At 39.3% G+C, this 72,089-nt stretch overlaps 1 long non-coding RNA gene across 3 annotated transcripts; it reads right to left on the reverse strand.

The window, feature by feature from the left end:
- Nucleotides 1-21,147: 21,147 nt before the first annotated feature.
- Nucleotides 21,148-48,393, reverse strand: LOC139037190 (uncharacterized). Of its 3 annotated transcripts, XR_011490048.1 has the most exons (4): nucleotides 48,302-48,393; nucleotides 42,452-42,510; nucleotides 26,928-27,061; nucleotides 21,148-22,229 (listed from the first exon to the last, which is right to left on the reverse strand). It is a non-coding gene; the product is annotated as an uncharacterized lncRNA (long non-coding RNA). The 3 variants fall into 3 exon arrangements; XR_011490047.1 differs by lacking the exon at nucleotides 21,148-22,229 and having other exon boundaries at nucleotides 22,708-27,061; XR_011490050.1 differs by lacking the exon at nucleotides 21,148-22,229 and having other exon boundaries at nucleotides 22,708-27,061; nucleotides 48,313-48,384.
- Nucleotides 48,394-72,089: the final 23,696 nt, after the last annotated feature.

Consider the following 72,089-nt stretch of genomic DNA (forward strand, 5'->3'; position numbering starts at 1 on the left):
ATTCTGTGAGAAGAATTCCAGCATATGCTTTCACTTCTTATAATTGTGTGAAATTCGGTGTTCACCAGTTTTTCTATGTCCCAAAACTCCCTGTGGCCTAACTCTAGGCGATTTATCTGAGTCAGCAGGTATCTTATAAATAAGCTAAAATCTGTATAACTAAGTGAGAATTATAGTCATAAAAGTTGGGAAAAGGACCCTTATAGTCATAAAAGTTGGAAAGGACCCTTATGGGCTGTTTGTATTCAGCTTTAGTGGCTATACAATTCATTTTTAGAGACTGACCTCCCTGGTGGGGTCACCATCACTTTCTTTCTTGTAATTCAGAAGCTAATTCTTGGCATTTTCTTGAGGTAATGAGTTCTTCACCTTAATTTTTTCTTGGTCCCATCTTTATTGCAAAAATTCTCTCACGTTAAAAATGAATCAGTTCACCCCTTGGTTCAAAATCCAACCTCCATGTTCATCCTTGTATCTTTTGATTTCCAGTGATCTCATGCTAACTCTAGTCCTCTCACAGCAGTGTTTCCTGGCCTTATCTTTATTAGAGGTGCTCAAATTCTTTTACGTAATATTTAGGGAAATGCTAGTCAATGTAACAATAAACTCCAAAATTACAATAACCTCCAATACAATTGCATTTCTCACTCTCCCATCTTAAGCAATTCTCTAGCATATAGTGATTCAGGGACCCAGCTTCCTCCATCTTGTGGCTCCTTCTTCCTTTAGGGTCTCAGCACTGTCTTGCTACAACTGGCAGATGGTGAAAGAGAGACTGGAGAAGGCCTGCTGCTTCTTAGGTGCCTGGATGCAGAAATGTGATATAATATTCCTACACACCTTCCATTGGTTGGAGCTATTCATAGGCCCACCAGGATTCAAGGAGATCTGGACGTCATTATGGCTCGACATCTGTTGCCCAATGATAACTCTATACTACAGAACAGGAGACACAATTCTATTTTTTTTTTTTTTTTGTGGTAGACTATATGTAACATAAAAGCCACCATTTTAAATAGTTTTAAGTTACAGTTCAATGGAATTAAGACCATTCACTTTGTAACCATGATCACCACCCATCTTCAGAACTTATTTCATTTTTCTAAATTGCTCCTTACCCATCAAACAATAATTTCCCATTTCCTTCAAACCCCAGGCCTTGAAAATTACTTTACTTTCTATCTCTGTGAAATTGACTACTCTAGGTACTGCATGCAAATAGAGTCATATACAAGTATTTGTCATTTTGTGTCTGGTAATATTTTTAAGGTTTATCCATGTTGTAGCATGTGTCAGAAAGTCATTGCTTTTTAAGACTGAATAATATATCCTATTGTGCATATAAACATTGTGTTCATCCACTCAGCTCTTAAAGAACACTTTGGTTGCTTTCACTTTTGGCTATTGTGATTAATGATACTATAAACATGGGTAGACAAGTATCTCTTGGAGTCCTTGCTTTCAATTTTTTTGAGTATATACCCAGAAGTGAAATTGCTGGATCATAGGGTAATTCTATTTTAAATTTCTGAGGAACTATCATACTGATTTCCATAATGGCTATACTTTTTACATTGGGGAAGCATATTTTTTGATGTGACTAATGTGTAATTTATTTTCTTTCTCCTAGTCACCTCATATAACCAACATAACTGTATCTTATTTATCCTTTATTCATTTCTTTCAGATAGTTAATTTGTGAAAGTTAGGTACTCTTGAGTTAGTGGATTATACAATCAAACCACATCAAAACTGGGACATGTGATTTTGGAAGGATGATCTCAAGTGCTCAGAGGCTGAGCATTTCCTTCATTGGGAAAGAGATTCTTAACAGGAAAACTTTCAGCTCCACCCCTATTGTACTAGGAGATGCTGCCCCCACTTAATTAGTGCTGGGTCTCTAGGGAAAGAATAGTTAATTGTCAATTACTCAGTGACTGAATCATACTTGTTACACATCCTCACTTTAAAGTTTAATTAGTATTGTTTCTCTTGCTTCAATAGTTTTTAAATTCACATCTCACTTTATTTCTTATTATTTCAAACCAGCCATGCTGATTTCAGGTGGTGCTAGTGGTAAAGAACCTGCCTGCCAATGCAGGAGACATAAGAGACATGGGTTCAGTCCCTAGGTCAGGAAGATCTCCTAGTGGAGGAAATGGCAACCCCCTCCAGTAATCTTGCCTGGAGAATCCCATGGACAGAGGAGCCTGGTGGGCTTCAGTCCATAGGGTTGCACAGAGTTGGGCACGACTGAAGCAACTTAGCATGCAAATAGCACATGTTGCTTTAAATAGTAAATGAAGTGTAACATTTGACACCTATAAGAAATGCCAACTCACAAGTCCCTGGGAATGTTGGGAGTCAGAATATTGATGGTGCCCTCAGACACCATGAATCCTGGTCTCTCTTCACTCTCCTCTGTCGCTTGACTTCACACTGGCCTGTGGAGGGGCTCTTTTGTCCACAGGACCAGACAGAGGCAAGACTGCCTTGGTCATCCAGTTATCAGCTGGACCAGAGTTTTGATCATGGTCTGATGCTACTCACTGTTACCTAAGGAGGTGATCAGTGATGCTAACTTTCCCCTCTGGAAATCAGCTTTTTCACTTGGAAACTGACAGAGGTAAATTAGACTGGGAATTGAATTAGATTATCTTGCAGCCTTCTCCAAACTCTAAAAAAGCCACGAGCCTCTGCTTTCCTTGGCAATTTGAGGTTCTGTGTGATGTCTTTGGTACCTTTTATCAAAGCTAAGGAGACATTTACCAGCAGGAAGACTCACACGAGTTTATTTGTGATCAAAATGTTTGAGGATTATTGTGTTCTTACATGGCAATACACAGTCAAACACCAGATGCTCAGCATTCAAAACAAAAAAGGCAGCTGAACAATCTGATCTCTTTCATCTGTTAAATTCTGATAACTAAGAGGCTGACCCAGAGCCCTCAGTGTGACTCAGCCTGGGCACCCCTCATACGTGCTGCCTTGCAACATGCCTGAAGCCATCTCTGAAGTTGTGCAAGCAGTTACTCTGCTGCTTGCACACCCGTGCAGCAGCATTTGAGGTGTGGAAGTCTGAGGATGGGAGTGACAGGAGTTTTGTTTACTTAGCTACAAACTGCAGACACTGAAGCACTAGCAACCAAAGCCCAAAAGAGGAACAAAAGAAATGGATGATTTCAGGGAAAACCTGTGAGACACTATCAGCTATTTCCTCCAATGCTTTTAAGTGGAATTATACAAATGAGATTGGGACTGTTTTATAGAAGGTCAAAAATAACAGTATGTTTACAAAGAAGAGGAACGTCATAAAATCATCTCCATCTATATATGTGGATAAAAGCACATATTTCTTCTGCCACAAAATGCCATAAGAAAGAGCGTTATAATACTGGTGTAGTACATTGTAAGTGCAATCATATTTCTTGATATTTTTAGCAAGTGTAATTAGTATTTGAGTATATACTACTGATTGCTAATCTCATCTTTAGGACTCTGTGCAGGAGTTAGAAAATGGGTGCCCTCTGATGGGATAAACAGCCCACATGAAAAATCATTGTACTTTTGTTTTCTTCTCCCTCACTTCTTTCAGTTCCTTTCCCCCCCAGGGTGCCAGTGTCTCTTAGGGGTGCTTAAGTTTCTCTAATAACAAATGAAATCATTTCCTATATTGATTCACGCTAGTATTTTACTGACTTCCTGCTTCCCACCTGTGGGAACTCTTGCATTTGAAAATAAAACCCTGCTTGTGGTGACCATGCCTAAACTATAGAAACAGATCTCAAGTCATAGCATTTCAGGTATAATGGCACCTGTTCTGTTGTTTAACTACAGAGGAAGCTAACAACCACAACATTTAGGTAACTATTCTACTTAAAGTTCAGGCATATTATACTCTACACACAGCTTTGTCTTCTCTATTAACTCTATTACTCCTGTGAGCTGGGTTCAAGACTAAATTAAGCTGATATCATAAATCTCAGCTGGTGGTTGACTCTAATGCATGCCCTGTAGATTCACTCCCTAATGAGTGAAGTCTGGTGTGATTTTCTGGAAATACGGCTTTGTGCACTTCCTCCGTCAGCCTTCATTTTCCCGCTCATCAGCCTTGGCAGATAATTTTGCAGTCTGTTTTAATCACTTTAGGGTGAGCTCTCAGCACTGAGCCTTCACGCCTTTGCAACTGCAGGATTCCATGACCCACAGAGATATTTGTGAAGGAAGTCTGACTCAGTTTATTAGAAAAATAACTTTTCTGATACACAACAAAATTGATGTAATTCTACTCACACCAGGAACCAGTGGTGAAATTAATGAAAAATTGCTTCTCAGCTTTTATTTCTATTTGCTTATGTGTGAAAATTCAGAGTCATTTAACAATTGTTTTAAACCAAATAGATCAGGGGAAAGTTGAGGACACCCTGTACTTTTCAAGGGGATAAGAAAGTCTGATTTGGAAGAGAATTGCTTGTAAGTTCAGTTAGATCCTATTTGTTTATTTTTGCTTTTATTTCTTTTGCCTTGAAGACTGCCCTAAGAAAAATCTATCTGCAGTTTATGTCAGAGAACATTTTACCTATGCTCTTTTATAGGAGTTTTATGGAGTCATGCCTTATATTTAAGTCTTTAAGCCATTTGAATTTATTTTGTGTACAGTGTGAGAGAATATTCTAACTTCATTGATTTACATGTGGTGCTCAGCTTTCCTAACACCATTTGCTGAAGAGACTTTCTATCCATTGTATATTCTTGCCTCCTTTGTCAAATATTAATTGACCATAGCTGTGTGCATTTATTTCTGGGCTCCCTATTGTGTTCCATATTGTGGAACACAATATGTTCTCTATTGTGTTTATGCATATGTCTATTTTTGTGCCAATACCACACTCTTCTGATTACTGTAGCTTTGTAGTATTGTCTTAAGTCTGGGATTGTTATATCTCCAGTTTTGTTCTTTTTCCTCAGGATTACTTTGAAAATTCTGAGTGATTTATGAATGTTCCATATGAATTTTGATTATTTGTTCTAGTTCTGTAATAAATGTCACAAGTAATTTCGGATCCTATTAAATCTCTATATTGCTTTGGGTAGTATCACCATTTTAACATTAGTTCTTCGAATCCAAGAGCTTGGGATATCTTTTCATCCCTTCTTAAATAATCTTCAATTTCCTTTATTGATGTTTTATAATTCTCAGCATATAAGTCTTTTACCTCTTTGGTCAGGTGTATTCCTAAGTATTTTATTCTTTTTTAAAAAAATATTTGCTTATTTACTTGGCTGTGCTGGATCTTAGTTGCAGCATGTGGCATCTAGTTCCCTGACCAAGGATCAAACCTGGGCCCCCTGCTTTGGGTGCACAGAGTCTTTGTGGCTGGACCACCAGGAAAGTCCTGGTACTTTATTGTTTTTGAGGCAATGTAAATGGGATTGTTTCCTTAATTTCTTTTTCTTACAGTTCATTGTTAGTGCATAGAAATGCAACACATTTTTATATATTAAAATTATGTTGCATTTCTATGCACTAACAATTTATATATTAATTTTGCATCCTGCAAATTTAGTGAATTCATTGATGAGTTCTCCTAGTTTTCTGATGTCTTTAGGATTTTGTAAATACAGTATCATGCCATTTGCAAATAGTGAAATTTTACTTATTCCTTTACAATTTGGGTTTTTTCTTTCCTCTTCTTGTCTGACTGCAATAGACATCCAATACTATGTTTAATAAAAGGGGTGAGAGTGGAAATCTTTGTCTTGTTCCTCATCTAGAGGAAATGCTTTCAGCTTTTTATTATTAAGTATGAAGTTAATTGTGGTTTGTCATATGTGGTCTTTATTATGTTGAGCTATGTTCCCCCATTTCCACTTTTTGGAGAATTTTTTTTAATCACAAATAGATGTTGAATTTTGTTAAAATCTTTCTGCATAATAGATGGATGACTTTATGATTTTTATTCTTCAATTTGTTAATGTGGTATATCACACTGATTGATTTATATATATTAAGAAATCCTTGCATCCATGAGATACTTGATCATGGATTGCAACTTTTTTTTAATGCATTATTAGATTCTGTTTGCTAATATTTTATTGAGGATTTTTGCACCTATGTTCGTCAATGATATTGGCCTGTATTTTTCTCTTTTTTTGTGATATTATCATCTGGTTTTTGGTATCAGGTTTATGCTGGCCCTGTAGAATAAGTTCAGGAGAATTTTTCCTCTGATTTTTTTTTTCTTTTTGTAATTTTGGAAGGATATGTGTTAACTCTTCTATACAGTAAGTCCCCTACATCTGAATGAGTTCCATTCTGAGAACACATTTATACGTCCAACTTGTTCGTAAGTCCAATAAATTTAGCCTAAGTATCCAACAAGCACAATTGACTGCATATTGATAGTGCTGTAATGTAATAGGTTCACACAAATAATACATAAAAAATAAACACAAAAAATAAAGAAAACATTTTTAATCTTACAGTATAATACCTTGAAAAGTACCATAGTACAATACTATAACAACTGGCATCCAGGGGCTGGCATTGAGTGAACAATCAAGAAGAGTTACTGACTGGAGGAGGGAGAGGAGGTGGGCAATAGTAAAGCTGAAGGATCTTCAGCAAGAGATGGAGGGCAAATTGCAATTTTACTTACACCTGACATTGATGGCAAAAGTTTTCATTCCTTGTTGATTTGATGTTATCTATGATTCATGGGGTCGCAGAGTCGGACACAACTGAGCGACTGAATTGAACTGAACTGAACTGACCCTCTTGAAAGAGGGCTTTCCAGATGCGGCTAGTGGTAAAGAACTCACTTGCCAATGCAGGAGACCTGAGATGTGGGTTCAATTCCTGGGTCAGGAAGATCCCCTGGAAAAGGGCATGGCAACCCACTCCAGTATTCTTGCCTGGAGGATCCCATGGGCAGAGGACCCTGGTGGGCTACAGTCCATAAGGTTGCAAAAGCTCAGACATGACTGATATGACAGTATGAACACATGCACACCCTCTTGAAAAAAAAAATCCAATGATGTCTGGGTAGTAACTCTTTTTTTTTTTTTTTTTTCCTCATCGTAGATGACACAATAGCACTGGATTGCACTCTGAATGGCTGCTGCAACCTTTGTGTACTGTTCTACATTTGGATTCTGTACCTCAAAAACTAACAGACCTTTCTCAAGTAAAGAAAATCTCCTTGCCATTTCCTACATTGTGAATCTCTACAGTTCTTCAGTTACTTCTTCTTCATTTATCTTTCTTCATCCTTTCTCTGGGCCTCCAATTCCATCGAATCTTCATTAGTAAGTTGCTTGTGTTGCAAAGAGTTCAATGAAGTCATCCTCTTGCAGACCTAGCTCTACCTTGTACACAAAAACACAACCACTTGTAGATAATGCTTGCATGTGATAATGTATACTGAACACGTGAACTGACTTGCATGATTTCACGTATGCAACTTGAAGGTTCACATGTAGGGCACTTACTATAAATGTTTGGTAGAATTCACCTGTGAAGTAATCTGGTCCTGGGCTTTTGTTGGGAATTAAAAAAAAATGCTGATTCAATTTAATTACCAGTAAATGGTCTTCCATATTTTCTATCTCTTCCTGGTTCAGTCTTGGGAGGCTGAACATTTCTAGGAATTTATCCATTCTTCTGGGTTGTGAATTTCATTTACATATAGTTGTTTGTATTTCTGTGGTGTCAGTTGTAACTTCTCCTTTGTTATTTCTGATTTTAATGACTTAAGTCCTCTCTCTTATTGCTTGATGAGTCAGACCAAAGGTTTATCAATTTTGCTTATCTTTTCAAAGAATTAGCTCTAAGTTTCATTGATTTTTTCTCTTGTTTTCTTTTTTTTTTTTTAGTTTCTATTTCATTTATTTCTGTTGTGATCTTTATGATTACTTTCCTTCTACTAACTTTGGGTTTTGTTCTTCTTTTTCTAGTTCCTTCAGGTATAAGTTTAGGTTATTTATTTGAGATTTTTCTTATCTCCAGAGGTAGGCTCATATCACTATAAACTTCCCTCTTACAACTGCTGTGTTCCATAAGTTTTGAATCATTGTGTTTTCACTTGTCTCTATGCATTTTTAAAATTTCCCCTTTGATTTCTTCAGTGAGTCATTGGTTTTTAAATCATTGCTGTTGTTTAGTTGCTAAATAGTGTATGACACTTTTGCAACCCCTTGGATTGTAGCCCACCAGTCTCCTCTGTCCATGGGATTTCCCAGGCAAGAAAGCAGGAATGGGTTGCCATTTCCTTCTCCAGGGGATCTTCCTGACTCAGATACTGAACCCGAGTCTCATCCTTGGCAGGCAGATTCTTTACCATTGAGCTAGACAGCATGTGTTTGTGTTTTTTGCAGTTTTTTTTCCCTCCCCTTTTAGTGATTTCTAGTATCATAGCATTGATGTCAGAAAAGATAGTTGATATGATTTTAATTTTCTTAAATTTACCAGGGCTTGTCCATTAATGTAAGTGGGGGTGTTGCAGTCCCTTACTATTATTTTGTTAATATTGATTTCTTCCTTTGTGTTTGTTAGTATCAATATTTGCTTTATGTATTTAGGTGCTCCAATGTTGGGTAGACAACCTCAGGAATGCAGATGATACCACTCTAATGGCAGAAAGTGAAGAGGAACTAAAGAACTTCTTGATGAGGGTGAGAGAGGAGAGTGAAAAAGATGACTTAAAAGTCAACATTCAAAAAACTAAGATATTGGCATCTGGTCCCATCACTTCATGGCAAATAGATGGGGGAAAAGTGGAAGCTGTGACAGATTTTATTTTCTTGGGCTCCAAAATCACTGCAGATGGTGACTGTAGCTTCGAAATTAAAAGATGCTTGCTCCTTGGAAGGAAAGCTATGACAAACCTAGACAGCATATTAAAAAGCAAAGGCATCACTTTGCTGACAAAAGTCCCTATAATCAAAGTTATGGTTTTTCTAGTAGTCATGTATGGATGTGGGAGTTGGACTACAAAGAATGCTGAACACCAAAAAATTGATGCTTTCAAGGTATGGTGCTATAGAAGACTCTTGAGAAACCCTTGGACTATAAGGAGATCAAACCAGTCAACTCTAAAGGAAATAAACCCTGACTATTCATTGGAAGGATTGATGCTGAAACTGAAGCTTCAACACTTTGGCCACCTGATGTGAAGAGCAGACTCATTGGAAAAGACCCTGATTCTGGTAAAATTGAGGGCAAAAGGAGAAGGGGGTGACAGAAGATGAGATGGTTGGATGGCATCAATGGACATGAATCTCAATCTGAGAAAACTCTGGAAGATAGTGAAGGACAAGGAAGCCTTTGTACTGCAGTCCATGGGATCTCAAAGAGCTGGACATGATTTAGGGACTGAACGACAACAATGTTGGGTGGATAAATATTTACAATTGTTACATTTTTTTTGGGTTGATTGCTTAATCATTATGCAGTGTCCTTTGTCTCTTTTTTACAGTCTTTATGTTAAAGTCTATTTTTTTTTTTTTGAAATAAGTTTTGTTACCCTGGATTTATTTTGACTTCCATTTGCATGGAATAATTTTTTCATGCCGTCATTTTCGATCTTTATCTTTAGATCTGAAATGAGTCTCTTGTAGGCAGCATATTTACAAATCTTGTTTTTGTATCCATTCATGAACCTCAAGTTTCTTATCTTAAAGGGAACTTTTTGTTAAGATTAATAAAGTTAATAAAGAGAATAGCAGTTAAGACTTCTTAAGCTTAATAAAGAGAATAGTGGTTCAGAATTCCCCAGAATGTGTCACTTTTTTATGAGGACTATTTTGAGCTAAAGGAAATTGAGACCTTGTGGATTCTAGGGATACTACTGCCCCTCTCTTAACTACTTAGGAGGGATTAAATTGGTGATTTTTCTGTGAACAGAGATATTAATGGAGATAAATTTTATCTAGGTGACTCTATCTATGTGGCAGAGCAGATATCTAAGTGCCAAACATCTGTTCTTCATACATGCTATGAATGACCCTCCTGCCCTTGGAAGCCATAGATCCCTATCTTATTTCCTAGCTCAGTATGGCATATATTTCTCATTTTGTCTTTTTGTTTCATAACCCTGCATGTATGTAGTGTTTCAGTAGCTATAAAATTAAATTTGATTTTTTTTTGTGTTAATTTGTCTTATGTCAATTTAATTCTTAGACTAGCCAGAGAAACCTACAAGGATTCTTTACAGAAGCACTGACTCTGTGAGCATGAAAGGTCAGTGCACTGGATACCAGAGCCAAGGAGATGTTGGTATTATTTCTATCTCTGCCTATAAACTGTCTTCATTCTTTTCTAGTTTGTATCGTTTTCAGTCAAACTTAGATCCTGAGTTATGTTTAAATTTGGATTAGCATAATTCAGTGTTCTTTGAAATTCTCACTAAATAATAGACACTCTGGAGCATCTTTTGATGTTTCAGTTCAGTTCAGTTCAGTTCAGTTCAGTTGCTCAGTCATGTCCAACTCTTTGTGACCCCATGAACTGCAGCACGCCAGGCCTCCCTATCCATCACCAACTCCCGGAGTTTACTCAAACTCATACCTATCAAGTGGGTGATGCCATCCAGCCATCTCATCCTCTGTCATCCCCTTCTCCTCTTGCCTTCAATCTTTCCCAGTAAAAGGGTCTTTTCCAATGAGTCAACTCTTCGCGTCAGGTGGCCAAAGTATTGCATATTTCAGCTTCAGCATCAGTCCTTCCAATGAATACCCAGGACTGATCTCCTTTAGGATGGACTGGTTGGATCTCCTTGCAGTCCAAGGGACTCTCAAGAGTCTTCTCCAACACCATATTTCAAAAACATCAATTTTTCGGCACTCAGCTTTCTTCACAGTCCAACTCTCACATCCATACACGACCACTGGAAAAACCATAGCTTTGACTAGATGGACCTTTGTTGGCAAAGTAATGTCTCTGCTTTTTAATATTTAATACTGTATTATTTACTGTTATACTGTAATACTTAATATTTAATACTGAATTAATTATTAATACTTAATACTGTAATATTTAATACAGTATTTAATCAAATACTGGTAATAGGTTGTTATTAAAAATGTAAGCTTCCTGAAGTGACTGAGAGTTAACTTGTTTTTTCATTCTATACAGAGAAATCCATTTGTCTGTACAATGGCACCCTAGAAAGATATGGAGTGTAAATAACTTAATAATTGCACAAAAACATTTCACTCATCAACAAAGCATACAGAAATGGTTTAAAATAAAATTAAAAATAAACTTTATCTATCAATTTTTCCCATTGGTTATTATACTTTCAAAGGTTACAAAGAAAAGTGAAATTCTCTTGATCAATATATAAAAAACAGAGTTAACTAAAAACAGCCATATATGTATATTTATATATATGCAGCTCAGTGGTAGAGCTTGTGCTTAACATGAACAAGGCTCTGGGTTCAATACCCAGTACCTCCAGGGCTTTAATCTCAGCCCTGAACTAAGGCTCACAACTTTCTGGGCCTCCCTGGTAGCTCAGATGGTAAAGAATCTGCTTCCAATGAAGGAGACCCTGATTTGATCCCTGGGTCAGGATGATCCCCTGGAGAAGTGAACCGCAACCCACTCCAGTATTTTTGCCTAGAAAATTCCATGGACAGATCATAGGGTCTCAAAGAGATGGACACATCTGAGTGACTAACACATGTACACACATATATGTATACATGTATACATATACAGTTTATTCCACAGAAGAAAAACTGGAGGCTTTACCTACTATTGAGGTTTGAATTTTACTCATGGCCATGACAAGGACACCTGATAATCTATTCTTATCCAGTGTTAACACTGGAGTGACACCTGGTGAAAAATTCCTGTAATTGGTGATTTGAATTGTTAAAAGTCACAATCCTCAAATGGCATTTCTCATGCTAGAAATCCATCATACTGAACCTAGGGTAAGGCGAATGCAGAGAAAAAGAGCAAGCTGGGCAGTCAGGCAAGAAAAGAAATTTATTAGAGGAAAAGAGAGGGTGACTGGCCCTTAAGGAGAACCAGCGTCTTCCCTTTCTGATGGAGTCCTTCTTAAACCCCACCAATAAAAATTTTCCAAAGGGATGGTCACGTAGCTGGAGGTCTGGAATCTGGTGGTCTCTCAGCTTTGAGAAGATAGGCACCAGTGAGGTAACAGGATGCCATTTGGGCAATTTGGTCAGTCTCACAGATCACTGTGATTTTATTCTTTGTTTGCAAGGTTGACATAACGAGCCATCTTATCAATGAGACCCCATGTGGGCCCTATCTCCTAGATTTAATACCTGATCTAACTGCAGTTTCAACCTTTCCCAGAAATTTAATCTTAATCAACTAGTCTGGAATTTTCTGGTCAAGCACTCTGGGTAGTCTGTCCTAGGGGCCCAAGAGGAAGTGGCATCTGCATGATAAAACCTTGCTCTTCCCTTCCCACCCCAAAGAGGACCTTTTTAGACCTCCTGGTCTAAAAAGAATAAGTTCTTTCCTATTGCTAATAGTTTCTTTGCCCCATCCTTCTTCCTATAAAAGCCTTCCATTTTGTACAACTCTTCTGAGATCTGCTCCAGTTACTAGATAAGATTTTGCTCCATTCATGAATATGAAGTAAAGCTAATTAGATTTTCAAATTAGCTGAGTTGTTTTTCAAAAAATTTTTTAAACAGATAAAAAAAATAGCAGAATTAAATAAATAGCTGAATTTTTTTTTTTTTTTTAGGCAGATACAATTTGAAGACATATCTATAAAGAAGGGTACTATAGGTTCAAGCTGAAGAATACATTTGGCTTTATGATTATTTTGGTAGTATGTAATTCTCATTTAGAACATATATAATAGTTTATTGAAAGATTTAAGATGTGATTTTCTCATTCTCTCCAAAAGCAATTTAGACTATTGAGGAAAGCTAAGAATTCATATCAGTAAATCTAGATTTGAGTCCTGGTACTATGATTTACTCACTGTATAAATGAGAACAAAATAGGTTGTTTCCTCTGTAACTTGAGATAAAATCAGTTTATTCCATCCTTCTTATGTTTCAGGGCTATTGTGATGTTCAAAAAGACAATATGATATTTTTTGCAAATTGCAAAGGATTCTGCAGATGATAGAATCTATTTATCAATGGTAAAAGTACAAGGACACAGTAGGCTTGTGATGAAAATTAAAAAAAAAAGAAAAAGGAAGGAATGAGGGAAAACAAAATGTATTTTTGAGTGGCCTCTGTGTAACAGACATTAAAATTTTTTTTTAGCACATTTAATTCTCCATACCCTGGATATGAAGTGATAAACAGTCCTTCAGTTTCCATATGAGAAAACCGAAGTCAGTTTAAATAACTTGTTTAAGATCACATAGCCAGTAGGCACTAGTTAGTGCTTCTTATTTCATTATTTCAGGGTTTCCTGCATTGCAGGCAGATTCTTTACCAACTGAGCTACCAGGAAAGCCCTCTTTCATTTTACCATCTCTTTTTCTGGGCAGAACATTTTTCCTCTTTCAAACCCAACTCCATGATGGAAAGGCTATACGCACATTTCTTTACTCATTTGTTTGTTTCAATAAATATTTATTCTCTGTCAAAACTAATAAGTCATTGTTCTGTTTCTTTCAAGGAAACAGAGATGGATAAAAAGTGATCATTGTGCATATGAAGTTAAAGTCCACTGTTTCCAGTCAATTCTATGCTTTTCTTGTTGATGGTAGGATGACGAATAATTAACACTGGGAAATAGATACTCTGTAAGTGGAGTCAGACACGACTGAGCGACTGAACTGAACTGAACTGAACTGAACTGAAGTGGACTCTCAGAGGAGAATAAAGTTACTGAATTTGCTTCAGTTTCCATTTAATTAAGAGCTGAGCAGAAATCTTTTTTGTTTTTAGTTGAAAATGGAAAATAAATCACCATATTTTCTTTGTTTGTTAACTGGAGTATGAAGACAGTAAACAGTTGTTGAGAGTGCTGGTTGTGGATTCAGAAAACTCTGTGTTCAAATCCTCTAGCTCCATGTACCAACCGTACTCTTGGAAAGTCACTTCTCTTCTCCAAGCTTCAACTTCATTAACAGTAAATGTACTTTAAACTCTAAACTAAGAATAAATCCCCAACCCAAATTTGTTATGATGATAAAATGAAGGAGCGTGTGTGTGTGTGTGTGTGTGTGTGCATGCATGCATGTGTGCCTGTGTCTACACGATGTATGTTAAATAATAATACTTAGCACAAGGCCTGATGCTTGGCAAGCAGTCCTCAAATGATAGGAATTATTGCAATTATTTTGTCTTCAAGGACACAAGTCATTATTCCGAAGGTCAGATTGCACAGTGATTGCTTTGTTTTGTTTTATGTTTCCCCTTTGTACTCTAGCCCAGGTCAATTCACTGTTAGCTGTTCTCTTAGAAAGCAATGAACTGGGCCCTGAAAAGACATGGTGTAGATCAGGCCAGTTTTGGTGGTGCTGGAATGAAAATGGTAGAAACAACAGCTGATTGCAACAACCTGCTTAGCAGATTGGACTGAATCTAAGAATATTTTAAGTTTATGTATATCGAGTTTGTTTTACTATTTTTAACTAAATTCCTGGTAACAGTTTTCATTGTTTTCTAAAGGAGGTGTAACAGAAAGGAAATTGAGGCTAATTAATGGTTTGAATTACAGGAAATTCTGTTTTATGGCCTTTGCCTTTAAATACTCCCTTTTCCCTGACAACTGCATTTTAATTATAGTTGTTACACTCATGGAATGCTTATGGTGCATCAGACCATATTCTAAGTGATTGTCATGAGTTAATTTATTCCTCTAAAGCCTAGTGTGTTAGGTAGCACTGCTGCTGCTGCTGCTGCTAAGTCGCTTTAGTTGTGTCCGACTCTGTGCAACCCCATAGATGGCAGCCCACCAGGCTCCCCAATCCCTGAGATTCTCCAGGCAAGAACGCTGGAGTGGGTTGCCATTTGCTCCTCCAATGCATAAAAGTGAAAAGTGAAAGTGAAGTTGCTCAGTTGTGTCCGACTCTTCGCGACCCCATGGACTGCAGCCCACCAGGCTCCTCCATCCATGGGATTTTCCAGGTGAGAGTACTGGAGTGGGGTGCCATTTCCCCCACTTGGTAGCACTTAGGTAGCACTGCTGGACATCTATTTGGTGTAGGCCTGCTGGTACCCAGAGGAACATGAACCAAAAGAACAGCAACACTGAGTAGGGCTGTTGCGTTAGAAGCCCTGGAAGAGGATATTACAGATGAGGATGCTGAGACACAGAAATGTTAACTCACCGGTCCCAGCATGTACATGGTATGGCTAAGAATGAACATAACTAGCCTGACTCCCAAGCCCATGCTCCCAACAGCTCCAGACACGTCTCCTTTAAAGCCAACTAATTCTGTGATTTTGGGAATACTGAAGCCATGACTTGTCCCAGGAAGGAAACACAGGCACAGTGATTAGTGAGTCCCACTCGGCCTGTGATAAACCAGTGCCTTCCTCAGTGCCTTACAGAGAAGGAAGGAGATAACTGGCCTGGGAATTAGGGTCCATGAGCTCGGGCTTAGGGCCTAATACCAGTTTGCTGTGTGGTTTAAACAAGTGACTTTGAAAGCCTCAGTTTCTTCATCTATAAAATGAGGGATTGGGCAAGATGATCATGAGGTTCTCTTTCAGCTGTAGAGTCAATGCTGTTTAAGCAAGTTTGTCATGTGTAAAATTAGGCAAAAGTCTGTGTTAGAACTACTGTTGGTTAAGGTTGTTATTATAAATGGCCACCGATAAAATAGTTTATCTAAGCAGGCACAGGGGTTGCTTTGTTCTGTTTTATTTTCCTCTTTCATAGTCTAGCCCAGGTCAGTTCACTGTTAGCTGTTCTCAGAAAGCAATGAGCTGTGTCCTGAAAAGATGTGGTGTAGAGCAGGCCGGTTTTGATGGTGCTGGAATGGAAGCGGTGGGGGGGGATATGCGCACAGAGGTCCAGGGGCTGAGAGCTTCCAGAAGTGATGTGGGGGCTTCATGTGGGCACACATGTGCCCAGGGCTTGATGGTGAGAGAAGTGGTGGTGATGCGCTGCTCTGCAGTTATTCTCAGAAGGTCATTCCTTTTGTTTTTGTGGAGATTCTCTTTCTCGAATGACTCCCTTGTCCTGGAGTTGACATGCCGCTTAAGTTGGCCAGTCAGAATATTTCTTCAGGATTTTTAAAAAGTATTACTAAAAGGGAGAAGGGGTAAACTCCTCTCTGGTGGGCTGAGAGACTCATGGCCTGTCAGCCAAACTTATTCTCCAGTTTGTGGAGGAAGCGAGTTTGAGGGGTTAGAACTGATCTGAAGAAAGAAGCATATCCTGATAATGTTAGAATATGTGGTTCTGTTTGTTCCAGAAGACAAGCTCACACATCTTTTTTTTTTTTTTAATGTAACCATTTCTTATACTCTTTAGGTTAAAAACAAAAGAAAACAAAAAAACCCCTCTCTTTGTCTAATCTGCTTTGAGTTGGATTTCTGTAACTTGAAAAAAGGAAATAGCGAGAACAATTCAATTCACTGATAATTGAATTCAAATCAATTAGACTCTGAACCCAGAATCCATGAACCACCAAGAAGAATGTACAATTTTATTGGTTGTTGCATTTTTCTGTTGTAAAGATGCATGGCTTTCATCAGGTTCTCCAAGGGGGGTGTGAATCAAAAAAGGATGAGAACAATTGCACCAGAGAGTTTGCAGGCAGGGGTGAGATCATTTCTGCAGGAGTTCAATAAACAGCCATTGAATAGATTCAGGACACATCAAGTTGGTCCTGCTGAGCTTCAGATATGGGACAAGGTTCATGAAGGACACAAGATGAATGGCATGGCTTCAAACAGAGCACATCTTGTGGGTGAGACACACAGCTAAAGTAAAAGAGTGGAGTAATTTCTATAACAGAGGCACACAGTGTGGGCCCCTGTGGGAAGCAAGAGCTGATGGCTGATTCTCGCTGGGGGATCAGAGAGGCTGAGCAAAGTGCTTTGCACACATGTGATGCTCCAAAAGCTGGGCATGACCTCATCACTTATATAGAGTAGTGGCTAGGAACTCAGATCCTGGCATCAGCCAGTTGAGTTAAATCCTCCCCAACCCACTTACTAGCTGTGGGACCATGGACCTGGTATTGCTGACCTTGAATTTTCCCATCTGCAAAACTGAAATTATAATAGTAACTACCTCACAGGATAAAAGGCTGGTTACAACAGACTAAGGCAGACGCTGGGGTGGTAGTGGCGGTGGTGGTTTAATAAGGGGAGAAGACGGAGTAGCGTCCAGGCTGAGAGGGCAGTGGGGACAAGAGTAGAGCAGCAGGGGATTGTCCATTATGACTGGGGGCAGCAGTGTGGTTTGCTGGGAGCTCAGTGTCCATCAGCTGAGTTTGGAGAGGCAAATTGGAACTCCTTGGAGGCCAGGCTCAGGAGCTTCAGAGGCAGTGGGGGTCATCAGAATGTCCTATACAGAGGAATAACATGATTGGATCTGGGAATCAGGATAAAGACTGGCTGCAGTATAGAGAAAGGACAGCCCAGCACAGATATGGTGGGCGACACAAGGAATTAAGTGCAGGGTAGCTCAGTGGTTAAGAGCTTAAGCTTTGAAATAAGACTGACAGACAAGGTTTCAATTCCTGCCTCTGGCTCTTACTATTTATATTATTTTGGAAAACTTACTCTCATTTTCCAAGCACTCTTCTTTAAAATGATGATGATGGAATCAGTACTTATCTCTGGGATTATTTAGAGGCATAAATGAGCTAAGACATGTCAGAGCTAAATTTTTAAATTGCACCTAGCAAAACATTTCTTTTTTGGTTATAATAACAATAATATTGGAAACAATGAGTATATATTTCTTCCAAGTCTGGAAAGATCCAGACCAGGACCAGTGGACCTGGTCCCAAGCCCACTTTCATCTCAGATCTGACCAGTGGGGCTTGTCCAGTAAAGATTCTCCAGAAAAGGGCATCTAGCACTCATAGGGTCTAGAGTTAGGCCCAGACAACTATGAGACAGGCTGAGGCCTCTGACTTGGGGCCCTTTGCTGCACTGGTTGAACCTGGACAAACGTTTTCTAATCAACAGAATACAAAGAAACTATATGGGACTAAAAATAGCTGTGTGCATGCACAGTTGGAACATACTAATGACAAGATACAAAAAGCCAAAACCTAGGTGCTACTTCTGAGGTGTCAGGAACAAAAGCAGGGTACTGTGCCCACCACCAAGGGAGTGGGCAGACAACCTGTGCCAACCCTCTGGCACAACCCATGGGTCCGATCCCACCCTCGCCCCATTAAGGCACCTGCTCGCCCCCGCACTCCTTCGTATAGCACACTTCCCAGGAAAGCCTTGCCTGAATTCCTCGTCTGGCCTCACCAATTTCTATTGATTAAATAGTCTAAGAACCTGGCTCAGCAACAGTTCTACCTTCTATTCTGCCAGCATCTTTCTCCGCTAAGCAACACCCCTACTTGGCACTTGCTGTTGTTCATGGTTTATGTTACTCTGGGTGGCTGCAGGCCCACAGCGAGTGGGTGCCTGAACTTGGCTGTGAATGTGACTCAGAAGTGGCCATCATTACCTCAGTGTTTGCTTCCTGTTGAGCACATGATCTGAGAAGCAATCAGCCCTCTCCATGAATAAAGGCTAAATACTTGGGCTTGTAGTTTAAAATGAACAAAATCTCTGTGATATTTGTAATTCAATTCCAAGACAGAGAAAAAAAAAGATTTCAAATGGAAAGTGAATGGCAAACTATAAAAAGAGAACTCATTTCCTTCCTTTTCGAAATCCAGGTTCATAATGGTTGATTTTCATTTGAAAATACTGAAGAAATGGGAAGGAAAAAAAAATGTTTAATGAGATATTTCAGATCATGGACCAGGTGTCTACAGCCAGGCCATTCAAAATTGACACACATCACAGTTACCTACTGGTTACTAACCTCTTTGTAATTTAGGTTGGTGATGACGATTATAATAAACATTTGTATGGTATTCACTACATCCCGTGCAGCATTCTCAGGACTTCATTTTGCAGATGAGGAAACTGAGTCATAGCGAGGGAGGTTACCCAGTATGGTCAAGGTCATGCAGTTAGGAAGCTGTGGAGTTAGGATTCAAACCCAGACCATCTGTAGACTGTATATCTTTAACCACAATTCTGTGATAACCAACTTTGCATTCTTTTGGTTTTACATTGCTAGCATGTAAATGTATAACTTAAATTAATAATCACCTCCAAAATGTAAGACCAGAAACTATAAAACTCCTAGAGGAGAACATAGGCAAAGCACTCTCTGACATAAATCACAGCAGGATCCTCTATGACCCACATCCCAGAATGTTGGAAATAAAAGCAAAAATAAACAAATGGGACCAATTAAACTTAAAAGCTTTTGCACAACAAAGGAAACTATAAGCAAGGTGAAAAGACAGCCCTCAGATTGGGAGAAAATAATAGCAAATGAAGCAACAGACAAAGGATTAATCTCAAAAATATACAAGCAACTCCTGCAGCTCAATTCCAGAAAAATAAATGACCCAATCAAAAAATGGGCCAAAGAACTAAACAGACATTTCTCCAAAGAAGACATACAGATGGCTGACAAACACATGAAAAGATGCTCAACATCACTCAGTATCAGAGAAATGCAAATCAAAACCACAATGAGGTACCATTACACGCCAGTCAGGATGGCTGCTATCCAAAAGTCTACAAGCAATAAATGTTGGAGAGGGTGTGGAGAAAAGGGAACCCTCTTACAGTGTTGGTGGGAATGCAAGCTAGTACAGCCGCTATGGAGAACAGTGTGGACATTTCTTAAAAAACTGGAAATAGAACTGCCATATGACCCAGCAATCCCACTTCTGGGCATACACACTGAGGAAACCAGATCTGAAAGAGACACGTGTACCCCAATGTTCATCGCAGCACTGTTTATAATAGCCAGGACGTGGAAGCAACCTAGATGCCCATCAACAGACGAATGGATAAGGAAGCTGTGGTACATATACACCATGGAATATTACTCAGCCATTAAAAAGAATTCATTTGAATCAGTTCTAATGAGATGGATGAAACTGGAGCCCATTATACAGAGTGAAGTAAGCCAGAAAGATAAAGACCAATACAGTATACTAATGCATATATATGGAATTTAGAAAGATGGTAACAATAACACTATATGCAAAACAGAAAAAGACACACAGATGTACGGAACAGACTTGTGGACTTTGTGGGAGAAGGCGAGGGTGGGATGTTTCAAGAGAACAGCATGGAAACATGTATATTATCTAAGGTGAAACAGATCACCAGCCCAGGCTGGATGCATGAGACAAGTGCTCGGGCCTGGTGCATTGGGAAGACCCAGAGGAATCAGGTGGAGAGGGAGGTGGGAGGGTGGATCGGGATGGGGAAGACGTGTAAATCCATGGCTGATTCATGTCAATGTATGACAAAAACCACTGCAATATTGTAAAGTAATTAGACTCCAACTAATAAAAATAAATGAAAAAAAAAAATTAAGAAAAAAAACAAAGGGAGAAGCTGGTCACAAAGATAGTTTTATCTTTAGAGTTAATAAACAAAACACTTTAAAATTAAAAAAAGAATAATCACCTCCATAATGATTTTATTAAAATTCTATAAGAGGGGAAGACAAATTGATCTTTCATGTAAATATTGCAGATTATTTCCAGTTTCTAAGATTATTTTAGTTCATGTCATAGAGAAGCTAAGGACATTTATTGGAATGATGGACACCATCTTGTGTTCCTGGCCTTTGAAGTACCTTTACCTTCTAGGTAATTTCTTCCTTCCCTCATGTCTCCACAAATTTCTTTCTTTTTTTGTATTAACTCTTCTTTTGTACTATCAATTTGTCATCCTTTTAGTATTGTACTGTAGCACAAATTAACCCTCTTCCGAGAAAAGAAGCAACAAGTTAACTCTTTATGAATGGTTTTTATGTACTTGAAGGTGTGTGTCAAATGTATCAACATTTTAATCTAACTGACACTGCTTTTGAAGTGTGGGTTCTTCCTCCATACCAGGCAATTCTTCAACACTATCCTTGAGGTGTCCAACAATTCAATTCAGTTCTGAAGCTGTCTACCTGAGGTTCACATCAGATCCCACAAGTTAAGGGCTCAGTTCCATGAGAATGTTACCCCTTACTCCTTACTTCAGATATCAATCAAATGTCCAGGTTATTACCTGCACTTCTGACTGACTGTCTATAAAATCAGAAATTTCCAAGACCTCCTCTTTGGGTTTTATTAATTTCCTAATGGTTCACTGAACTCAGGAAACCAGTTTACTCTTCAGAGTACCAGTTTATGACAAATGGTATAAGGATATGAACCAGATGAAGAGATTCACAGGGTGAGGTCCTGAACACAGGAGTTTTTGTTGTATAATTTGCGGAGTTGTAGAATTTGTGACCCAGTGTAGTAGCACATTGGTGCATAGTGGCTCACTAGCCTAGAAGTTCTCCCAACTCATTCTTTTTGGGTTTTTATGGAGCCTTCCTTCCACAGACACGATTGACTACATCGTTGGTCACTGGTGACTGAACTCAGTCTCCAGCCCCTCTTCTCCCTAGAGGCTGGGGGTGGAGTTGAATGTGCCAACCCTCTAGTTACTGGGCAGGTTTCCCTGGCAACAGCCCCTCATTCTTAGGTGACCTAAGCAGTTTCCAAAAAGTCACCTTATTAACATAACAAAAGACACTTTTTGACTCTCATCACTTAGGAAATTCCAAGGGTTCCAGAAACTGGAAGAAGACAAAACGTATATTTATAGACTACATATTCACACATGTCCGTATATTTTGCTTTTGTGTAGATATACAAACTAGTGAACTTATTAGTGGACATTTTCTAAAAATGAAAGAAGGGGGTTATATTGCATTTAACTCCTGATCCCTTATTAATTTTTTTTAATTAAAAGGAATTAACCGCATTCATTTGTTTGCTAGGGCTGCTGTAACATAGTACTCTAGACTGGTTGGCTTAAACAAATTTATTTTCTTATGGTTCCGGAAACTGGAAATCTGAGGTCAAAATGTCACCAGGATTAGTTTCTTCTGCAGGCCATGAGGGAAGGAACTCCAAGTCTTTCTCCTTGGCTTGTAGGTGGCTGTCTTTCCCCTATGTCTTCATATCACCTTCTCTTCCTATGTATTTGTGTCCAAATTTCCTCTTTTTATAAGGATACCAGGCATATCAGATTAGGGACCACACTTATAACTTATTTTAACTTAATTACCTCTGTAAAGACCCTGCCTCCAAATATAATCACATTCTAAGATACCGGAGGTTAGGATTTAAACGTATGAATTTAGGAGTAGAGGCATAATTCAGTTCATAACGTCATACAAAATAAAAATTGTCCAGTTGATTTACTACTGTCCTAAAAATAAGAGTTCTTAATGGGGAGCTTTTTCTCTCAGTGGCATTGGCAGAGTATGTAGAAAAAATAACTGCAAGTCCAGAACATGATCAATTCTTGGGTCGGGAATTCTTGGGCTTCCCTTGTGGCTCAGCTGGTAAAGAATCCACCTGCAATGCGGGAGACCTGGGTTCAATCCCTGGGTTGGGAAGACCCCCTGGAGCAGGGAAAGGCTACCCACTCCAGTACTCTGGCCTGGAGAATTCCATGACTGTATAGTCCTGGGGTCACAAAGAGTCAGACACGACTGAGCAACTTTCACTTCACTTCACAGACCATGCTGTGTTTCTGGAAACCATCACAATATCACCAGTGTCTTACGGAGGATTTTTTTCTTTTCTGATAAACATAGTGCTTGAGGGTAGAGATTGCATTTCTGACAATATTTTAAGTTTTTCCCTCTATTTTCCCCATCTGGTGTAAAGTCCACCTTGGACTTGACTTTTCTTTGTATTCTTTTACTTTCCAACTCTTTCTTTTGTGCCTTCTGATTCTTTTCATCATACTGACATTTGAGTACTTTTTACTGGGACTTCCCTTCCCTCACTTGTAAAGTAGTGAAAATAATTACCTTCTCCAGGGATTGTTGAGGGTTGCATAGTAGTAACTGTGGAAAAATTCTTCTAATTTTTAACTGTATACAAATGAACTTACTCCCTATTTAAACTGTGAATTCTTAGGGAACAGGAAATGTATTCCAATGAATAAAAGTAGGCACTAAAATAATGTTGAGGAAACAAATTAATTCTATGAAAAAGGGCATTTTACTTTAAGTTATAAAATAATCTAATTTTAACAAGATGTAAGATCCAAGGAGGAATATAAACCTGGGAGCAGGCTAAGGGTGTGACTTTGGAAGTGGAAGGTTGTGATGTCAGGATTATCAGATACAGAGCTGAGTCTTTCAGGAAAATGCGTTCCCAGGAGGGTTAGGAAAGACTCAGTAGGATGGGTTGAATAGCATCCTCCCAAATTCATATATTGATGTCTTAACCCCCAATACCTCATAATATGACTATTTGAAAATAGGATCACTGAATATGTAATCAGTTAAAATGCAATAATACTGGAGTAGAATAGGGTTCCAATCCAACATGACTGGTGTCTTTATAAAAGGGGGGCATCTGGACCCAAAGACAACATGCTAGGAGGATGTGATGTGAACATGAAGCAGAGATGAAGCGATGCATCTACGAGCCAAAGAATTTAAAGATTAGCAGTGACTCATGAAAAGTTAGGAGAGCAGATTCTGCCTCACCGTCTTTAGAAGGATCCACATCTGCCAGCTCTGTGATCTTGGACTTCTGACTTCTAGAACTAAGACAACAAATTTCTGTCATTTAAGCTGCCTAGTCAAAAGGCACTTGTGGCAACCTACGAAAATCAAGCAATGGGACTGGCAGCAATGAGGGGCACCTGGATAGGGCTCAAGTCAAGGCTCTTCCATCCTAAGAATCAGCATTTTGGGATAAGGAACGGCACATCAAGACATCTGAAAATAATGTGAGAATGAGAGTTTGGTGGGTTGATGCATAAGGCAGTTCTTGAGGACTTTAGCTCTTCAGTATGGAGGACTCAAGATGGGCAGAATCATACTGGCTTTTAGAGGGTCGGGGTGAGAATAGACAATAGGGTTGAATTAAAATGGTTGTTTGGCCATTATGGACAATGGAAGTTGAGATGGATACTGAAGAGATATATCAATGAGGATAGATTAAATTTTATATTATGTTGTGGCAACAAACAGCCCTAAATCTTAGTTTTATAACAAGAAAGGTTTATTCTGTGTTTGAGCTATATATCCAACACAACTTGGCAGGAACCTCTGCTCTCATTAGGGTACTGGGATGATGGGGTCTATATTTCAAAAGATGCTTCTGTGGCTACCACAGTATAGCATATGATGCACAGCAAATAGCATACCAGCTCTTAAGACATCAACCTGGAGTGACAAGCTATTTCCCCTCACACTGCATTGATCAAAGAAAAATTTCAGAGTGTGCAATCACTGAACTTGAGGGTAGCCCTAGGAACCCCAACAAAGTTTCCAGGGGGTTAAGAAGAGGCATTAGAAATAATTCCATAGATCTTTTGAAATCAACCAAGTAAAACAGAAAGAATGCTGAGGGATGCTGGGATTGAAGGCAACCTACTGAATGCCAACCTGATACAATTTGTAGAAAGCTAAGCTAGGATGATCTGGGATTTGACAGAGGACATTTGGATGCACATTAATATCAATATAGATAAACAATTAGAATAAATAGTTTACCAATGGTGTAACTGAAGGTTGTTTGGAGGTTAATGTACACTGTGGGAAAGAATAACAGCATATCTCCCAACTGGGCCTAAAAGAGTACTTTTAACCAGTGGCAATTATTTACTTATTTGCTAAACCAGTGCTTTTTCTAATTATTCTGTTAAAGAAAAGTTAATGGAGACTGGCTCCAGGTTATAAAACAGAAAACTTGTGAAATGCAAGCATGCCATGTTTGTGAAAGTGCAAATGTATTTGCAGTTAATGATTGGCAGTAAATTAAGGTTGCTATTTTCTCAAACATTGGTTACTTTGGGTAAAGAGAACTAGAAACATCATCAGGTTTAATGAATTTGCCAATTGTCCTTATTACATATTTGAATTTGTATATCTCTATATAATAAATCAATGAATAAAAATCAACTTTGACTTAAAAAAGAAAAAGCCTACTAATTCTTTTAGGATATATTTTCAATGTACTTTACTGTTGGTGCAAATATTTGCTTTCTTGATTAGGGAAAGTATCAAGTGCAAGTTTGTAAATGGACTGCTCTCTTGCGGAGAACCATTTTCCTTTTTGAATCTTTAACTCTTCATTCAAATTAAATGAAGTCTTATGTTAATTGTTTTGCCATTCTATAAAGTGCTACACAAAAGTAAGCATTACCAGTCATACTTGTGGGCTGGGGCCCACAATATTATGTGTGTAGCTTCTTATGTACCGTATTTTTTCAAATCTTAAGCATATCTTTTTAGTAAATGAAAGTATGTAAACTTTAGCATTTGACTCATTGTGGTCTGGTTGGCAAGAGCAAACTGGGGCAGACAGGAAGTTCTGAAGCCTGGAAAAAGATACAGATCTTTAGAAAGTAAGGAAGCCACAGAAGTGAGGGGAATAACAGGTCAGGAAAATATTTTTACAGACAGAACACACAATTCTTGAGTATAGAAACTGAGCAGTGGAGTATCTGGAAATACATAGACTATGAGGACAAGTTGTATAAGGATCGGACAGCCCAGAGGTTTTGAACATGGCCTGTGGGGTCACAGACACATAGATTTGAGTTTCAGCTTTCCTAATCAAAAACTCTATGGTTTGGGAAACATGTAAGTCTGTTTCTAATCATCAATTTGTGAAAGTGTGATTTGTTCAGTTGTGCCTGACTCTTTTCGACGCCATGGACTGTAGCCCACCAGGCTCCTCTGTTCATGGAATTCTCCAGACAAGAATATGGAGTGCCCATATCACATTTGCCCTCCTCAAGGGGATCTTCTCCACATTCAGAGACTGAATGTGGATCTGCTCCATGGCACACAGATCCTTTACCATCTGAGCCACTATGGAGGCTCCTTCAAGTTATTCAAATATAAAGTAAGACAGTAGCAACCTTCTGAAGTCATCATTGTTAAGACAAATTTAGACAATGTCTGTAAAAGGCATTAACATCGTTCCTGACAAATAGGGAGTGATTATTAACTTGTGTGTGTGTGTGCTCAGTCATGTCCAACTCTTTGCAACCCCATGGACTGTAGTCTGCAAGTTTCCTCCATCCATGGAATTCCCCAGGCAAGAATACTGGAGTGGGGTGCCGTTTCCTTCTCTAGGGCATCCTCCAGACCCAGGGATCAAACTCACATCTCTTGTGTCTCCTGCATTGTCAGGTGAATTCTTTACCATTGCACCACCTGGGAAACCCATTCATCAACCATTGACTCATGTATATTTGGGCTTCTCAGGTGGCTCAGCAGTAAAGAATCCACCTGCAATGCAGGAAATACAAGAGATGCAGTTCAGTCCCTGGGTTAGGAAGACACCCTGGATGAAGGCATAGCAACCCACTCCAGTGTTCTTGACTAGAGAATCCCATGGACAGAGGAACCTGGTGGGCTACAATCCAAAGCGTCACAAAGAGTCGGACACGACTGAAGTGACTGAGCACACACGCATGTATGTTTAGGACAACTATTTTCAAATCAGAGTCAGTTGTTTTCAGCTGTGTGGAGAGGGTCAATTTTGATGTTGAATATCACGCAAATCCTCTTACAGAGGAAGAGGAAGATAACTTAGCCAGACTAGCAGGTCACCTGTCACCATGTGAAGGAGGATGCACATGGCCTGGGTTGAGGAGACACATTTGCCATTTGTCTTGCTGCTACAGAGGTAAGTCTTCTCTTGACAGCTGCACCTCACCTTTGCCCATGGATGAGACAGCAGAAGGGCTTCATGGCTTTGCTGATCACCATCCAAGCACGTGTCTTTCTCATCAGCCTGATGCATGTTTATGACACCTGGATCACAGATGTGTATGTATAATGGGGGGAGTTCTTGACATACAAGGAGGCAGAGGTGGGGTGGAAGGAAAAGAATGTTTCAGTGGAAATTAAGAGAACAGTTACAGGCCTCATTACGTAGTGTCAGAGGTAACGAGACATTTACAGTGTTGAGGTCCTTTGACAATGTGTTTCAACACTTCATTTGACTTAGAATGATCTTAATTATTCTTCACACTTGAGCAAAACAAATCCAGCCATTCGCACAGACACATTTAATGCACCATAAAATGCATTAAATGAGCCCAAAGAAAGTGCCTCCAGACAACAGAAAGTGTTTTCACTAGATCTTTACTCCCAAATCTGGGTAAGAACTGACGAAGGAGTGGAAATGGAGTCAGAGTGTCACTCAGGCAGCTAAGTGGGCAGCTCTGAGGTCACACAGTTCATCGTTACCATGGGTGCACCTTACCATGGTAACAACGAACAGCAGAGATAGTGCTTTATGCTAAGGAAGAACTTGGAGATGTGGAACAGATGGTCCGTTGTCTGTTTCTATTTTGAGCATGACGATGAGCAATGGATCCAATTATATAACTGGAAGGGAAGAACCATCTAAGACATTTGTGGTCCTTGAGGTTGACTGTGGAGCCACAGATTGGCACCAGGTGCATTGCCAGTTCCGACCATCTTGTAGTACCTGCTCAGAAGTAACCATGGTAACCATGGGTAACCCCAAGAGTCATACCCTTGACCACATATCACTGGGAAAGGAAGTGAGAAGTGGCTACCACCACGCCCAGCAGATGGTTTCTAGTCAGTGCAGACAACATGGATATGAACACTTTACCTTCATTACAAAAGACTGAATAATTTAAAAAGACCTTCAGTTTTTAATCCCTCTGTCAAAGAAAGATTAAATACACACTTGATGATCTTACTTGGTTTAGTGATTCTTCAAGTGTTTACCAGAATACTGAGGAGAGAGAGCATTGTTTCACATTTAAGTAAATGACGAGCTGCTGCTGCTGCTGCTAAGTGGCTTCAGTCGTGTCCGACTCTGTGCGACCCCATAGACGGCAGCCCACCAGGCTCCCCCGTCCCTGGGATTCTCCAGGCGAGAACACTGGAGTGGGTTGCCATTTCCTTCTCCAATGCATGAAAGTGAAAAGTGAAAGTGAAGTCGCTCAGTCGTGTCCGACTCTTAGCGACCCCGCGGACTGTAGCCCACCAGGCTCCTCCGTCCATAGGATTTTCCAGGCAAGAGTACTGGAGTGGGGTGCCATCGCCTTCTCCGAAATGACAAGCATATGCCCTAAAAGTGCTTTCTCTAAAGTTGCTTTTGTAGTGCGTTAGAAGTGTAATTCAATAAAATTTCCTTGTCGAATAAATTTGGGCAATGTAAAATCAACTAGGCTTCTTCACTAAAGGACATTATAATCTTTGATTTATGATATGAATTATGGATATGTGAGTATAGCATATAAAGTACAGTAATCCCAAAACCTATTTGACTAAGGAGGGCTTTTTTCCTGTGCAGTGTTTAGGGTAAGGTTGAGCAGGAGTATATTTTGGACTGGTGCTTTACAGATGCCCCTTTTGGAAAAGGCCACTGTTGAGTAATTTAGGAATAATTAGGGCAAAATTACACAATTTAGCACTGTACAAATGGTTGAGATTTAACTGTTCTATTTGAGACCATCAGGAGTTCTTTACTTTACTTGCTTGTACTTGCTCCAGGTATAAAATGAGAATAGTAACTCAGTTTTAAATTTTTTCATCAAAATCTCCATATATGTGGTCAGTATTGTTTTGGGTTCCTTCATGTTTCTATTTAGTCCTTCAAGTCATGTGAAGGAAAAACAAGCTGATTCATGGAAAAGTTTTCCAAATAGGAGGTACTGAATGAAAAGAAAAGTTAGGTAGTGGCTGACATATCATATACTACTTTGTATTTCAGAAGACTTAAATTCCAAGGGCCTTGAAATTCTTAAAAACTTCACTGAGAAACATCATAACCTAAGAACTCTGTTCTTAAGAACAGAAACATCATAACCTAAACCTAAGTATGCTTTGTTAAATACTTATTATATTCATCCTCCTGTAATCGTTCACAGCCATAGTACAGCACATTCCCAATCACAGACTTTTTAAAGACCAAGTTCTGCCTCAGAAAGTGTATCTTGAATAATGTAGAATTAATGGCTATGTAAGTGCCTCCCACCTATGCTAGGTAACTCTATACTCAATTATGTAAGTTTTCAGACCACTAATAATCAAATCAACCTAGACATTCTCAGCTTTGTTTGTATTCTTGAGGCATACCAAATTGATAGCAGACTTCTAGCTCAATATTTAATGGATTTTCTCAGGATATCTTTACTGATAATGAAAAGGACAATGGTCACAACAAAAAGCTCACAACCAAAAATATGGCAACTGGGCTTGGTGAGCAGGATTGAGACAGGAACGTGCTCATTCTGAGGCTGCTGGCATTAACGTGTTCACAGGTGAACAGGGAGCTTCTGAGTCTGCTGATCGAATTACAGAATCACCTCGTAGCCCTGAGCAGAGCTTTGTGGCTGGTTGGAAGATGAACCGGGAGTATGGTCAGGATGGGGGTGGGGACACTGCCCAGAGGTGAGCTCCGGGCTGAAGGGTCAGGGTCGGAGATCCGCACTCTGCTCCAGGCTTTGCTGCCATTCACTGTTCCCTTGGGACACGTCTGGGCTGGGATTCACAGTCCTTGCCTTCCACCCTGCACCTTGTAAATCACTGCCAGGATGGCCTCGGGGCTGCTGGGCTCACTAATGTGCCCGCATATAGCACTGAGAGCTCCCACTCAGATGACCTCCACAAATCTTGTAACTTGGAGCTGAGTGCTCAGGAGAATTTAAGTGTATTTGAAAGGAAAAATTAATCATCCAAATTAAGTGGGGAAGATTTTGGTGTGATGTGGTAAAAGCATTATTGAAGGGGAAAGAAGAGGTTACGGAGGGATGTGGAGAAGAAATTGCGTATCTGTGTGACTCTATGATTATAAACAGGAGCTCTTTGTTTAGTATTGCAGATAGAGTCTTGATGCAATAAAATTAGAATCACTAAAATAATAATAACTATTTATTGAGTGTTTATGATATACCAGGTACTGTGCTAAGGGCCTCATGAACTTCATTTCATTAAATTTTTACTACAAATAGTCACTGTTATAATCCACATTTTACTTATTAGGAAACTGAGGCTCAGAGGGGCTTAGTAACTCTTCAAGGCTGCACAGCTAGTTCATTGAACAGCTTGGTCATTGAATTCTAATGACAGGAGATCTTAATCAAAAGTTGTGCTGATAATGAGTCATACTACTTGGGTGTGGGAGTAAAACAGATTTCAAGAAAACAGAAGACATATTTCTTGCTGTCATGGAGTTTATGCTCAAGAAAGGATGATAAAGTTAGATGTTTATATGGCTATATGTGGCTGGGAAGGAGAAGTACAGGATGCTGTCAGGACATTTTACAGGGGCCCTTGACCAAATCCATGCTGCACTCCCTACATCATGCTGCCTTTATCCACAGCTTTAGGGACCAGCATACATTTTGTTGTTTGTTTAGTCACTGAGTCATGTTTGACTCTTCAGAGACCCCACAGACTGTAGGGTGCCAGCTTCCTCTAACCATGGGATTTTCCAAACAAGATTACTGGAATGGGTTACCATTTCTTTCTCCAGGTGATCTTCCTGACCCAGGGACTGACCATCTCTGCAGCTCCCGCATTGCAGGCGTATTCTTTGCCACTGAGCCACAGGCCAGCATATATACACATGCACAATAGAGTGAGTTAGGAAATTCAGGTCCATCCCTCCCATCACAAGTTGTATTTTATAGTGATCACTGGTTCTCAGTTCAAGAAGAAGAAAATATATTATCAATATGCGTATTATCATTTTTTTATGCCTTATATGTCTACTGGATAAAAAGTATATCTTTATAGCAGGTTTGTCTCAGTTCAGTTCAGTTCAGTTCACTCATGTCTGACTCTTTGTGACCCCATGGACTGCAGCAAACCAGGCTTCCCTGTCTATCACCAACTCCTGGAGCTTACTCAAACTTATGTCCACTAAGTTCGTGATGCTATCCAACCATTTTATCCTCTGTCGTCCCCTTCTCCTCTTGCCTTCAATCTTTCCAAGTAAGAGGGTATTTTCAAATGAGTTAAGTTCTTTGCATCAGGTGGCCAAAGTATTGGAGTTTCAGCTTCAACATCAGTCCTTTCAATGAATATTCAGGACTGATTTCCTTTAGGATGAACTGGTTGGATCTCCTTGCAGTCCAAGGGACTCTCAAGAGTCTTCTCCAACACCACAGTTCAAAAGCATCAATTCTTCAGTGCTCGGCTCTCTTTATGGTCCAACTCTCACATCCATACGTGACCACTGGAAACACCACAGCTTTGACTAGATGGACCTTTCTTGGCAATGTCTCTGCTTTTTAATATGCTGTCTAGGTTGGTCATAACTTTCCTTCCAAGAAGCAAACAGCTTTTAATTTCATGGCTGCAGTCACCATCTGCAGTGATTTTGGAGCCCCCCAAATAAAGTCTGTCACTGTTTCCATTGTTTCCCCATCTATTTGCCTTGAAGTGATGGGACCAGATGCCATGATCTTAGTCTTCTGAATGTTGAGTTTTAAGCCAACTTTTTCACTCTCCTCTTTCACTTTCATCAAGAGGCTCTTTAGTTCTTCTTCACTTTCTGCCATAAGGGTGGTGTCATCTGCATACCTGAGGTTATAGATATTTCTCCCAGCAATCTTGATTCCAGATTGTGCTTCATCCAGCCCAGCATTTTTCATGATGCACTCTGCATAAAAGTTAAATAAGCAGGGTGACAATATACAGCCTTGATGTACTCCTTTCCTGATTTGGAACCAGTCTGTTTATTCTGAGTACAGTGCTAACTATTGTTTCTTGACTTTTATACAGATTTCTTAGGAGTCAGGTCAGGCGGTCTGGTATTCCCATTTCTTAAAAATTTTCCACAGTTCATTGTGATCCACAAAGTCAAATGCTTTGGCATGGTCAATAAAGCAGAAGTAGATGTTTTTTTTGAACTCTCTTGTGTTTTCAATGATCCAACGGATGTTGTGAATTTGGTAGGTTTGTCTACTTGATCTTTATGCCATTTTGAGCGTCGTAGTTGTGGCAAGAGAATAGAGGCACATCTAAAATTCTGATCCCCAGTCCTTTATTACCAGCCTGACTGTGCTTATTCCTTTCAGAGGAGTCAGAGGCAGAGTGTGGGAGTGCAGATCTGGGTCCACTGCTCATTTGGATCCCAGTGGGGTTGGGTTTCAGTGGCCAAATGGGACTCTGGAAACTGCAGGCACATGCCGAATTCCTTCTCTCCTGAGGGGGTCTAGGCATTCTTCCAGAGGGACTGTTCCTCAGCTGAACCCTGCCATCTGCTCTTGTCTACTCTGGCACTGGCGGGGGATGGTTTCATCTCAAGTCAAGTTCTCTAGAAACAGGCCCTGGGACAAGGTGCTCTTTGAGAAACACCTAAGGGAAGTGGGGGAAACAGGATCTGGAATGGGGAGGGGTGAGAGCCCTGCAGGGGTGTGTCCTCAGGCCTGGTCCCTGAGGGTTCTGAGTCTAAGTCATGTGCAGAGGTGGATGTCAGCGGGCCTGGCTCTTATAACCCATGTCTGGCCCTTCACCCCAAGGAGAGCTGACCTCCTGGAGGTCTCTAGAAGCCAAAGAGCTAGGGGTAGTTTCAACAACAGCACATCTGAAGGGGCCTTCTGTTCTAGACCCACAGCAGGGTGCGCTCCAACCACTCTTGAGTCCCAGTCCTTCAGTGGGGATTGTGGAAGTTTATAGCACAAACACACAAATTTTCACCTTTCTGATGAAAGCCCAGCAGATGGAGAAGGGGGATCTCAGGTGATCACATCAGAAACACCTCCAGATTCTGTGTTTCCTGCTTCTCAGTGAGGAGAAGGTGGTCCTGCCGGAGGGAACATCTCTAGATGATGACCCCAGGAATGCAAAGCTGTTTTAAAGCACCTGCCCTTCAGAACAGACGTCCTCTGGTATGGAGTCAGGGAGTGACATTCTATCACTTAGGGACAGTCTCCAAATGGGCCACAGAAAGAGGGACCAGTTTAACACACTGTAAACTCACTCTCACAAGTAATATAATTACGATTCTTCCTGCATCTTTATATTCCAAACTGCAAATGTTACAGTGCAGGAAACATAGCTCATTAACTTTTCTATACGCAAATGTTTAACTCCAGTTGATTTACAATTTGAATAATTGCTTCAATAAGTTGTTTATGAATGTCAGTCATTCCAGAATGAGTTCCTTAGACCAATCCCCTGCTAAAACTTTGTAAGATGTCTTCTCAAGAGAAAATGACCCCTTTTTTTTTTTATTAGTTGGAGGCTAATTACTTCCCTCTTGAGAGGGAGGTGGGAGGGGGGATCGGGATGGGGAATACATGTGTATCCATGGCTGATTCATGTCAATGTATAACAAAATGACCCTTTTAAAATAAATTTCTTTCACAAGTCTTGAAAAGTGTGGACCGAAAAAAAGAAAAGGTAAGATATTTTCTTTCTAAGTCTTTGAAGCCTATTGTGTGTCTTTGCCAGAAAAAGAATGCTAAATGCTGAGTCCCCTTCTTAAGAGTTGCTGTGATTTTATTCCCTTGGTGTATATATCTTCTAGAATCCTAGATTCTGCAGTCAATGTGTGGAATAGTTGTTTAGAATGCCATGCTTCACTGAATGATCTCCTCTTCCTCCCATTTTTCATGGAGCGATGTCCAATTAATTTCACATTGTCTTTTTGATGGCTGCAACCAATTGGTTGTTTCAAGTCAGAAGTTTTTACCCAGATAGAAATAATTATGGTGAGTAAATGAGACTATATAGCCAGAACAGAAAATCGATTTAGCCCTTTGTTTACATGCTGACACTTCTAATTTTTACATATCTGACTTAAATCAATGACAGATTCTCTTCACAAAAGACCCACGTTCAGAGTCTCAATTTATAGATTTGTTGGTTGTTTACATGTTGGAAAACTTGCCTGATATTATGTCCTAAATCTACAATTTATAATGTATATCAATTTGCTGCTGTTCTCCGAATACAATAGTTAACTGAATTACGTTTTTTGAGCAGATGAAGACTTTTTATGTAAGGAAATAACTGCCTCCAAAGAAGAAGAATTTGTGTGTCTGTGTGTGGGCCTCCATGAGCCTTCCTATGTGCCTGTGCCAGGCCAGGGCTTCCGTCGAGGGGAGCATCCTCCCTAATAGGATGCATTCCCTTATAACTTCTAGGAGCCATGGGAAGACAGATCCATAATTCTTAATGAAAGCAGGGGTTGGTGACTGATAAGACAACTCCCAAAATACATGAAACAAAGAAAAGAAATTAAATTCAAGGAAAGTGGAAATCAATATTGACTCAAAGAAACTATAAATCTTGATATTCCATACAGTAAGTATGTATGTTTATGATACTTGTTTGAACATGTGAACCAAAATCATGTTTAATGCCTCCTGGAAAGCAGCCAGATTTCTACTTGCCTGTAGCAAAAGATGATTTATGCCAGGTAAGTGGTAGAGAAGAACTGATTTAATTAATCTTGTCACCAAGGTTTTGCGACTGAGGAAGGGTGAATTGGGAAAAAGGCTAGCAAGACATTTTCTAATGTTTATTTATAAAAATAATTTAAAATAACCTACTGTATCCTATACATGCTTGATGTTAACTGTCTTAAAGTTGTATAACCACCTCATCTACTCTGACTAGCATCAGATCAGGTCAGTGAACCTACTGATTTTCTTCTCCAGTTGAATAATCATGGATCACTTCTGTATGGACTTTACAGCAGTTATTAATTTATTAAACAAATAGTTATTTGATGTTTATTATGTGACAAACTCTTCCAGGTGCCAGGGATACGATGATAAGCCAAATGGACAAAGTTGCTGCCCTCACAGAACTTATTCTCTAGTCTTTATGATAAACAAGAAAGAAGGAAACATATATATCCCATATTTACAGGTCAGGATGAATCTATGAAGAAAATAGAGTAAGGAGACAGAGTGTGAGGAAAGGGAATGCTATTTTTAAAAGTCTGCTAAGGAAGGCTTCTTTGAGGAGATGTCCTTTGAGTAGAAACTTTAAATGACATAATCTATATGATTGCATTTAATCAAGATGAATCTGAAAAGATGTAATCTACATGAATATTTCAAGGCATAGAGAACACAAGCCCTGAATTAGACATGTACTTGTCTTGGGATGCTGTGTCACTGACATGAGCTCAGTAGAACTAGCTAAATTATTATCCAGGTTGGTGGTAAGGGGAAAAGATTGAGAAGTAAGGCAAAATTTTAATGCTGAAACCAACAAGAGATTCGAGAAGCAGGGTCCTGATGGGGCCAAAGTCTGGGATGTTTAGGCAGTTCTAAAGCTGGCAATGAGATTTAACAGAGCCAATTGCAAAAGGAGCCAAAGTGAGGAGCCAGCATGATCGGGAAGCCCACGGGAGGAGTGCTGATGTAGACTCACAGGGTGTGGAGTAAGGGGTGGTGAATATGGGACAGTTCCTGAGCCAAAGGCTGACATCTGTCAATTACTTAAGGCTCGTCTGTCTGTTTCACAATGTGCCATGTGCACTAGAAATGTTGGATAGGTGGTCCCTGGAGTCAGGCCAGATGAGATAGAGAATCAACCGAATCCCAGAAGGATCAGCTCTAGTTTGAAACATTCTATAAAAAGCTGAGGTGTGGGCATGATGGATGGGTCTGAGAGGGAGTGCAGACCTATCAAGGACTGGAAATAAAGGCTTATCAAGGACTGGAAATAAAGTTGGCTGCTCAGAGTGGAAATTGGCCATTTTGTTACCTGAAGTCCAGCACAAACATGGGTTAATTGTCCAAGCAATTTGACTGTAGGATGTAAGTATTTTTTAGCAAACATGTTATTTGCTTGGTTTGACCCAGAGCATAAGGATCTTTCCAGACCTTGTAAACAATGCCCATTTCTTCTCCCTACGTGCACACTTACACACACACAGACACACACACAGTCCATAGGTACTAATCTCAGAGCTGTTTTTTCATTCATTCATCCATTTAACAAACAATTATTGAATTGCTATTTTGTGGCAGATCTGAAGATACAAAAATATATAGCGACTGGTCCCCTTCATAGATCACAGCCTGTCATGACAAAGGGGATTGTGTAACTCAATGAAGCAATGAGCCATACTGTGCAGGGCCACCTGAGATGGATGGGTCATAGTGGTCCACCAAAGGAAGGAGTGATAAACCACTCCAGTATTCTTGCTGCAAGAGCCCCATGCACAGGAAGAAAAAGCAAAAAGATATGAAAGTGGAAGAGCATCCCCACAGGTCAGAAGGTATCCAGTATGCTACTGGAGAAGAGTGGAGGGCAATTACTAGTAGCTACAGAAAGAATGAAGTAGCTGGGCCAAAGAAGAAATGATGCTCAGCTGTGGATGTCTGGTAGTAAAAGTTCAATGCTGTAAAGAATGATAATGCATAGGAACCTGGAATGTTAGGTCCCCGAATCAAGGGAAATTGGACATTACCAAGAAGGAGAAGGCAAGAGTGAACATCGATACCTTAAAAGTCAGTAAAATAAAATGGACAGGAATGGACAAATTTAGTTTGGATAACCATTATATCTACTACTATGGGCAAGAATCCCTAGAAGAAATGGAGTAGCCCTCATAGTCAACAAAAGAATCTGAAAATGCAGTACTTAGGTGCAATTTCAAAAATGACAGAATGATCTGGGCTCATTTCCAAGGCAAACCATTCAACATCACAGTAATCCAAGTCTATGTCCCAACCACTAATGCCAGAGATCTGAAGTTGACCAGTTCTATGAAGGTCTATAAGACCTACTAGAACTAACACCGAAAAAAGATACCCTTTTCATTATAGTGAATTGGAATGCAAAAGTAGGAAGTCAAGAGATACCTGTAGTAACAGGCAAGTTTAGCCTTGGAATTTAAAATGAAGCAGGGCAAAGGCTAACAGAGTTTTGCCAAGATAACACACTGGTTCAAAGCAAACACTCTCTTCTAGCCACACAAGAGATGACTCTACACATGGACATCATGAGATGGTCAGTACAGATTGACTATATTCTTAGCAGCTGATGATGTAGAAACTCTATACAAATGTCAGCAAAAACAAGACCTGGAGCTGACTGTGGCTCAGATCATGAGCTCTTATTGCAATATTCAGGCTTAAATTGAAGAAAGTGGGGAAAACCACTGGGCCACTCAAGTATGACCTAAATCAAATTCCTTTAATGAACAGATTCAAGAGTTTAGATCTAGTAGACAGAGCGCTTGAAGAACTATGGGCAGAAGTTCGAAACACTGTACAGGAGGCAGTGACCCTAAACTATCCTAAGGAAAAAAATGAAAAAAGTAAAGTGGTTGTCTGAGGATGCTTTACAAATAGCTGAGGAAAGAAGAGAAGTGAAAGGCAAGGGAAAAAGGGACCCAACTGAATGCAGAGTTCCAGAACATAGCAAGGAGAGAGAAGAAGGGTTTCTTAAATGAATGATGCAGAGAAATAGGGAAAAGCAATGGAATGGAAAAGACTAGGGATCTCTTCAAGAAAATCAGAGATATCAAGGGAACATATTATGCAAGGATGGGCATGATAAAGGACAGAAACTGTAAGAATCTAACAGGAGCAAAAGAGATTGAGAAGAGGTGGCGAGAAGAGGTGGCAAGAATATGTAGAAGAATAATACAAAAAAGGTCTTAATGCCCTGGATAACCATGATGCTGTGTCATTCACTTTGAGCTGGACATCCTGGAGTGAGAAGTCACGTGGGCCTTAGAAAGCATTACTATTAATACAAACAAAGCTAGTGGAGGTGATGAAATTCCAGTTGAGCTATTTAAAATCTTAAAAGGTGCTGCTGCTAAAGTGCTGCACTCAATATGCCAGTAAATTTGGAAAACTCAGCAGTGGCCACAGGCTGGAGGTCAGTTTTCATTCCAATTCAAGGAAGGGCAATGCCAAAGAATGTTCAAACTACTGCACAATTTCACTCATTTCACATGCTATCAAGGTAATTCTCAAAATCCTTCAAACTAGGCTTCAGCAGTATGAGAACTGAGAACTTCCAGATGTGCAAGCTGGATTTAGAAAAGGCAAAAAAACCAGAGATCAAATTGCCAGCATTCATTGCATCATAGGGAAAGCAAGGAAATTCCAGAAAAACATCTGCTTTGTTGACTATGTTAAGGGCTTTGACTGTGTGGATCACAACTAACTGTTCAAAATTCTTGAAGAGATGGGAATATCAGACTTTACCTGTCTCCTGAGAAACCTGTATGCATGTCAAGAAGCAACAGTTAGAACTGGACATGGAACAACTGACTGGTTCAAAATTGGGAAAGGAGTACATCAAGGCTGTATATTGTCACTCTGCTTATTAAACTTATATGCACAGTATATCATTCAAAATGCTGCTGCTGCTGCTAAGGTGCTTCAGTCATGTCTGACTCTCTGCAACCCCATAGATGGCAGCCCACCAGGCTCCGTCATCCCTAAGATTCTCCAGGCAAGAACACTGGAGTGGGTCGCCATTTTCTTCTCCAATGCATGAAAGTGAAAAGTGAAAGTGAAGTCACTCAGTCGTGTCCACTTCTTTGTGACCCCATGGACTGCAGCCTACCAGGCTCCTCTGCCCATGGAATTTTCCAGGTAAGAGTACTGGAGTGGGTTGCCACTGCCTTCTCCAATTCAAAATGCTGGGCTGGATAAATCATAAGCTGGAATCAAGATTGCTGGGAGAAATATCGATAACCTCAGATATGCAGATGACACCACTCTAATGACAGAAATAGAAGAGGAACTAAAGAGCATCTTGATGAAGGTGAAAGATGAGAGTGAAAAAGCTGATTTAAAACTCAACATTCAAAAACCTAAGATCATGGGATCTGATCACATAAGTTCACAGCACTTAGAAGGGGAAAAGTTGGAAGCATGACAGATTATCTTTCCTTGGGCTTCACTTCACTGCAGATGGTGACTGAAGCCAGGAAATTAAAAGTCACTTGCTCCCTGGAAGAAAAGCTATGACAAATCTAACGAAAGTGAAAGTGTAAGTAATTCAGTCATGTCTGACTGTGACCAGGCTCCTCTGTCCTTGGGATTTCCCAGGCAATAATACTGGAGTGGGTTGCCATTCCCTTCTCCAGGGGATCTTCCTTACCCAGAGATCAAATCCAGGTCTCCTGCATTGTAGGCAGATTCTTTACTGTCTGACCCACCAGGGAAGCCCTCAAACCTAAACACTGTATTAAAAAGCAGACATCACGTTGCCAACAAAGGTCCATATAGTCAAACTATGTTTTTTTCCCAGTAGTCATGTACAGATATGCGAGTTGGACCATGCAAAACTCTGAGTGCTGAAGAATTGATGCTTTCGAATTGTGGTGTTGGAGGACTCTAACGAGTTTCCTGGAGTATAAGCAGATCAAACCAGTCAAACCTAAAGGAAATCAACCCTGAATATTCATTGGAAGGACTTAAGCTGAAGCTAAAGGTCTGATACTTTGGCCATCTGATAAGAAGAGTTGACTCATTGGAAAACACCTTGAAGCTTGGAAAGATTGAAGACAAAAGGAGAAGGGTGCATCAGAGGATGCGATGGTTGGATAGCATCACTGACTCAATGGACATGAATTTGAGCAAACCCTGGGAGACGGTGATGGACAGAGCAGTCTGGTGTGCTGAAGTCTGTGGGGTCGCAAAATGTTGTATACAAGTTAATGACTAAACAACCATATTGTGGCAGGTCTGAAGATACAAAAATAAATGATAACTGGTCCCTGAATTTAAGGAACTTCAGTCTTCTGATTCCAGGCTGAGTTACTTCCTTCAAGGCCCTTTTGATTTTTCAAGGAACAAATTCTTTCTTGTTGGATCTCATGCCATCCCTTAGGACTTTGAATCTATGTGGCTGTACTTGCGGGTCATTTGCTAGCTCTTTGGCCTCTGCCCTAGGAATGGATAATTTTTTTTCTCTCTCTCAGAGTCAGGTTCCTAGACCCTGTTTAATCTCTATACTTTCAACATTGCTACCCTCTAGTCTTATCTTTTCTTGTTAAAGGTGACAACATTATGCTTACATTGTCCATCCCCACCTAGCAACTGTTAGCCACCTAGAGTTTAAAGCATCTTACCCAGAGATTTCCCCAAACTCTTGAAACTTCTAGTCCCTGTCTCTGCTGCCTCAGTTCTCAGGCTTGTTTTATCTCAGGGGCATCAGGAGGGACTAGGAGAAGGGAAGTGGTATCCATTCACAGTGCCCTCCAGGAAGTAACACTACCTTCTTCTTCTGGTGGGTTTAAAATTTAATAGAATAGTTCCTGAGAAAATAATTGTTTGAGCTATAATTAATTAATTTTATTTAGATTTTCCTGGTGACTCAGATGGTAAAGAATCTGCCTGCAATGCAGAAGACCCAGGTTTGATACATGGGTTGGGAAGATCCTCTGGAGAAAAGAATGGTTACTCACTCCAATATTCTTGCCTGGAGAATTCCAGGGCTACAGTTCATGGAGTTGCAAAGAGTTGGGCACAACTAAGCGACCAACACACTAACATTTTCATGCTTGATACAGCTTCTTTGAACAGGAATATCATGGGAAATAGATGGAGAAACAGTGGAAACAGTGTCAGACTTTATTTTTGGGGGGCTCAAAAATCACTGCAGATGGTGATTGCAGCCATGAAATTAAAAGACGCTTATTCCTTGGAAGGAAAGTTATGACCAACCTAGATAGCATATTAAAAAGCAGAGACATTACTTTGCCAACAAAGGTCCGCCTGGCCAAGGCTATGGTTTTTCCAGTGATCATGTATGGATGTGAGAGTTGGACTGTGAAGAAAGGTGAGTGCTCGAAGAATTGATGCTTTTTAACTGTGGTGTTGGAGAAAACTCTTGAGAGTCCCTTGGACTGCAAGGAGATCCGACCAGTCCATCCTAAAGGAGATCAGTCCTGGGTGTTCATTGGAAGGACTGATACTGAAGCTGAAACTTCAATACTTCGGTCACCTCATGTGAAGAGTTGACTCCTTGGAAAAGACCCTGATGCTGGGAGGGATTGTGGGTAGGAGGAGAAGGGAACGACAGAGGATGAGATGGCTGGATAGCATCACCAACTCGATGGGCATGAGTTTGAGTAAACTCTGGGAGTTAGTGATGGACAGGGAGGCCTGGCGTGCTGCAATTCATGGGGTCGCAAAAAGTGGGACATGACTGAGTGACTGAACTGAACTGAATTGAACAGGAATATAAAGTAGGATAGAGATAGAAAGTTGAAACAGAAATGTAAGATTTTTAGCTAAGAAAAATTAAGGATGTTCTTTTTATATCTTTCCTATGGCACATAGGAGAGCTATGAAAATAAAGAGAAATGACATGTTAAGCCCCTCCTGTGAGCCAGATGTTTCACATAAGCTCCTCATAATAATTGAAAACTACAGAGCATGTTAAAGGAGGTCAGATAATTATTAGATGCTATAAAACTAATAAGTGGCAAGTTGGGAAGTGAATCAAGTGCTTTTTGATGTTGGAATTGGTCATTTGCTCTTCATCATGTTTTGACCTGGATCTAGAATTAGCTAGCTGTGTGACCCTGGCCTTACTGGCCTTAATTCCAACTTTGGGGTAATGATGAGATTACACGCAGGCTTCTAAGTACATGTCCACTGAAAATGCAGTGGCTATTGTCACCGTCATATCCATGGGTGGAGATTGTTTCTCAGGATTTTTCTGAGTCCAAGTTCATTTAAATAAGAAATAGTGGCCTACATTTTAATAAGATTCCTGCTGTTTTTCCTTAGTTTTTGACATTATAAAGCTGTGCAGTGTGATTGTTTTGTGCAAAGTCTTTCAAGAAAACACTTGAATGCTTTTGCAGTTGCTTTTTTCACCATTCCACTCCTATTCAGGCAGACAATATGAGCATCTCTCAATGTACCTGCATCCAGTCAGATTCAGAAGGAGGGACAAGTTTGACCATTTATAGCAATATGAAGTAAAACTGACAGAGACTTAATTGTGAAATGCCTCTGTTCTGCCTAGTAATTTTCTAAAATGAACCAACAAGTCAGTTGATCGATACATTAAAGAATCATGGGAAATTAGAAGGATAATGTCTATCTCAAAAATGATGACTTGACGTAATGTTATAATAACTTAGAGCAACCAAAGTACTTTAAAAATTAATGTGAAATTCACCATCAATCATTTTAGATTTTTGTGGCCAAGGCACTGCATTTGTATAACACAATTGCTCAATTGCAGAGCAGCATTAGTTTTCAGACCAGAGAAGGGGAATTAAATGAAATGAGCACTGACCTTTGTGACTGATGAAAATGAGAATCAGCATCTCTGGACACTTCTTGTTTCACGTTGTTCTTAATTGGACAATATTACAAAAATGACAAGAAAAGAAACTTGATATTGGTGGAAATTGCTTTCACAAATGGGAGCATTTTGACACAGTAATTTCAAGGTTCTCTAATTTGAAGGTGGCTGAGTTGTATTTTTTAAAACTAAATAGTACATTTATAAACTAATATCTAGAGGAGACTTTTGCACCAAATGTCTAAAATTGATCTATAACATTTCACTGTCCCGGGGATAAAAATGACATGAAAATTCAGGTCATTTAACTATGCGCATGAAAGAGACAATTGGTCAGGTGTCTAACAGCTTCAGACAGAAATACCAGACAAATCTGGGACTTGTCAGCATTATACAGAAGCCACAATTGGATTGACAAAAGCCAATACCTTTTGATAATTATTCTGTATACAGCAAACATACTGGGATCTACATCAAGCAGAGAGCCCTGGAAAAAAGTCCTAACAGGTTCATGCAGGAACTCTAAACAGGCTTGCACTGTTATGAATAGAAATTGCTGAGAGAAGTTAGAATTAAGGTCACTTGAAAACTGGACTGGACAACCTCACAAGAAATTGCCCATAGAACAAAATATCTGAAGCTCTGTATTCCTCAAGATCCTGCTAACCCCCTTCTATGGGGCTTAAATCTCCTACTTTAACCCTAATCTGTTACATGCTACACTGCCCCTCGCATATTCAAAGTATACCTGCCTCTCTCTCTCTCTCTCTCTCTCTCTCTCTCTCTCACACACACACACACACACAGAAGAGAGAGAAAATAACCAGTCTCTGCCAGAAAAATGATCATATCAGTAAGATTTTGTAAGTAAGTTTGCTTGGCTTCCCTTTCTGACTTTTTAAAAATCTTCATGAGTGTTCTCTTCCACTCTTGGGTACCAAGGTCTCACTGATTTATGAGCCTTCTTTTAAAAAAAGCAAGTGTTGACCTATTCCACAGTTACCCTTTGACAAATTCATTTACTGGTCCAAGATGTGAACCATGCCCTTTGCTATAACCAGCACACCACCTTTCTTTGTGAAAGATGCTTTAGTCCATAGGATGGTTATTTATTCAGAACAACATAAGAAGGACAGAACCTAGAGAAATGGATCTTCCCCTTGGGGAAGGCAGGCATGGGGAAAAGGGGTGCAGTGCAAATAAGAGTCTGCCAGGTGGGGCATGGAATCCAATAAACATAGCAAGGACTGAGGAGGTTGAGTACACAGGTAGGGGAAATTGAGATCAAACTCAAGGTTAGGTGATGTTAAGTTAGATTTGAATACCAGCTCCAATACTTGCCAAAAATAGGTGAAATACTGTGCTTGTATCTATTTGTCACTTCCACTGTATAATCGTAAGGGATTTGATAAAGATCGTACCTAAAAAGTCTAGTGGTTTTCCCTACTTTCTTCAATTTAAGTCTGAAGTTTGCAATAAGGAGTTCATGATCTGAGCCACAGTCAGCTCCCGGTCTTGTTTTTGCTGACATTGTATAGAGCTTCTACATCATCAACTGCAAAGAATATAGTCACAATCTGTATTGGCCATCTCATGATGTTCATGTGTAGAGTCGTCTCTTGTGTTGCTGGAAGAGAGTGTTTGCTATGAACCAGTGTGTTATCTTGGTGTAACTCTGTTAGCCTTTGCCCTGCTTCATTTTATACTCCAAGGCCAAATTTGCTGTTACTCCAGGTATCTTTTGACTTCCTACTTTTGCATTCCAGTCCCCTATGATGAAAAAGATATCTTTCTTTGGTGTTAGTTCTAGAATGTCTTATAGGTCTTCATAGAACCATTCCACTTCAGCTTCTTCCGGATTACTGATTGGGGCATAGACTTGGAATACTGTGATATTGACTGGGCCTTAGGAAGCATCACTATGAACAAAGCTAGTGGAGGCGAAGGAATTCTGGTTGAGCTATTTCAAATCCTAAAACTTGTTGCTGTGAAAGTACTGCATTCAATGTATCAGCAAATTTGGAAAACTCAGCAGTAGCCACAAGACTGGAAAAGGTCAGTTTTCATTCCAGTCCCAAAGAAAGGCAATGCCAAAGAATGTTCAAACTACTGCACAATTGCACTCACCTCACACACAAGCAAATTAAAGTTCAAAATTCTCCAAATCAGGCTTCAACAGTATGTGAACTATGAATTTCCAGATGTTCAAACTGGATTTAGGAAAGGCAGAGGAACCACAGATCATATTGCCAACATCCATTGAATTATAGAAAAAGCAAGAGAGTTTTAAAAAAATTTACATTTTTGACAGAACTAGAACAAATAATTTCACAATTTGTATGGAAATACAAAAAACCTCGAATAGCCAACGTAACCTTGAGAAAGAAGAATGGAGCTGGAGGAATCAACCTGCCTGACTTCAGACTATACTACAAAGCCACAGTCAGCAAGACAGTATGGTACTGGCACAAAGACAGAAATATAGATCAATGGAACAGAATAGAAAGCCCAGAGATAAATCCACGAACCTATGGTCACCTTATCTTCAACAAAGGAGGCAAGGATATACAATGGAAAAAAGACAACCTCTTTAACAAGTGGTGCTGGGAAAACTGGTCAACCACCTGTAAAAGAATGAAACTAGAACACTGTCTAACACCATACACAAAAATAAACTCAAAATGGATGAAAGATCTAAATGTAAGCCCAGAAACTATAAAACTCCTAGAGGAGAACATAGGCAAAACACTCTCCGACATAAATCACAGCAGGATCCTCTATGACCCACATCCCAGAATTTTAGAAACAAAAGCAAAAATAAACAAATGGGACCTAATGAAACTTAAAAGCTTTTGCACAACAAAGGAAACTATAAGCAAGGTGAAAAGACAGCCCTCAGATTGGGAGAAAATAATAGCAAATGAAGCAACAGACAAAGGATTAATCTCAAAAATATACAAGCAACTCCTCCAGCTCAACTCCAGAAAAATAAATGACCCAATCAAAAAATGGGCCAAAGAACTCAACAGACATTTCTCCAAGGAAGACAGATGGATGGCTAAAAAACACATGAAAAGATGCTCAACATCACTCATTATCAGAGAAATGCAAATCAAAACCACAATGAGGTACCATTACACGCCAGTCAGGATGGCTGCTATCCAAAAGTCTACAAGCAATAAATGCTGGAGAGGGTGTGGAGAAAAGGGAACCCTCTTACACTGTTGGTGGGAATGCAAACTAGTACAGCCACTATGGAGAACAGTGTGGAGATTTCTTAAAAAACTGGAAATAGAACTGCCATATGACCCAGCAATCCCACTTCTGGGCATACACACCGAGGAAACCAGATCTGAAAGAGACACGTGCTCGCCAATGTTCATCGCAGCACTATTTATAATAGCCAGGACATGGAAGCAACCTAGATGCCCATCAGCAGACGAATGGATAAGGAAGCTGTGGTACATATACACCATGGAATATTACTCAGCCATTAAAAAGAATTCATTTGAATCAGTTCTAATGAGATGGATGAAACCGGAGCCCATTATACAGAGTGAAGTAAGCCAGAAAGATAAAGACCAATACAGTATACTAACACATATATATGGAATTTAGAAAGATGGTAATGATAACCCTATATGCAAAACAGAAAAAGAGACTCAGATGTATAGAACAGACTTTTGGACTCTGTGGGAGAAGGTGAGGGTGGGATGTTTCAAGAGAACAGCATTGAAACATGTATATTATCTAGAGTGAAACAGATCACCAGCCCAGGTTGGATGCACGAGACAAGTGCTCGGGCCTGGTGCACTGGGAAGACTCAGAGGGATCGGGTGGAGAGGGAGGTGGGAGGGGGGACCGGGATGGGGAATACATGTAAATCCATGGCTAATTCATTTCAATGTATGACAAAAACCACTGCAATGTTTTAAAGTAATTAGCTTCCAACTAATAAAAATAAATGGAAAAAAAATTTTACTTCTACTTTATTGACTACACCAAAGCCTTTGACTGTGTAGATCAAAACAAATTGGAAAACTCTTCAAGAGACGGGAATAGCAGACCACCTTACTTGCCTCCTGAGAAACCTGTATGCAGGTCAAGAAGCAACAGTTAGAATTCGATACAGAGCAATGGACTGGTTACAAATTGGGAAAGGAGTACATCAAGGATGTATATTGTCACCCTGTTTATTTACCTTATATGCAGAGTACATCATGAGAAATGCCAGGGTGGATAAAGCACAAGCTGGAATCAAGTTTGCTAGGAGAAATATCAATAACCTCAGATATGCAGATGACACCACCGTTATGGCAGAAGGTGAAGAAGAACTAAAGAGCCTCTTGATGAAAGTGAAAGAGGAGAGTGAAATGTTCAATATTCAGAAAACTAAGTTCATGACATCTAGTCCCATCACTTCTTGGTAAATAGATGGGGAAACAATGGAAACAGTGAGAGACTTATCTTTTTGGGCTCTAAAATCACTGTAGATGGTCACTATAGCCATGAAATTAAAAGACACTTGATCCTTGATGGAAAAACCGTGACCAATATAGACAGCATACTAAGAAACAGAGACATTGCTTTGCCAAAAAAGGTCTGTCTAGTCAAAGCTATGGTTTCTCCAGGAGTCATGTATGGATGCGAGAGTTAAATATAAAGAGATCTGAGTGCTGAAGAATGGATGCTTTTGAACTGTGGTGTTGGAGAAGACTCTTGAGAGTCTCTTCAACTGCCAGGAGATCCAACCAGTCCATCCTAAAGGAAATCAGCCCTGAATATTCATTGGAACGACTGATGTTGAGGCTGAAACTCCAGTACTTTGGCCAACTGATGCGAAGAGCTGATTCATTGAAAAGACCCTTTTGCTGGGAAAGATTGAAGGCGGGAGAGAAGGGAACAACAGGGGATGAGATGGTTGGATGGCATCACTAACTCGATGGACATGAGTTTGAGCAAGCTTTGGGAGTTGGTGATGGAGAGGGAGCCTAGTGTGCTGCAGTCTATGAGGTTGCAAAGAGTTGGACAGGACTAAGTGACTGAACTGAACTGATTGTGTTTGTCCCTGAATTCATCCTATACTTCAGTTCAGTTCAGTTGCTCAATAACATCCAACTCTTTCTGACCCCATGGACTGCAGCATGCCAGACTTCCCTGTCCATCAGCAACTCCTGGAGCTTGCTGAAACTCATGTCCATCCAGTCAGTTATGCCATCCAACCATCTCATACTCTGTTGTCCCCTTCTCCTGCCTTCAATCTTTCTAAGCATCAGGGTCTTTTCCAATGAGTCAGTTTTTTTGCATTAGGTGGCCAAAGTATTGGATCTTCAGCTTCAACATCAGTCCTTCCAATGAATATTCAGGACTGATTTCCTTTATGACTTACTGGTTTGATCTCTTTGCATTCCAAAGGACTGTCAAGAGTCTTCCTCAACACTTCAGTTCAAAAGAATTCTTCGGTGCTCAGCTTTCTTTATGGCCAACGCTCACATCCATACATGACAACTGAAAAAACCGTAGCTTTGACTAGATGGAACTTGGTAAACAAAGTAATGTCTCTGCTTTTTAGTACGCTGTCTAGGTTGGTCATAACTTTTCTTCCACGGAGCAAGCTTTTTTAATTCCATGGCTTGCAGTCACCATTTGCAGAGATTTTGGAGGGATGCTCTAAAAATATAATTATAGCTATCTTAGGCTACCCAAGGGATAGTCTACCTGTTGTCACTTAGGCATTAACTGCAATTTTAACTGCAAATTTAACTGCAATTTTAAAAGAAAGTGATCTTTCTCTCTTCATGTACTCCCTCCCCTCTCATCTTCACTTCTGTATATTTTTACCTCTGACTCACCACTGTCACCACCACCACCACTGCTGCCGGCTTCACCTTGTGGTGACTGCTGAACAGCCACCTCAGAATCTCATGGCCCAGAATCTCTGCTGTCACAAACCACCTGGTGTCCAGGACAACCAGCAGAGTTAGACAGCAGGATGTAGTTGCTTTAGAACTCTTTGTTATTAAGACTGGTGAGAAGACAGAGAAAGAGCAAGATATGCTCAGAGTGGCGGCTCGAAGTGTTAGTTACAGAAGAGGGGTGAAAGTAGATCATAGTACTTTTCAAAACATTAGTTGTTTTTCCTGGGAAAGCATTACTTTCTTTCCCCACTGCCACTCAAGCAACTTGCATTGGTAAATGAAATGAATGGAAGTGGTGGGTGTCATTTCTGAAAATAATCTCGAGGGGCTAGTAGCATATGGGAATCCTTGTTCTTTCTCTGTTCCATCTGCAGCAAAGACCAGTACTAATCCAGAACAAAGGCTTCTTCAGTTTGCACCCCTATCTATCTATTTACTGATGAATAAACTTCTGTTGTAGGCCAATATGATTTATCTTACTTCAGCCTAGCCTAACTTATTGTTAGAGAATTCCAGGAACAAAGTAATTCCAGTGATTAATGAATTATATTTAGAGTGTATGTGTGTGTGCATCTGTGTGTGCAATACATGTATGTAAGTTAGAAAAATACACAGGAGAAAAGGTCAACAACAACAAAGATGACAAGTACTGGGAACTAATCAAAAATAAAACAGAAAAACTAAAAATTTGACTTACCTTGGCTATAATAATATTGATGCTGATTATAGTAAGTTTTGTGAACTGCCTGCCATTTGAGACTAATTTATATGCAACATAATAAAAATTATGCATAGCATTAAAATATGCACCTGATTAACTCTGTTGCAAGCATTGTTTGATTACAACAATACCCTCTCTCTGTGTATATTCAATCTTTGTAATTTGTTGTTCATATAGTAATTTAAAATAATCTGTGTAAACATTCCCATTAAAAGGATCAAATTAGGATGCTTGCTATAAGTGTACCTATAGAATAGAAGGACAGGCAACTAAGAAGAGAAAAATGAGAATGTGAGTAAATCGGTAGGACCAAACTGACTTGGCCCATGTAAACATTTATTTACTGTATTGTATTTCCTCTAGGCTCAGTTATAAGCCTTGTATCACTCCAGTCAATCTTGTCTATACTCATGGCTTTGACTACCTGCAATTGATTAAATACCTTCCAAAATTATATCTCTAGCCTCTACTGCTTCTTTAACTGTGTACATATACTAAAACATTCAACTTCCTGTTCACCATTTCTACTTGAATGTCTTCAAGGTACCCTAACTCCAACATGTTCAAGATCACATTTCATGGTCTGCTGTATAAGCTGGTCCTCTTTCTCTTTTCTTTCAGTTTCCTAATCCAAGTTAATCTTCAACTACTGTTGATTTTATCAATAAATATTTTTATTCTGTTTTCTTATTGATAACTACACTTTTACCATTCTCATTTATTATCATCTTCAATCTGAAAGCTTGCCAGTCTTCCCATACCTACTATGTCTCTTCCAATTTATCGTCCACATTGCACCTCGGGTGTTTTCTGTCAAAGCACAGATATGATTATTTGATCTCATTGTTTAAAATTTTTATACTTTTTCCCATTCTTCTTATGGTGAAAATAGAAATGTTTAACATGCCATAAATCTACCTGGACAGTGGATATTTATCAAGTTCCCCTCTCCTTCCATCCACTATCTTTGCTTTCGTAGATGCCTCTCTTTTCTCAGTCTGGTGGGTTATCTATCACTTAGTTCCATATTCTCTACAAAGGAGGAGCAAGCAGCCCAACTGGGCACATCAGAGTGCTGCAGGGATTGGGTCAGAGTTTGGCATTAAATCCAGAGGATGAGTTAGTGAGAACCTTATTCAGACATTTAACATGAAGCCTAGGAGAATGAAAACCTCTTTTCTTCTAAGAGCTCCTAGGTCTTCCTCTAAGGCAAGTCTTTTTGATCATGTGGAGAAAATCTGCCTGAGATGGACCCAATGCAGAGGGGAAGTAAGTTAAGAGATGAAGAGTAGAGACTGATGACTGGTAACATTTGTCAGGCGGGTGCTGAAAGCTAGTGCCAGTACTTGGACTTTTCATTTACATGAGTCATTAGGGTCTTTTTGATTTTGGCTAATTTAAATTGAGTTAATATCATAACTAAATGTTTCCTTCATAAGAGGGAACTTTATCTTTGTTCTGCAGCCATATCTCCTCACCTCGCACCAAGTTAATGATTTCAGAGCTTAGCTTAAATATTACTTCTTTAGGAAGGTGCTTCTTAATCCTCCAAACAAGATAAGGCATCTATGTTATGGCTCTGATGACATGATTCTTCTCCGTCTTTCCCACGTGACTCTAAGCTCCTTGAGGGGGCATTGCCATGGCCTCCACATTATGGTTGGTACCTTGCCAAGTGCCTGACAATAAATATGTATTGATTGAATGATTTAAGAGAGAATAACTTGGTGTCGGGCACTGTGCTGTGTGTTTTGACATATATTATCACATGTAAACTTCACAACAATCTGGTGGCAGATGCTCTGTGATCCATGTACAAATGTGGAAACAAGCAAGGATATGTAAAGAAACATTGTCAAATGAATCTAAAGAGAGAGATCCAGGACATAAAATTAAGTTTTGTTCCAAATGCAGAATTCCTTTTCTCATGCTACCTTCTAAGAACCTCCTAAATGTCTATTTGCAGTCTCTTTTTCCTACAAAATGCTTATCTTGAAAGCATTCCCTATGATATTATACTCTCTTGTGTGTGTGTGCTCAGTCACTTCCGATTCTTTGTGACCCTACAGACTGTAGCCCACCAGTCTCCTCTGTCCATGGGATTCTCCAGGCAAGAATACTGAAGTGGGTTGCCATGTCCTCTTCTAGATATACTTTTGTACCTTTTATTTAAATCAGTGGTTCATTAGGTTTAACATATTCCAGAAATATTTTCATCTTTACCTTGAATACTTGAGACATACCCTCTTTGCGGCTCCTTGTCCCCCTGCAACAAACAGGAAAGAACATCCTTTAGAGTAATGGGTAATGGAACTGGTTTGAGGTTGTATATGAATGTCTTGAGATTCCTTGTACTTTCTTATACTGGAGAGTGACTTTCATGTCTACTCCTAAAACCATTCATAAGTAAAAGAGAAAAGAGGTGAAAGAATAAGAGAGATTGGGAGTAGGGAAGAGAAAGCAGGACACACTTATGCCATCGATCTGGAATCGCTGAGGTCTTCAATGCTTCAGAACCCATCCCTATTCACAATACCCCTAACCACCCAGCATTTTGGTCATCTGCACATTGTCACGGTCTGACAACAATATCCATTAAATGGCAGAAGAAGTTCAACCTAGTAAACTGATGCTAGATAACTCAGTGGATATTGAGAATATACTTGGTATGTAATGTTCAGAACCATAACAATAAATGTTTAAATTAAATACCCAGGCTTAACAGAGACTACAGTAAAAATCCCGAAGATTTTGGGATACATTGTAAAGGCCTAAGTTCTCTTACAGATGGATGACAAGATGAAACGATTTAGTCAGAGGGTAGATTGATGAACTGATATCTTTCACGGAGGCAGTCTTGCTGTACAAAGAAAATGGCAGCTGAACCAAAGTGTGTAATGACATAGTTGACGCTGGCATAAACATTTTATCTCAAATGGGTAGCAAGTTCACTGACTAGCACTAGTGTCTGACTGACTTTGAGTGGCCAAGGCCTTGAAAAGTGGTGTGCAATGCTGGCAATGTATATTAGAAGCACCTGGGAGCCTTTACAATCTACCAGTGCCCATGGAACTCATCTGGAGACTGTTTCAGTGAGTTCAGAGTGGCATCCAGTAACGTGTTAGCATTGCCTCAGGTGATTCTCGTGTGCAGTCAAGATGGAGAACTTCTGACCTTTGCTCTTTTGGGACTGGGAGACATGTGAATACCTAATGCTGACCTTTGGCAAAGTAACGAGACCTACGCAGAGCTGACAGAAGTGGAGGAGCTTATCTTTCTAAAAACTTCTTGCTTCTTGGATCTTTTATTAGCCATTCAAGGAAAGGAAATAGAACTGAACAGAGTTTCTAAGAGATAGGTGACATGCGTGGGGGAAAGGAACACCTACAGGCTGTTTGGAATTCGAGGCTTTAAGATATGTGAATTTAACAAGAGAATTGGTAGGTGGGATGTTACCCCATTTCACAGGCAGAGTGACACAAAGCAGGCAGTTAAAGGCAAAAAATAATGTCACAATACATTCATTATTTCCCCTCCTCCTCCACGGTAGTTTTCTGGGGATAATGGAGCTATCATTGGTATCAAGAGAAGAGAAAGTGAAGATTTGGGAGATGAGGGCTATAAATATGGCAGTATGGAGAACAAGGGGAGATCTGCCATCTATCTAAAATGCCTCCGTTCAGAGTTGAGTCTGGAAAACATGTAGTTCAGAGTTAACCAATGGATGGAGCAGACCTCCAGTTGTTAACGCCATCCATCCTTCTAGCCATACAAGCTCACAACACACCAATCATTATTCAACTCATCCATTAAATAAGGACAGAATTCAAAGATAAACCTTATAAACACTTGTAGAGCAATCAGAGCCTCTGCTTTGATACTAACAGTCCCTCAGACATTGCATTCCAGGAAACTTCATTTTGAAGCCCAAACTGATCTCCTTTGCTGTGCTGTGCTGCCCTTGCATACTCATCTACTGGCTTACTAAGCATATTTTCACATATTGAGTGAATTAATATAGGTAGCACAGCATAATGGAAAAAGTATAAGCTTTAGACATTAGACATTGGCCCTTGTTAATGAGATTTTGGGTAAATTAATTTACTTCTTTGCATCTTAGTTTCTTTGTAAAAAGGTGTGTGTGTGTGTGTGTGTGTGTGTGTGTGTGCATGTGTGTGTGCATACTTAGTCATGTCTGACTCTTTGAGACCCCATGGACTGTAGCCCACCAGGCTCCTCTGTCCGTGGGATTTCCCAGGCAAGAATGCTGAAGTGGGTTGCCATTTCCTATTCCAGGGGATCTTCCTGACCCAGGGATTGAATCTGAGTCTCCTGCATTGGCAGGTGGATTCTTACCACAGAGCCAAGCTAATCTCTATCTAGGATGATTGTAAAGGTTAGATGTGAGCTGAAGTCAGCTGTTGAGCAAGCTGCATTTAGTAGGGGGCAAGTAGGAAGCAACTTTGCTTTTTGTCAATATTACCTTCCAATCTGGTCTGCTGAGCTTCCCTTTCCCACTCCTCAGTAATGCTTCAGGTAAATTTTATGGCTATTCTCGTCACTTGCTGGCATTAAGAAATCCATCCAAATCTTAAGTCAAGCTTCTTTTTTCTTATACAGTTTGAAGCATTGCCCTCTTCCTCTGGATCAGACCTGATCAATTTTTAGAAACCTACTTGGCTCCTTCCTCAATGTTCTGGGGTTTCTAAATTCTTCAGGACTGTGACGGGGAGAAGGAAAAGGGACATGTTTACTTACTTATCTAGCTCTGGCTCTTGTGTGACAGACCCTCAAGTGCTGGTGTTGTATTTTGTGGAAGGCTTTTGCAGACTCTCCAGGGGACCAAAGAAAGTATAAGAAAATGGGAAATGATGGTTTATGTAAACCCTATGGCTGGTACCTGGGTTTAGCATGTGATAACAGGTTTGTGCAGCTCTAGGCAGAACATCTGCCTGCTCCTTACAGAGAAAGTTCTTATGGAATATTTCAGAAATATGCATGTACATTTGCTCTCTCTTGACAGTCCCTTTACCATAACATGCATATTAGTTTCCTTGTCTCTTTTGTTGTGGCAAAACATATACAATGTAGAGAATTTACCACGTTAAGCAGTTTCAGGTGTACTGTTCAACAGCATTAAGTACATTCACGTTGTTGTGCAGCCATTACCACCATCCACTTCCAGAACATTTTTAGTTTCCCAAACTGAGATCTGTACCCATTAACCAACAACTCCTCATTCTTTCTTCTCCCTCAGCCCCTAATCAGCACCATTCTTCTTTCTGTCTCTTTGGATTTTACTGCTCTTAGTACCTCATATAAGTAGAAATTATACAGTATTTGTCCTTTCATATTTGGCTTATTTTTCTTAGCATGTTTGCAAGGTCTGTCATGTTGTAACATGTATCAAAATGTCCTTCCTTTTAAAGACTGAGTAATATTCTATTGTATGTATACACATTTTGTTGATGTATTCATGTATTGATGGACATTTGGATCCTTTCCACTTTGTTTCTTAAATGCCATTTTTAGATAAAAGTGTTCATGCCATAAGTAATCATCAGTTGCTGAAGACATGTTGTCAATAGAGTATTTCTCCTCTGGCTCATCTCTTTCCCCATAGTATCAGATCCCAATCACTTTAATGGCAAGTAGTTGGGGAAAAAGTGACAGACTTTATTTTCTTGGGCTCCAAAATCACTGCAGATGGTGACTGCAGCCATGAAATTAAAAGATGCTTGCTCCTTGGGAGAAAAGTTATGACATAGACAGCATATTAAAAAGCAGAGACATTGTTTTGCCGATAAAGGTCTGTATAGTCTGAGCTATGGTTTTTCCAGTAGTCAGGTATGGATGTGAGAGTTGGGCCATAAAGAAGGCTGAGCACCAAAGAACTGATGTTTCTGAACAGTGGTGTTGGAGAAGACTCTTGAAAGTCCCTTGGACTGCAAGGAGATTAAACCAGTCAATACTAAAGGAAATCAACCCTGAATATAGGAAATCAATCCTGAATAGTCATTAGAAGGACTGATGATGAAGCTGAAGCTCCAATAGTTTGGCTACCTGATGCTAAGAGCCAACTCATTAGAAAAGACCCGGACACTGGGAAAGACTGAAGGCAGGAGGAGAAGGAAGCAACAGAGGACAAGATGGTTGAATGGTGTCACCAACTTGATGGACACGAGTTTGAGCAAAGCCCAGGATTTGGTTAAGGATAAGGAAGCCTGGCATGCTGCAGTCCATGGGGTCACAAAGAGTCAGATACAAATGTGCAACTGAAAAACAAGCTGGCCTCCAAAGACAGATGTAGGACATTCACTCAGATCTTTATAGCGAGAAATACTCATGCTTCTCAGATGATGGTATATAAAATCCTGGTGGAAATGTCAATAGATTTGGTGAATGATCAACTTTCAGAAACCATAGTTTTCTTTTACTTTTTCATCAAGTTGTGTCCTTGACTTTCATATTTACCTAGAGAAGTAGAACATGCTTATCATAATTCATGCTCTAGTGACTGGACACATTTGACCCTAAAATATGTCTGAGATTTCATTTTCTTTTCTGTTGGTTTGATTGCACACTTCAACTGCTTCTTTAATTCCAACTTTCTTCAGTTTATGTGAGATTCATCTTCCCTCCTTGTTTCTGCCTAATGATTTGGTAGTTTAAGGCTTCTGTTCTTTCTTTAAGAAGCTTTAATTCCCTAGGAACATTATATCTAAACAAAGACTGACTTTTAGATTTAGCAGTTTGGAAACTGTAAATCTGGTGGGTCCCTGGGCCGTCGCCCTCCTTCAGCATTTCCTGTAAATGATGCAGGGAGCTCAACAGCCAGCCTCCTTCCACTCACTTTGCTGCTCTTTTGTAGGAAATGCCTCAAACAGCTGAGCATTCAGTTTCCCCTTTCTATAGTCTGTGTGCTTTGCTTTATTGGAATGTTTGTCAAGGATGAAGAGCTGCTTGCTAATAATAACCATAATATCGCCATTTCTCGAGTATCTGCTTGTGCAGGACATTTTTACCTGCAAGATAAGATTTTCTTATCCCTGTTTATAGATGAGGAAACAGGTTCACAAAAGAGGCTAAGAGATTTGCCTAAAATCACAGAGCTAGTAGGTAATTTGGGGAAGTTTTAAACTTTAAAAAGGTACAGGTATAGTATGAGGCATGATTGGCAAGGGCTGGCCCTTTTAAAAAAATAATTTATTAGTGTATTTATTTTGGTATACTGGGTCTTTTTTGCTCTGCAGGCTTTTCTTTAGTTATGGTGCTTGGGCTTTTCATTGTGGCAGCTTCTCTCGTGGAGAACGGGCTGTACAGAATTCAGGCTTAATAGTTGCAGTGCGTGGGTTTAGTTGTCCCACAGTATGTGGGATCTTTCTAGACCAGGGATCAAACCCATCTCCCCTGCATTGGCAGATGGATTCTTAACCACTGAGCCACCAGAGACATCCAGGACTGAACCTTTTGAAAGGTACCTTAGATCTTCCACACGAGAAGGCCCAGGAGCGGATGTATTCATTTTTCATCACATGGATGTGTCCTGGGATTTTGCTGTGCTCTCTGTCCTCCACTGTTTGCCCAGAAAGGCTGCCCGTGAGCTTTGTCTACAGGGACTATCAGCTGAGGCTGAATAACAGCACAGTTGCGCTGTGCCACGTTGCGGAGGTTGGCTCACTGTCCCGTCTCTGATTACATGCTGGCCCCCAGCTGCCTCTGTTGCTGTTTTGTAAGCATGGTTTCTGCAGTTGATCCAAGGGGAAATTTAGACATACCCCTGTCATAAAATTATGGATCACAGAAAAGAATTAAATTCAGTGGATGACTTTAAATTCTCATAATAGCAAGGTTAGAAAAAAAAAATTCCCATTCTGTTTGGAAACAAACTCCACTTTCTGTTGAAATAAAAAATGACTTACATCTCACCATTTGGGAGTCAAGCGAGCTGCCTCTCAGGAAGAAAATGTGATTCATCTTGTGTGAGTGTGGTGTTTGCATGAGGTGACGGTTGTGCAGACCTGCCGGGATCCTCAAGCAGAGAAACAGAGAACTTTCAAGGCAGCTGTTTCTGTCAACCTTCCCCCTGACTTTCCAGTCCTAACACCCTCCTAATTGGTACCCAGTGGCTCATTCTCTGTCTGATCTCCCTGATCTTGCTGGTGACCAACACTCCTCTCTAAACCGCTCTCTCCAGTTGGTTTCTGTGGCTCTGCACTATCTTCCTTGCCTCTGGATTACAACTTTTCTGTTCTCACACCTCTGAAATGATAGCATTTTCCAGGGTCCTGTCTCAGGCTTCCTGGGCTTCTCTGGCACATGCTAGTCACCCTCTGACTAGCATGTGGACTCAGCTTAGAGCATCCCTGCCTGTGGTTACCATAAGCCCTTGCCCTGAGGCTCAGGCCCTGACTTCCCAGACCCTGCTCCTGACTTACCCAGTGTCCAGTCTGACATTCATTTGCTCTGGAATTCCTTTGTGTTCCTTTCCCTCTGTCTTGATGGACAGTTGTTACTTTGCTGGCCCTTCCTGGTCCTGGGGACAGCCTGGCCAGTGTCGGTTGTCTGGTGCTTTCTTGTTGCACTGGCCTTTACTGCCGAGCTGGAGTTGGGCCTCTCCCGCTGTGTGCACTCGTCCCGTTCCAGGTCCTGGCTCTGCCTGGTCCCCCTCCTAGCCATGCCTGAGAGGTGATATTCTCTATCAGATGCTACATTCTCATTTAACATTGTATTCTTTATAACCTAGCACATTGTCATGCATATGGTTTATTTTCCAATAATAGTTCAATTTAATTAACAAAGATTCAGCAAATTGAATTGGAGCTATTATTCTCTATACCAGGATAGCACCAGGTAATGTGTATAGAAGATTCTAGAAAGAAAAAGTGGGAAAAAGTAAATTTGGTAAGAAAATATCATTTAAATGCCTTTGGAAACTTGTTTGTATTATGTGGAGAAGTTTTTTGGATCTGTGTTTATCATGTAAGGATGTGAGGATGAAGAGAAATCAAGTACGTCACAAAATTTGGTATTTTTCCTCATTCAGAAAATTTGTGTTTTAACTAAGTACGATTCCAAGATTAAATTATTTACTGTGTAGAAAGAATCTCTCAACAACAGTGTTCCCTTTTCCTCTGCATGAGTTTTCCGGGCAAGTTGGTATTTTATACTGCACAGTTTAGCAATTGTAATCTAGAATTTTTTATTGTCATAGTTTTCCTTGGCTTTTCTTATTTCTTTTCATTATCTGCATGACCATTCAAACTGATATTCGCTAAACATTTAATGGACCTGAGGATAAACTGATTTTCTATTAACATACATTTTATCCTAAAAGAAATTCACTTACTAAATCATTTCCTCTGGTAGAAACAGGTCAATGTTGTGGAAAAAAAAATCTATAAAAACACTTTTCTAATTATACTCCACTAAAAAAAAAATTAATTAAAAAACACTTTTCTGTAGTTCTATTCTCTTTTCAGCTCTCATTTATGATTTTTTAAGGTTGATGTGACTTCCTTGGGAGACATATTAAAGAATTGAAATGTGTATAAAAATAACCATCTGTTTTTCCTAAATAGCTCTATGTCATGCATCAAATAGTTTTCAGACATTGCTGATTTTGAGGACTGATTTCAGGCAACTGTCAGTGTGCTGGCTTGAGACTGTAGCTGCTTTATGTCACTTGCAAGAATATTCGACATAGACATGTATTCCTGGTGAGGAATTTTATTTTCTTAAACTTCATTCATTGGCACTGCCCAAATCAGCAGCAGTGGAACTAATTTACATTTCCCTGGTGATGTGAGTTGTCATGTGTGGATATCATGCGTGAACTAATTTCCAACCTATTTCAGTGATGCTTTGGTGTCCGTGGTGAGCTGGCATCCTCGGCAGCTGGCTTGTCTCTTGAATCTGGCTCTAACTTCATCTTGGGTCTCATTTCTGTACTCATGCCTCCTCCGGAACAAACATTCTTTTTCTTCCTACTTGTACTTTGTCTTTTCTCCTTCATAATTCACCATGCCTCCCTTGACCGATGTCTTGGATATTTTGACAATTCTTCTTAAGGCCCATAGAAATTCTCTTCTGTGACAAACCTATATTAAGGTCTCTGTCCAATTCCTGATTTGAAGTTGCCCCACCCATAGCCACTTCTGAGGCCACGAGACCCCTGCTTCTGCCCAGGGCTAATTGAATGGTCATCGCCACCTGATTCAGGGAAACCACAGGTAGACTGGATGAACCAAAGAGATTCTTTCTCAGAGGAATTTAAAATTGTAACACAGAAATTGAGCTAGTAGGATGATGGCAGATACTTGTGCAGGACCAGGTAAAGTCACGACCGGTACCCAAGGGGGGCCATGCAAAGCAAATGCAGCCAGACTAGGAAAGAAGGAAGGGAATTGGAGAGAAAAAGAGAGGGGAGAAGCCACATGCTTTCTGAGAGCATGGGGACTCCTCCTGTATTCGGAATTCAGTCTATCCTTGTCTTGTCCAAACATGCTTCAGTTTTTCTTTTGATGTTCTTAAGAAATATTACCTTTAATTAACATTCCCTTTCATTTAAATTACCTTGAGATAATCTTTATTTCTTTTAACAAATATCCTTTCTTGTTTCTGCCTTCCTACCTGGCTGCCTGAGTGTTTTCTGGGGCTCAACCTTTCTCCTCATTACCTGCTCCATTTGAGGCAGCAACGTTGCCTTAGGGAAAATATGGGTGACTGAGGGTCACTTGTCCACTTTGTTAATCAAAGTAACTAGTGATAACTGCAACAATGCTGTGTGTGTATTAAATCACTTCAGGCATGTCCGACTTTTTGTTACCTTATGGATTCTAGCCCGCCAGGCTCCTCTGTCCATGGGATTCTCTGGGCAAGAATACTAGAGTGGGTTGCCATTCCCTTCTTCAGGAGACTTCCCAACCCAGGGATCGAAACCACATCTCTTGTGCCTCCTGCATTGGCAGGAAGGTTCTTTACCACTAGCACCACCTGGGAAGCCTGCCTCAACAGACAATCCTCCAAACACACCAGAAGTGTGTTTCTCATTTGCCTAAAATCTGATGTGGTTTGGGAGGCCTTCTTTCATCCAATAACTACATTATCTGTAACATGGGAACACTGTGGTTGCCAAGGTAGGAAAAGAGACAGAGATGGAGGAGGCAGAATAACTCATAATGGCATTGGGTTGGATTGACAAATGCCACTGGTGCCTCTAATCACAAGTCATTATCCAGAACTCATTTTAACTCTATGGACATGCAGGAAGCATAAAGGGGAACATAGAACACTGGATGAGTCCCAGCTGTGTATGCTGTTCTCATGTTTGCCTACTGCTTCCAATAGCTTGGTCAGATGCCCTAACTGACTGTGGGGAAGCTTGGTGGGTGAGACTTCTTCTGGGTTACTGCTGTGTGCTGCAGACAGTATAGCTCCTCAAGGAGACAGCAGAGGAGGCTGCCAAGCTTAGCAGGTGAGAGCATGAGCTGTCAAGGAGCCAGGCCACAGACTGGCTTGACTGGACATTCCTTCCCCAGGCCTGGGGAGCTGCATTGCCAGACTTCTGGTACAATCTCCCAGGTCACCCTGCATTTGCCCACTTCCCAGTCACACTTTCAGCACAAACGTTGTATGGGTCATTCAACAAAGGAATGACTATTAACATAACAACAACAACAACAAAAGTTTGACAGAATTTATACTTTGAAATGGTTGTGGGTCAGAGGTAATACAGCAAGTGATTGCGAGCATGGCCTCTTGTATTGGAATCCTTGGTTTGAAATCTCAGCTCTGATATTTGCTAGCTATGTGACCTCAGGTACGATTAATTTTAACCTCTGTGGGTCTCACTTTCCTATTTTCTCAAATTTAAAAATGACGGTGCTTTCTCCCAGGTTTGTTGTAAGAATTAAATGGGCTAGGATATGCAAAATGCTTAGAATAAAGCCTAACACATGGTGTGTATTTTGCATTATTATTATTTAAAGCAGACAAGTTGGGAGGCTGTACAATTATTACATTTCTGCTACTTTGACATGAAGCACATTGGGAAATCCCTCTAAGCAGTCCTTTCAAATCCAAGTCATGATCATATAAGATCAGCATCTCACAACTCTTTTTGAATTGATTAACTGAAGGTGTCCATCCATTTGACAACTATTCTCCTTACATGTTAGGTTCCAGCCTAACTAAAGTACTTCCCATTCTTTCAATGCACTGACTTCTGCTCTATCCACTTCCATGTCTCTGTGCTTGCAAATGCTGCCTTTTTTCCAGTTACTATGAGAGTCTTGCTACAAATGAGCCTTACTCCTATCTGTCTTCTTGTGCCTCAGATCCCATCCCTTCTCATCTTCTCAAACATTTTGCTTCTTCAAACATCAATTTTCTTTGAGTACTTATTCTTTTCTATTAGCAATAAAATATTTTGTGATATTTCCTATCTTAAAAAAATCTTTGTGGGCCAAAAATTTCCCTCTAGCTAATACTTCATTTCTCTGCTTTTCTTTGTTACAAAATTTTGTACCAAATTATCTATATTCACAGTGTCCACTTTCGTTTCTCCCATATTTTCAGTCTAGTCAAGCTTTGGCCCCCACCACCTTACACAATTGCAAAGACCACCAAACAACTCCATGTTGCTACAACCAATGACCAAACCTCAGTCCCCATCTTAGATGTGTGATGCAACTGGTAAATTCCTTCCTTTCAGAAATATTTTCTTCAAATGGTTTCTAAGTCATACTTTTTTGGTTTGCACTTATTTTCAAGTTCCTTTGTTAAAACCCTTTCCTCTTCCCAATCTTTACGTATGGCTGGGGTGGGCTAAGACTCAGTTCTTAGGTCTCTCTTTATTTACTCTTGCATCCTAAGTGATAATATCCAGACCTAGTTCTCTAAATGCACTCTTACATTGATGGCTTCCCAGTGTGTACTCCTAGCCTTGACTCTTCTCCTGAATTCCAAAGTTGCATATCCTAAAAAGTAGTCAAACACTGGATGTTCAGTCAGCAACTCCAACTTCACTTATCTAATGTTGAACTCATCAATGCCAGTCCTTTCACCCAGAGCTCCCAGTCCTGTTTCTTCTTTCCTGTTTATTTCAGCAATAATATCATCATTTACTCAGTTGACTAGGTTACAAACATTGACACTTTCATCTTCATGCTTTCACATCTCACCTTCTGTTCATCAGCAAATCCAGGTATTTGCACCCTCAAGATAGACCCAGAATCTAACCTCTCTGTTGCAACTTTAATCCAAGCCATTGTCACCTCTGTTTTGTGATGCGTTGATCACATCCAAACTTGCCTTGTCATCTTATGTGTCCTGAGCACCACTTCCCTTGCTTTACATAGTACCAAAAGCTATGTTTTAAAAAATATTTTTTTTAACCAATGTCTATAAAACTCTGTGTGATCTAGATCCAGGCTACCTTTATTACGCCCAACCCAACCACACTGGTCTTCATGCTATTCCTCCAGCACATCAAGCACGCTACTGCCTCAGAACAGTAATTTTTATTCCTTCAGTTTAGAACACGCTTCACTCAGAATATTTTATTTTGTTCTTATGTCATTGTATTTTTAATAGAAGCCTACATGGCGCTAGTGGTATAGAACCTGTCTGCCAATGCAGGAGACATAAGAGACGTGGGTTCGATCCATGGGTTGGGAAGATCTCCTGGAAGAGGGCTTTGCAACCTACTGCAGTATTCTTGCTTGGAGAACCCCATGGACAGAGGAGTCTGGTAGGCTACAGTCCATAGTATCTTAAAGAGCTGGACATAACTGAAGTGACTTAGCATGCATGCATGCACGCACAGCACATACTTGATTTACAATGTTATAATAGTTTCTGGTATACACATAGTGATTCAATTTCTTTATAAATTATCCTCCATTTAAAGTTACTACAAAACAATGGGTATATTTCCCTGTACTATACAATATATCATTGTCGCCTACTTATTTTATATATAATAGTTTGTATCTTTTAATCCCATACCCCTATCTTACCCCTCTCCCTGATGATAACTAATGGTTTCCTTTGCTGTACAATAGCTTTTAAGTTTAATTAGGTCCCATTTGTTTACTTTTGCTTTTATTTATTTTGTTTTGGGGATAGATCAAAAAATCTTGCTGTAATTTATGTCAGAGTTCTGCTTATGTTTTCTTCTAGAGTTTTATCTTTTCAGGTCTTACATTTAGGTCTTTAATCCATTTTGACTTTATTTTTGTAATGGTGTGAGAAAATGTTCTAATCTTATTGTCTTACATGAAGCTATCCAGTTTTTCCAGCACCACTTACTGAAGAGACTGTCTTTTCTCCATTATTTATTCTTGCCTCCTTTGTCATAGATTAATTGAATATAGGTGTGTGGGTTTACATCTGAGCTTTCTATTCTGTTCCATGATGTATGTGTCATATTTTGTGCCAATACCATTCTATTTTGATTACTGTAGCTTTGCTGTATAGTTTGAAATCAGGCAGCATGATACCTCAAGTTTTGTTCTTCATGTGCAAGATTATTTGGGCTATTCAGAGTCTTTTGTAGTTCATACAAATTTTAGGAATAATTTGTTTTACTTTTGTGAAAAATGTTATGGGTCTTTTGATAGGGATTGCAATAAATCTATAGTACAAAAAAATCTGTAGTATGCTTTGTGTAGCATATAAATTTTAACATTATGAATTCTTCTAATTGAAAAGCACAGCATACCTTTCCATTTCTTTTTGTTTAGTTACTCAGTCATGTCTGACTCTTTACAACCCCATGTACTACAGCACACCAGACTTCCCTGTCCTTCACCATCTCCTGGAGCTTGCTCAAACTCATGTCCATCGAGTCAGTGATGCCACCCAACCATCTCATCCTCTGTTGTCCCCTTCTCTTCCTGCTTTCAATCTTTCCCAGCATCAGGATATTTTCCAATGACTTAGCTTTTCCTATTAGGTGGCCAAAGTATTGGAACTTCAGCTTCAGCAACAGTCCTTCCAATGAATATTCAAGGTTGATTTTCTTTAGGATTGACTGGTTTGATCTTGCAGTCCAAGGGACTCTCAAGAGTCTTCTCCAACACCACAGTTTGGAAACATCATTTCTTTGGTGCTCAGCCTTCATTGTGGTCCAACTCTCACATCCATACATGACTACTGGAAAAGTCGTAGCTTTGACTAGATGGACCTTTGTTGGCAAAGTAATGTCTCTGTTTTTAAATGTGGTGTCTACATTTGTCATAGATCTTCTTCCAAGGGGCAAGCATCTTTTAATTTCATGGCTGCAATCACCATCTGCAGTGATTTTGGAGCCCAAGAAAATAAAGTCTCTCACTGTTTACATTGTTTCCCCATCTATTTGCCATGAAGTGATGGGACTGGGTGCCATGATCTTGGTTTTTTGAATGTTGAGTTTTAAGCCAGCTTTTTCGCACTCCTCTTTCACTTTCATCAAGAGGCTCTTTAGTTCCTCTTTGCTTTCTGCCATAGGGTTGTGTCATCTGCATATCTGAGGTTATTGCTATTTCTCCTGGCAATCTTGTTTCAAGCTTGTGAGTCATCCAGTCTGACATTTGTCATGATGTACTCTGAATATAAACTAAATAAGCAGGGTGACAATGTACAGCCTTGACCTACTCATTTCCCAATTTTGAACCAGTTCTTTGTTCCATGTTAAGTTCTAGCTGTTGCTTCTTGACCTGCATACAGGGTTCTCAGGAGGCAGGTAAGGTGGTCTGGTATTTCTATTTCTTTAAGAAATTTCCACAGTTTTTTTTTTTTTTTTTTGTGATCCACAAAGTAAAAGGCTTTAGGGTAGTCAGCACATGGATCACAGCCTTGTCTAAGTCAATGAAACTATGAGCTATGCTGTATAGGGCCACTACTTTTTACCATTTTCAAATTCCTTCAAATTCCTTTCAAAGTTTGAAATGCATAGGTCTTTCACCTCCTTGGTTAGGTTTATTCCAACATATTTTATACTTTTTAGCATAGTTTTAAGTGGAATTGTTTTCTTGCTTTCTCTTTCTACTAGCTCATTATTAATGTACAGAAAAGCAACAGATTCCTGCATAATAATCTTGTACCCTCCAACTTCACTGAATTCATTTCTTGGTTCTAATTTTTTGGTGGAAATTTTAGGGTTTTTTATGCACAGTTTTAACTCTTTCCTTCCCACTTGGATGCCTTTTATCTTTTGTCTGATTGCTGTGATAAGTCTTCCACTACTAAGTTAAACAGATATTAGTGAGAGTGGACATTCTTATCTTATTCCTGATTTTACAGAAAAAGCTTTCAGCTTTCCACCATTGTTGTTGTTCAGTCACTAAGTCCCATCTGAGTTTTTGCAACCTCATGAAATGCAGCACACCAAGTTTCCCTTTCCTTCACCATCTTTCTGCGTTTGCTCAAACTCATGTCTATTGAGTCAGTGATGCCATCCAACCATCTCATCCTCTGTTGCCCCCTTCTTCTCTTGCCTTCAATATTTCCAAGTATCAGAGTCTTTTCCAATGAATCAACTCTTTGTGTCAGGTGGCTAAGTATTGGAGCTTCAGTACCAGTCATTCCAATGAATATTCAGAATTGATTTTCTTTAGGATTGACTGGTTTATTCTACTTGCTGTCCAGGGGACACTCAAGAGTCTTCTCCAGCACCACAGTTGAAAAATATCTATTCTTCAATGCTCAGCCTTCTTTGTGGTTAAACTCTCACATCCTTACATGACTACTAGAAAAATGATAGTTTCAACTATATGGACCTTTGTTGACAAAGTGATGCTTCTGCTTTTTAATACACCATCTAGGTTTGTCATAGCTTTTCTTTCAAGGAGTGAGTGTCTTTTAATTTCGTGGCTGCAGTCACCATTTGCAGTGATTTTGGAGCCCAAGGAGATGAAATCCGACCCTATTTCCATAGTTTGCCCATCTATTTGCCATGAAGTGATGGGACTGGATGCCATGATCTTAGTTTTTTGAATGTTGAGTTTTAAGCCAGCTTTTTCACTCTGCTCTTTCACCTTCATCAAGAGGCTCTTTAGTTCCTCTTCACTTTCTGCCATTAAAGTGTTATCATCTGCATATCTGAAGTTGTTTATATTTCTCCTGGAAATCTTTATTCCAGCTTGAGAGTCATCCAGCCCAGCATTTTGTAAGATGTACTCTGAATATAAGTTAAAAAAAAAGAGTGACAATATACATCTTTGACATATTCCTTTTTCAATTTTGAACCAGTCTGTTGTTTCATGTGCAGTTCTAACTGTTATTTCTTGACCTGCATACAGGTTTCTCAGGAGGCAGATATGGTTCTTAGATATTTGTTAAGTCCAACTTCTCTATTGTGTCATTTATTTATTTTTATTATTTATTTATTTATTTTTTTCTATTGTGTCATTTATGAACACTATTGCTTTACTGATATTCTGTCTGGATACTCTATCCACTGACGTAAGTGCATTGTTGAAGTCTCCTATTATTGTTGTATTATTGTCAATTTCTCCATTTATGCTTGTTTATATTTGTATTATAGGTTTAGGTGATCTTGTAATGGGTGCCTATATGTTAGTAAGTGTAATATCCTCTGTATTGGCCCCTTTGTCACTCTATAATATCTTTCTTTGTCTTTTGTGATAGACCTTAAAGTTTATTTTTGTCTGATATGAGTATTGCTGCCCCTCTTTCTTGCCATTTCTATTGGCATGAAGTGTGTTTCTCCATCCCCTCACTTCCAGGGTTTGTGTCTTATCCCTGAAGAAAGTCTCTTGCTGGCAGCATTTTGAAGGGCCTTTTTATTTTAATCAGCCACTCTACCATTTTTGATTGAAGGTTTTAGACTGTTGACATTTAGTTATTGGTAAGTATTTACTTATTGCCACTTATTATTCATTTTTCAGTTGTTTTTGTTATTTTTTTCTGTTCTTTTCTTCTGCTACCTGTTTCTTCCCTTGTTCCCATAGAATATTTTAATGTGCTACTTCCATGCATTTCACTTCATTTCCACTAATTCCTAAGCCAATCATGTCTTATCCACTCAGTTCATTCAAATTTTTAGAAAATGTCACCTTCTCAAAGCTATCTTCCGTGATGAGCTTTGTCTAAAATATCAGTCCTCAATCTCTGTGTTCCTCTACTGTGCTTTACTGCACTTACTTCCTAAATTTACATTATGTGTGCTAAGTTGCCCCAGTTATGTCTGACTCTTTGCCACCACATGGACTATAGCCTTCCAGGTTCTTCTGTCCTTGGGATTCTCTAGGTAAGAATACTGGAGTGGCTTGCCATGCCCTCCTCCAGGGGATCTTCCTGACCTGGGGATCAAACCTATGTCTTCTATGTCTCCTGACTTGGAGGTGGATTCTTTATGACTAGCACCACCTGGGAAGCCTAAGCGATCTAGGAAGAGATGAAACTCTGTGAAATCATTCATATAGTAGTAGATAAAGCACACAAATTCTCTACTGATATGGATACTAGCTAGGAGAATGAGGAAGAGAGAAAATAAAGTATATGTATGTGTGTGTATATTTACATGTGTAATGTGTATACACACACACATCTATATATGTATAAGGAGAGAGAGAAAGAATGTATGCACATACATACACATATGTATCTTCTCTCCCTCATTCTCTTAGCTAGTATCCATATCAGTAGAAAATTTGTGTGCTTTATCTACTACTATATGAATGATTTGTGCAGAGTTTCATCTCTTCCTAGATCTTTCCTTTCTCCAATTTTTCTTCTGCCTAGCTCCTTCTCATTCTTAATAAGTCAGTTAATTCACATTTTTGGGGAAATCTTCTCCAAGGCAGAGCTAGGAAAGGATTCTATGGCTTCATAAAACTCCATTTTCCATCCTTACCATGATACTCATCACATTATACAGCAGTTTTCTGTTTCCCTAGCTGAGCAGCACACAGGCATGCTTTCTGGCACTTGGCTATATTTGCCTCTGAACCATTTCTCCAGGAAGAGTCCTTGAGAAAAGCTCCATCTCTCTGCAGAAAGGAGGAGACGATGCCTTCTCCTTCCTGCGGAAGAAGAGCTGTCTTTTTCTTCTGTGGCTAAGAATCACAACTCTCTGCTAGAACTCAGCCTTCCAATCCACAGAAAAGCTGGATTTTGTCTACCATATTGCGGTGACTGTCATGTGAAAGCCTGTGAAACTGCAGGAAGCGGTAGACACCACCGAACTGGAAGGGAAGGAAGAGCTGGCTGGGTGACAATGCTGTGGCTACCGTAATGACTTAAACTAGAACGAAGGAAACTCCAGTCGTGTTTTAGTCTGTCAGTTTTTCTATTATCCTCAAGACTGAGCATGAAACGTTCATTGTAACACATCCTTATTGAGTCAACTGATGAAAATATATTGATATTAATAACATGAAGCACTAAGGCACTGGAGATAATAAAATGATTGAAAATATAATGTTTCAGAATATTTTTATGTGGTAGTTCCATGCATTTCATTTCTATTCATAACTAAGCCAGTAATTAGGTAATTTGGGAATTGCCTCATCAAGCTATATAACCATCTTTATTTAGTACTTACATGATTATCTAGAAGAAATAGTTTGATTGGTTGTTACCAACAGAGTTCAATTTGAGGCCCAATGAAGAAAATCTGTTCAAAACGACTAACATTAAAATTGTGGAGATGGGGTTTTAAATAGCTTACATACGGTCACTAAAAATAATGTTCTTTGGGGGTATTTTTAATATTGTGTCCTCTTCAGGAGTTTCAAAAATAGAGTATCCTTTATTTTTGCTTGGGGATCTAACTTAGGTCCTTGTCTTTTGATATTTAGATTATTACGATAAGGCATAGGAAAAGAACTTTTTAAATGTATTTTTTTGTGGCTTCACTTTTATCTTGAGAAACATTTTTTTGAATCATTTTCTTGGCTTATATTCAATAAGATGAGATTGTCAGCAATAGTGAGCTCACTAAGATATACAATGTCAAAATATACCATTGTTTAATGCATTGCACAAAATAATTATAAAAATTATGATTTAAAAAATCTAAATTCTAATGACTTTCAATCAACGTCTCTCACTGTCATATGATTTTCTGTTTTTTTATTTCTATGTGTACCTATTCTGTGCCTTCAAATTTAGAATGTCATATGTGTTTAGAATACATATTTAGAATGACATTCACAAAATTTTGTATTTTACTTTACTCTTTTATCATTTTAAAAATTTTCTTGCTTTTGTATTAATTTTATAATGGCAACATAATATTTCATATAGTTCTATGGTTGTCTCTTCAATTTTCATCTTGTAAATAATATTGCAATGGAAATATTTATGTCTATTTAATAATATATAAATTATGTCTATTCAGTATACTACATGAAGTATAGTTTCACATACTTTATTCTTTTATTAAGTATTCCTTTGAGTAATCTTACTGAATTAAATTTTATGAAATTTTTTTAGCCTCATAAAATATATTGCCAAATTACTTTTCAAGAGGATTTGACACATTAAATTGCCCCTATTGGTGTATACAGTTAAAAATATATTGATCAGGATTATGGATTTTACTTAAACTATTTGTTAATGTTGCATGTGGAAAATAATGCCCTATTTAGGTACTTTTGGTGGTTTTAAGGATATCAAATGCTTGTTTTGCAATTGTGTTTTTCTCTTATGTGAATTATCTTTCATATCCTTTGTTTACTTATTGAGGTGTAGGTACTTTTTGTGTCAAATTTTACGTACCTTCATGCCTCCTGGAAATATTTTCTTAGTCTTTTGTTTTCTTTCATGTTTCACTTATGTTAGTCTTTATTGTACCAGGGATTTAAATATTTATCCAATTGAATCTGTAGTTTATTTGTTTACAGCTGTCATTCCTCCAAAGATGGGTATAAATTTTTTAATCCTATAGTCCATTGATTTTCTTTGATTAAAATTTCATATTTGCCTCAACATGTGAAATTTGTTTTGGTAAAGGGATATGATTATTGCTTTACATTATGGACTTTTATTCTTACATCAATCATTAAATAACACAAGATCATTTAAAATGCCCTGTTGGCAGTATTAAATTTTTGAAGCTTATTTGATAATATGCATTGTTGAGTCAGTTAATGTTCTAGGCACAAGGAAATGAAAAATGATAATAGTGTCATTTGATCATTAAGGAGTTCTGAATTTCAGCAAGGAAGGAGGTCAGGGAACAGTTCCTACATGGCAATGTTCTGTATTTCATACTGACCACTGAGTCACAATGCTGGGAAACAAAACTCTGTTCTCCTCTTTTGATTTTCTTCTCTTTTTGTCACTGTCATTTGTCTCTCTTTTCTTTTTGTCCGGCTGCTCCTTCAAGCTCTTTGGCTTGCTTCTCTTCCTCTTATCCTTTCCCTTTTCCTCTCCCTCCCACTTTTCTTTCTTTCCTTCCCTCTTTATTCTTCTTCCTCTGCCTCCTTCAGCACCACTTTCTTCCTCCTACGTCTCTCCCACTACCTTCCTTCACCCATACCTCCTCCAGAAAAATATTCTGTCTCTCTCTCTCTTACCATTGTTTCCAAATCAATGGTAAGACAATAGTTAAAGCATGGTCTTAGAAGCTAAGCCAACTAGAATTCAGATCTTTGGCCTTATCTCTACCAGTTGTATCAACATAAGCAATTGCAGGAAGTCTTTATTTTTCTTAGTTCTGATGTCCATGAATTTAAATTCCCACAGTTTAACTTACTAATACTAATCATTCAACGACAAGGTTCAAATTTAAATTACTCAGCATGTTGACTGTGAATTTCATAACTTATAAAATCCCCTACTAGTCTCTCAGAATACAAACAGCAGTGTAAATAATAGATGGACATCATGATCTGTTATATGACTTCTTTCAAAGCCTGTGGGTGATTGGTCACTGTTGAATAAAAGCATCTCATTCAATTTACATAGAAACAGCAAAGTGTGTAGTTGTGTTGACTTCTTGTATTCTAGTAATAAACCCATATGAGTTTTTACAAAAATGAATAATCAAAAGAGGAAGTTGACCAAGAAAGATGAAAGTAAAGCAAAGAAATAAAAGTGAATCTCTGGAAATGAAATTTTAACTGAGCATAAATGGCAGAAGCCAAACAATGTTGTGGAACAATTATCCTTCAATTAAAAATAAATTTAAAAAGGAAAAAAATAATTAAAGTGGTAAAGAGACATGGAAAGTAAAAAAATAAAAAATAAAGAGCTGACTTTGAAAATACTGACACAGCCACTATTCAAGAGACTTCAGAACATAGTGAAGATGAACTTACGACAAAAATGAGGAAATGGTGATGATGAAAATGATGTCAGCAATAAACTTTACATTAAAAGAGTTCTTGGAGATATTTTACAATATGAAACAAACATAAGATGAAATGTTGAAACCTCACCCAAACAGAAAAGCAGTGTGACAGTTTACAAGATAGAGAAAAGATGCTCACTCTGTGTCATGTTATATAACAAGAAAACAAGCGCTATTCAGACTGCTCTTGATACAATTTTTTAAGAAATAAAACACTTTAATTCTCTTATAGTGTCCTAAATAAATATTAGTTTTATTATTTTTAATTTTGCTATACATTTATAACAGACAGTTTAAGAATTCTTAGCATTTTTAGGAAGATTTTTAGAGGTCACAAAATAATAGTAATATGTCCCATTGATTATTAAGATTGTTTTGCAAGGCTTCTTGTATGATCATTTTTATGGCCCCAAACTAGCACTCAAAGTGGCAACTGCCTTTTCTTAACCTTTCTAAAGTTCAGTGTCTCTATCTGTGAAATGAAAGAGGATCACTTATAGGAATATTGTGAGAGTTAAATGAGATAATGTATATAAAGTGCTTGGAGCAGCTGAAATTTGGTAAACTTTCAATAAAAAGTAGCTACTGTTACTGTTAATATCATTACTAGGTTGAAAACAAGTAAAGCAATATGGCACAACTCTACCAAGTTGAGCTTAATGAAACTTTTATTATTTGAGCTAA

This window comes from Odocoileus virginianus, chromosome 10 (assembly GCF_023699985.2).
Source record: "Odocoileus virginianus isolate 20LAN1187 ecotype Illinois chromosome 10, Ovbor_1.2, whole genome shotgun sequence".
Classification (NCBI taxonomy): Eukaryota; Metazoa; Chordata; class Mammalia; order Artiodactyla; family Cervidae; genus Odocoileus; species Odocoileus virginianus.